This window comes from Dreissena polymorpha, chromosome 3, assembly GCF_020536995.1.
Source record: "Dreissena polymorpha isolate Duluth1 chromosome 3, UMN_Dpol_1.0, whole genome shotgun sequence".
Taxonomy (NCBI): Eukaryota; Metazoa; Mollusca; class Bivalvia; order Myida; family Dreissenidae; genus Dreissena; species Dreissena polymorpha.
The window spans coordinates 36,130,036-36,202,124 of record NC_068357.1 but is presented as its reverse complement, the minus strand read 5'-3'; the positions used below and the strand labels follow the sequence as shown (position 1 = coordinate 36,202,124).

Here is a 72,089-nt window from a genome sequence, read left to right as displayed (position 1 = left end):
AATAAACGCTAATCACCTTTTTACTGATATGGCTGGAAAGTGAGCGTCATTTAAAAAATAAACAGAAGTAATAAAGGGAATAAAACTGCGAAACATAACCATCTCGGTACGGACGTCGCCATCTTGACTATCACGTGATTACCCCCTCTGAGTAATGAAACATTTCACTCACGATTGTTCATATCAGTCAAGCTTCAAACATTAAACAAAATATATTTGCAGTTTGATAGCGATGACAAGCTAACAATTTTAAAATGAATAAAGAGGAAAGCTTGCGCTATTGTTTTTGCATGTCTCATGTTCTAGAATTTCTATACGAACCATGTACATGTGGCACCAAAGACTCTTTAGGATACACGTCGAATGCTTTAAAACGTGTATTAAAGCTATTTGTAAATCAAAGCGCTGAGGGCACTGAATTTGTTCGCTGTTGTAAAATCTTAGACGCAACTCAGTTTTCAAAAATATATTATAGCTTTTTATATCGCAAGTTTGAAATGACCACGACACATTCACATTTATAAAGAGTATGTCATAAAACACAGGTCGATATGTGATTCCAAATTATTGATACAACCAATCAGTTTGCACAGGCTAATCTTATTTGACATGCATTAATCCCTGTTTTCTCTGAAAGCAGCCAATATGTTCAGATTTCAATGATAAACACTAGACTGACCAACGATGTCTTACAAGCTGTTAAATATACACTATGTACTGTACCAGGGAGAACAGGCAGATGCGGTGGTTAAAGCAGACGCTTTTAGCATTATTAAGAGTGTGTCTTAAAACACAGGTCGAGGTGTGTTTTTTTTCCAAATCATTGATACAGCTAATCAGTGTGCACAGGCTAATCTTATTTGACATGCAGTAAGCCCCGTTTTCCCTGAAAGCAGCCAATATGTACAGATTTCAATGATGAACACTAGACTGGCTAACGTTGTCTTACAAGCTGTTAAATACACGCTATGCACTGTACCAGAGAAAACTGGCAGATGCGGTGGTTAAAGCAGACGCTTTATGCATTCAGTCGTCTTCTAAATTTTACTGGAGTTATCCACACAGGCAGTCACGGGTTACGGTTCCTAGCGTAGCTAAGGCATACTGATTTGCAAAACGCTTACGCTCACAAATAAAAAACGTACCACATGTAATTGCTTTTGAGTTTCTTTCATTGCAATATCATAAATATAGAGAATATCAGGTGATAATTGATACAAAAGGAGTTTATCCTGCGAGGCATGGTAACAGATGACTGACATGCTTGCCAGCAGCCTTAATGTTTCGAGCCGAGAAAGATAAGCTTATTCGTATCCTACACTCACCTAATATTATATTCATTGGGTCGCGCTTTGTGAAAAGGGGGTTTAATGCATGTGCGTAAAATGTTGTTCCAGATTAGCATGTGCAGTCCGCACAGGCTTATCAGGGACAAAACTTGTTGGTTGCTAAGAAGGGACTTTCTTAGAACGAAAACTATCATACAAACGCAAAGTATAGTCCCTGATTAGCCTATCTTGACTGTACATGCCAATCTGGGACTAGACTTTACGCACATGCATTAACCCCCTTTTTCACATAGCACTGCCCATATATATTTTACCGTTTCTCAGTTCATGGACGGGCTTTTAATTAATATTACTTTATTTTGTATTATTTATTTCGTGTAAATACAGAGGGGATAATCACGTGATGATCTAAAGGAAGTCAAGATGGCGAGGCCGTGCCGAAACATGTATTTTTCGCAGTTTTATACCCTTTATTTACTTTTATTTGAACCGCTCACTTTCCAGACATATCAGCAAGTAAGTGATTAGCGTTGATTTCGTAGTAATATTTGCTCGATATTTCAACTTTACCCTCCGCAAAATTTCTTATCGGGAGCCTTTTGCCATATGATTTGTGATGTTTGCTGGGTTTAACTTATTAAAGTACACTCCTGCATTACACACACATACATATTTGCATTTAAAATCCATATACGAGTATTCTTCTAATGTTTCTTTCTGTGTTTTGTAAAAAACAGATGTGTACGAATCGTTTTTTAAGTAGTAAGAACTTAAAAGTTTTACGAGCTAAATGGGTCTCGATTTTGAGCTCATCACAAAGGTATCCCGATTTCAGCCGAAAAAAACGTTAGTTCGTTGAATGCTTTTCTGATGTAAATTTAAACGTGATAGAAGTATTTTGACTAGACACATGCAAACTAGGACGAAGCTAGAAGCTCTTATCAACCAAAACCAAACATAACTTTTGAATGCCGCTCCCATTCATTTCAAAATTACGCATGCCTTTCAGCCTTTTTTATCCTTTGTACAGGAAAACGTGTGGCCGATCAGATTGCTTCCACAAGAATCATAACTGCATGGGATGTAAGCATGAATTAGTTACAATGATTCTTGTCTGTAATTTATTAAGCACCATTACAAATACACGTTTTATTTTACACAAATACAATTAAATCTATGCATGCATTATATTTTCATATAAATTTCATTATTCGATGCACGGCGTTACCTTACAAACATTTAACTTAATTAATCATCAGAAACCTACACATAATTTCAATTAATGAGGACTAAATAACTGATACTATTTATTGAGTTCTTCAGAATGTCATTTAAAGACTGAAAATTTAAAAGGTAATACTTATACATTCATTAGGAACAGTCTTAGTCTCTAACTTGGACGAAAAGCTCTTGGTACGAATAGATTTTACACGGAGCAGTATTTTTACAAGCGTGTATATTTCAGTGGATTCACTAGGAAGAGAATAAATTAAGTATGTTATATATGAATGTCGCCATGAGCGATAGTAAATTTACCAATACATGCCTTTTGGTCTTGTATAAATTACAACAAAATGATCTGTGGTTAGTTTATTCAAATGAAAGCATACCTTTTCACGTTTTGATTAATAGACCAAAAAAGGGGTTTAGATTCGCAAATGTTCATTATAGTTATGCTATTAATGAGGAAACAGAAATACTGAACATAAACCGTGCTCTAAAATATCCATTATAGGCATCTAATGACGATTTAAATCCTTACAATTATAAAGCGTTGCAACGCGAAACGATTAAATAATATTCTGTTGTTGTCTTTATATTTTGTGACACTACGAGGATTGGTTATACAAAGTAAAACATACATCACTCATTGTATGCGCACGAGTGACCGAGTGGTCAAATACCTTTAGACCTTTACTCCTGGGGTAAGTTGTTCGAGTCAAGTTTAGGGTTACTTTATTCTTTCTTGAATTTTGTTTGTTTTTGTTGTTGTACTGGAGCGTTTTATAACCAATGATGACATTTATCAATATAAAGCATTTATTTAAAAACTTTCAAAATCTGTGAAAATATCCCTTTAAATGATGATTAAAATTCAATTAATTTTGAAAAACAAATCTCGAACGAGATTGAATTTACTAGGATTAATATTACTTGACAGGTATTTACTTTCCCGGTATGCAATCAGAAAATCGTTGTTTCGATAAAAGTTTTATACACTAATATTGAACATTTTGAAACCCTCATTACTTTATAATCAATATATCTTATAATATTGTTGACACATTTCCACTTCCTTATTGGCATTTAATAAAATGCCCCGCAAAATAAGCTTATGCAAAGACTAAAAAGTATGTTTTAATTGATACAATATGCCAACATGTATTCATGGCCATAGTTGAGGTAGTTTCACTCATCAGCTTTCCAAATGCTAAATATGTCCGTAAAAAGTCTTCGATAATGAATTCCCATATGAGTATTGGCAACCACGCTTTCAATTCGGTGGTGTTCTTGGACGATCTGGATTTAATAGGAATATGTGGGGAAACAATGTTTGTGCTATGTTTATATTTGATGACAATTTTAGATAATGAAATAAGAGATTCTGTGTTTCATTGAAAGCAACTGTCGTGGTTGCCATATGATGGTGGTTACCTAAGTTGATTGTCTGTTTGCTTCAATAAGTATTAGTTGGAAACATGCCAAAATTATTAAAATGTTTCGGTACAAAGTATGTCCGACTCGTATAAAACAGTTCAGCGCTTTTGATTTGCACACACACAAATATATATATATGTGTGTGTGTGTAAGTATAATATAAATTATCCCCTACAACTCGTAATAGGTTAACTTAACGATGTATTTAATAATTTTTTATATCAGATATTCAATAATTTTATATAAACATATGATTAAACCAATGGAAGCATTTCCAAATGAAAAATTTCAAATTTCATTGTGCCTCAAAAATTTGTCATTCTATTGTTTTGGTGTTTCTTTATCATGGCGTAATTGAAGTCATTAAATTGAATTATTTTATGCTTGTATTGCTTTTAAAATTGAATGACGATGCTATGGTGTCAATGGTTATTTAACTAGTGAATGTTTTGTGAATAATTCTTGGGTAATTGTGAGGTTATATCCTTTTTTACCGGTTTAAACATTCGATGATTAACATTCACCGTCCCAAAGTGATTATGGAATTTATTGTGTTGTATAAGCCATCGGTCATTTGCAATCTATAAAAGGCGTGCGGTAAAACAATTACGTCCTCATCATGTTTTTCTGGAGTCTCCATTTCGCTATATAAAGAAGATAATATATAATAGATATAATATTTTAAATTCTATACGAATACAATATACGCGCTGTATGTTTTATACAAACGTAAAACGATATTCAAATTTATCACCATGTGTTATCATCTCTATAACTTCTTGTCAACTGATGTGGACCTGTATGTAGCGGAAAAATTAACAAAACGTGATAAATGTTTATCCCACTTGATGACCATATGCAGTGCGTTTAAATAAATTTCAGTGTCTTAATGTATTTGAAATAAATATAACAAAAATTGGAATACATTTGCTTTTCTTTAGACACCAAATAGCCCATGCAAATATCAATGCAATTGTGAAGGATGACATAGATTTTTTTAACATCATCTTGATTATTTCATTATTTATTCTAGTCATTTTACCAATGAAATACTAGTAAATGTCATATGAGCTTTTACACGCGTTGAAACTCGACTTAAACGGTTGGTAGTTCGTCCTTTTGCCTTGTAGTTTCTTAATTCTGAAATGCATAGGCGTGTGCAGTAGGGATCATTCCAATTAGTTTAGTTTAACCGCATAAAACCTAATGTTATTAATTTTTTAGGGAGATAGTTATGATTCTCCCCCATTTATACTTTCCATTTTGTATCACACTAAATGACAGCATTACATTTGGAAAGTAAAATGGTCGATGGTGTTCGTAGGTAATGCGGTACATCAGCCTCCAAGGTAAATTGAAACGGTAATTTGAACCGTTTATGTATCCAACATACTGTGCTGGCCATGCGTTGATCCATAACGGTGAACTCAAGATGTGTTATTCAGGCAGTTTTGCATTTTATTATAACAAGAGTGGCGTATTCCATGTACTGACTATAATGGATTAAGGGTTTCAATATTCCTATAGATATTAATTGATAAATTGAAAAATATCAAATTATATTTTCTGCTATATTTTTACAACTAATTGATGTTTTTTTTAAAGTGTTGAATATAGTAATTTCTTTCAAACATAACCGGATTAATCCAGCTGTATACGACAAATGAAAATAAAATGGGTTAATGTTTATTTAACCGAGTGTTTTAAGATACAGCGTTTTATGGACAGTTTTGGTAGATCGCATTGTGCTAAAAAGTCATCTATGTGTTTGACGACTTTACGAGGTTCATTCTATAATGAAGAATAATCTGATATTCTGCAGATAATATTGTATGTTAATAATTAAACATATTTCACTATTGGTGGGGGATATGTGGTGAAAACAGTCTTGAACATTTTTTTGCGTGTAAAATTGTTGGAAAGTGCAGTTAATACGACAATTATTGAGTCTGTATAGACTTATTATAGTAAGAATATCCTATTGTATTAACTCAACATGCCGTCCACTGGATTCTTTAGGATGAGCAGACGACAGTCCGCGGGAACGTAAGTCGCTTGTTGGAACCGTTATTTAGATACAAAAATTGTCCATTCTGATCAACTTTTGTAAACAACTATGAAGTTGGGTACATCATTATAAGATTACGACATGTAAAGGCATATTTTAAATATGGAAGCACACGTATGTAAATTACGGTCTACGTTGTGTCCATTCGTTTTTGTTTTTTTTAATTAATATTGCAATACCGGTAACGCATTTTAGTCCACTTAGATTTTGTCAAAAAATTATTGTAGGTGAGCTCTCGAATGTAATGTGAATCGCCGTAATGGATTTCACTGATAAATACACAGCGTTTACAGACGTTCATATATTAGATCACTTATGTATAACTCTCAGTTTCGATTCGCAGCGGGGGAATCCCGCTTCTTATTGTTCTGGAGTTGTGTCATGTTGACCACACAGCCTTATCAGGGACGACACTTCCCGCTTTTGTATTTATCGTTTAAAATGAACAAAAATCCTGTTTAGGCGGACAGTGTCGTCCCTGATAAGCATGTACGGACTCACAGGCTAATCTGAGACGATACTTTACGCACATGCATTAGACCACCTTGTCACAGAGCGAGGCTCATATTTTTTCAGTTTCAAATGTGCTTTTTAAAAGCCAGAATGCTCTTCATTTGAACAGAAACAGACCAAATATTTCCATGGCACGTGAGTGGGAAGCGGACAACGACAACGAGCGATGCCTGGTATTGTTATGCGCATGGGGAGGTTAGATGGTTAGGGTAAGGGTTAGGGTTAGGGTTAGGGGTCGGGTTTGGGTTAGGGTCAGCCTTAACCCTAACCTTATCCCTAACCCAACTCCTAACCCTAACCCTAACCCGGGGTCATCTTCCCTATACCAGGCCTCGCTCGTTGTCGTTGTCCGCTTCCTTCCCCACGTGAGAAGTTAAGCTTAAACAAAATGTAATCTAAGGCTCACATATCATGGTAACTAACCAATAAATAATTTGACAATTCATGCATGGCGGATTTCATCTTACTACACCAGTTACGCGTGGTCAAATAATAGTGTGTTTGAAATATGCGTTTTTAAATTGCTCTCCTCTTTTTTCTATCTCGTGGCCACGAGTTAGCTATGTCGTGGCCATGAGATAGAAAAAAAGAGGATTGCAAAACTAAATAAAAGAGGAGTGCAATTAAAAAAAGAGCGGTGCAGTAAATAAAGGCAAAGTGCATTAAACAAAAGAGGAATTTTCGCTATCTCGAGATCCCGAGTTAGTCAGCCAATCAAATTTTGCGTAACATGTGTAAATATTATGTACGCATATATATAGCTGGTCAAAGCAGGCAAGGCTCTGATATAACATAACATACTACTATTAGTACTACTATTACTACTACTCATACTACTGCTGTTGTTGTTGTTGCTGCTGTTACTACAACTACTACTACTTCCACTACTACTACTACTACTACTACTACTACTACTACTACTACTTTTACTACTACTACTACTACAACTACTTCGACTACCACTTCGACGACGACGACGGACGACCAACGGACGACCGACGGACGACCGACGGACAACCGACGGACGACCGAGGGACGACCAATGGACGACAAACGGATGACCGAGATGTTTGGACGAGGGCAGACCGACGGACGACGCCGGATAGACGACCGACGGACGACCGGAGGACGGACGATGGACGACAGACGACGCCGGATGGACGACCGACGGAACACGACCGGAGGACGGACGATGGACAACCGATGGACGACCGACAGACGACCGACTGACGACCGAACGACGACCGACGGACGACGACGACAACTACGATTACTACGACTACTGCTACTACTTCTACTACTACTACTACTACTACTACTACTACTACTTCTACTTCTACTACTACTACTACTACTACTACTACTACTACTACTACTACTACTACTACTACTACTACTACTACTACCACTGCTACTACTACTATCACTACTGCTGTTACTGCTCCTCCTCATTCTTCTCCTCCTACTATTACCACTGCTACTGCTACTGCTGCTGTTGCTATTAGTAGTAGTAATAGCTTTCCGCTATTACTTAATTTGTTTTTAAAATAAGACTTCTAAAATACAGTCTAGGCGGACAGTGTCGGCCGTGAGTAGTCTGTACGGACTTCACAGGCTAATCTTGAACGGCATTTTATGCACATGCATTAATCACAGTTTTCCCAGAACGAGGTTTTAATTCACAGAGTCGCGTTCTGAGAAAACTGGGCATAATACATGTGCGTAAAGTGTCGTCCCAGATTAGCCTGTGCAGTCCGCACAGGCTAACCAGGGACGACACTTTCCGCTTTTATTACATTTTTAGTTCAAATAAAGTCTGTCCTTTACGAAAATCAAGTTTAGGCGGAAAGTGTCGTCCCTGATTAGCCTGTGCGGACGACACTTAACGCATATGCATTATGCCCAGTTTTCTCAGAACGCACCTCACACTTATTTTAAATTTTATCGCAGATCAAAGTTAGGAAAGTTTTAAATAGTGTTATAGTACGTTTATAAACGTTAAGTACTATGCTAACGACATGTTATTTTGAAGACATGTCGCGTTATCAGTTCTTTTCAGTATGTTATGGATGTAAGTGTAAATCTTGGGAAATTTTTAACGATAACATACTATTATAGTATATGTTATGCTATCCACACGGTGGGTCTTCTTGTTATTCGGGCGATAAGTGTGAATTGTTTAATACATCTTTATGGAATGGATCAGGTATACATGCAAACGCATGCAGTGTCATTTTACTTCTGAGATACGTCTTTCTATACGGCTTTTATTGCAAGTCGGAAAATTTGACGATAAAGACAGTTGATAATATCAACTTAAGAGTATCATAGCTATAGTTAATAAATAAGCATTTTCTTAGAATTTGTCAGATACAAGAATATATGTAGAACAATAGAATCGCAGTATGCCATTCATCTGATCCGTTAATATGTCCCGACTACTTTTTGGATGTTTGCAAATATTATTAAATTGACAAATATTCTATATATTAACTCTGTTCGTGTATATTTAGATCCATATTAATATATTTAAAGTTCCATACTAACCGTTGTACTTTACCATGTATCGGACGTACGTGTAATAATTTAAATCTGAATATGGTTAATATATATATAAATACGTGTGAAGCATAAGTTATTGCAGTACAGTAAAATCAAAGTCTGAAGTGAATTGATCAAAACATGTAACTATGAAGACGGACTCAGTATTGTCAACTTAAAGTGCCAACAGCTTGTAAATAATTGATTTCACCAACAACTTGTTAAATTTGATTATTGCATATTTAATGTTGTGACCTTGTTGAGTTCCATGCCTTCGACCTATTGGTCGTTATCGTGAAAGTTTTACATTACTATATATTTAAGATGTACTAAAACGATGACTGATATAAATAGCAGATTACACATTGCAGCAGTGTCGGACCGTATTTGGTACAAAAACGAATATGGTACATTTGTACCATATTCGGCCGAATATGGTACAAATGTACCATACTCGGACCGAAGATGGTACAATTTTCGACCGAATATGGTACAAACATTGTACCATATTCGGTTGGAATAAGTTTTTCTATGCTCGCCAAAACGTATTTGGTACATACCAAAAAACTCATAAAAATGAAAATGGCCTACGTATATGGTACATAAATTATGTATTTCTTAATAAATGAAATAGTCTGCCGATGTGTAAACTTTTTTTCAAACTCAAATACATTGTATTAACCTAATATTGGAAGTGACAAAAGTATCATCATCATCATCATCATCATCATCATCATCATCATCATCATCGTCGTCGTCGTCGTCGTCGTCGTCGTCGTCGTAACTAGCAGTAACAGAAACAGCTAACCTAACCACACTTTACATGGATTTTGCTGGTTGTGTAACTGTTTCGCCGGCTAGCTCAGTCGGTTGCGCGTCAGATTGGCACGCAGGCGGCCTGGGTTCGATTCCCGGGCGGGCCAGATACTTTCGTGGAGATCATTAATAGCAATTTTCAAATTTTTAAAACTTTTTTTTTCGAAAGTGTATTTTCACCAAAATCCGATTTAAGAGATTTTGAGCTCTTTTAAATGAATATATCTCTCCAAAAATAAGGATGTTTGACTGGCTGCTTTAGACAGGTGTGACTGTATTCCTAAACATTACTTTGTAAAGTTGATTTGTCGTTCCGACGTCATATTGCTGAGAAGCCGACAAAGCTTTGAAGTTTCCGATTTTTACTTTGATAACGTGCCGCTTTAAAAAGGCGGGAATTTTGCACACGAGTCTTACTCAGAAGTCAGTAACCATATTTGACTTGGCGGTCGGCAAGAAAAGTTGTGATTTTCGACTAGAAAGAATTGAAATCCAAACTTTCTTCAAACTTCAAAAGAATTCTTGACAGTAAGTACTGTACATAATTTTAATTTTCAGTTGTCTTAATATGCATTGATGTTTTAACATGCATTGATTTTTATGTTTTATGCCCCCCCCCCCCCCTCAGAGTGCATTTGCAGTTGTCCGTCCGTCTATCCAATTGTCCGTGGCATTCCTTCCGGGTGCGTAACTCCTAAACTGCTAAAATATTTAAGCTACAGTCATTTTTTCGAAAGTGTATTTTCCACCAAAATCAGATCGAGCTCCTGTAATCTGTAGATTTGAACATTTTAAATTTTATGGAGTTTATAGGTCTTTGACCTTCGAACCCTGCCTAGTCGTGACTTCTGGTGAGCGACCTAGGCCCCCAGGGCCCCTTCTTTATATCCCTTCCATCCACGTAGCATTGGTTTCTACAGACCGTTTGTCCGTTGACCGCCATAAGTTTGCCCGCTATTTTTCCCCTGAATTTGAATTCGGTTGGATTTCAATGAAACTTTACATGAAGTACTTGCTACTTTCATTGCGCATATTGCCCGGAAGTTCGGATTGTAAATTTTAGCGGAGCTATCAGACGAGTGATTTTAGCTCAGCTCATGTCGTGAGACATTCGTTTTCGACACGCGGTGTTCAATACAAGCTCTATTAACTAATGAAGTATAATAACTTATTATATTATTTCAGATGAAGGAAGCAATTAGGAGAAAAAGGAAGCAATTAGGGTGCTTGCCCAGGTCGAAGTACGACATTATTGTCAGATGTTTAAACGGATCGTTCGATGTCCCTGTGAAGAAACGGACACCTGAAGAGAATAATTGTTTGGCCATGATTAGAAAACGTAAGGACTTCGAGCTTGGTGACCGGGGTTCTTTATTGTGTGGCGGAAAGCAAGTCCTTGTGAAAGAAGATCTTCCTAGATTTGTTGAGAAGATGTTCATGGAAAACAAAGGATGTGGAGCAAGGGTTATTTACAACAATCTGAAAGTAAATTACACGGGGTTCTCGGAACAAGCTATCCTTGAAATACTGTACAATAGCAAGTATTACCATGAGAAGTATCCGAGATTTACAAACAAGCCAAAGCCAAAGACAATTACAGAAGAGGAACCAGGCAAAAGATGGCAGATTGACATAATTAACATGAAAAATCAAAGTGTTAGCTACAAGGGGTCCACATACAGTTATATTCTACAAGTCGTGGACGTTTATTCTAGGTACGTTATGCCAAAACCCCTGAAAACGAAGAGTTCGCGTGAAGTTGCAAAGGCATTAGAGGACGTGTTGATGGTTAACCTTGCCCCTGACATCATCCAATGTGACAACGGACTGGAATTTAAAGGCCCTAGTATGAAACTTTTGTTGAACAAGTACAACATCAAAATGATCAATAGTAGGCCGTATCATCCTCAATCACAGGGCAAGTGTGAAAGGTCAAACAGTGTTATAAAGGCCAAGATTCTATTTGCAACAAAAAGTAAACGTGGATTTAACTGGGTCGAAGGGCTTCAAGATTTAGCCTATGCCATAAACACAAGTTTCAAACGAGTTCTTGGGGGTCTCACGCCCTTTGAAGCCTACTACGGAAGAAGTCATGTTTTTACCAAAGAACGTCATAGTTCTCGTGAAATAAAGAAAACCATACGGCGAGCAAATAAAAAGGCTTACAGGTCGCTGTTGAAAAACGCAACTTCCCCAAGCAAGTACAAAGTAGGAGAGACAGTATTAATTCGCTATCCCTTTCGAAAATCCAGGGTGCCAACCAAAAGATATGTTATCGAAGGCAAGGTAGAAAAAGTAAAACGAAATGGTGTTTATATCGTGTCATTTCAAGTACCGAACAAACCCGAACTTGGATTCGTAAGCAAATCGGTTGGGGTCGAAAACATGACTAGCCTAACTGTTGCGTTAGAGAAACAACGAAAAATTAAAAAACATTCATTAAAACAGAACCGCTCAGAGAAACAAAATCACAGAACTAAGTACTATCATGTTTTAACACACCATGAAAATATGCAGTTGTTGGATGGGGTGAATATTGCCATGGACCCAAATCCGGATGGAAATTGTCAATTTGCTGCTATATCGCATCAACTTGGTAAAATTGGTATATACAAAGACGTAGATGCTTTACGTAAGGAAGCAGTCCATCACATTGTAGAAAACAGATATTTCTATGAAACTGTTGTCTATGATGAAACATTTGATGAATACGTTAAGAATATGTCTAAGAATGGGACATACGGCGACAACCTCACGCTCATTGCACTTATGAGAGAATATAATTTGCAGTGCCTGGTAGTTTCTACCCGAGGACTAGAACACTCATCAATTGTGTCAGCAGATGGAAAGTTCGATGGTGATGTTGGAACAATTGCATTGGGGTATTTCCCAGAAGGATTTGGCATGCATTACGTTAGTATCCGTATCAATCAACGCGTGTACAAGGACATAATATCACGCTTAGAACAGTCGTATGACAACGGTGACTCTGGCGACAGCGCTGCGTCTGGCGACAACGCTGCGTCAGGCGACAACGCTGCGTCTGGCGACAACGGTGACTCTGGCGACAACGGTGACTCCGGCGACACCGCTGCGTCTGGCGAAAACACTGCATCTGGCGACAACGCTGCGTCTGGCGACAACGGTGACTCTTGCGACAACGGTGACTCCGGCGACAACGGTGACTCCAGCGACAACGGTGACTCCGGCGACAACGGTGACTCCGGCGACAACGCTGCGTCTGGCGACAACGGTGACTCCGGCGACAACGCTGCGTCTGGCGACAACACTGCATCTGGCGACAACGCTGCGTCTGGCGACAACGGTGACTCTTGCGACAACGGTGACTCCGGCGACAACGGTGACTCCAGCGACAACGGTGACTCCGGCGACAACGGTGACTCCGGCGACAACGCTGCGTCTGGCGACAACGGTGACTCCGGCGACAACGGTGACTCTGGCGACAACGGTGACGTCTCTGTGTGTTCAGCCCTGAAAGAGCTTCAAGATATGATAAACAATAGGAGGGCACAGAAGCGAACGACTTTTCCATTTCTGATGTTACCACTTCACATTCAAGTTGAAATTTTTAAGTTCTGCATACAATCAAACCCGTCAATCCAGTTTGTGTTGGCGAAGGTCGGCAAACCCTTTAGAGATTTAATAAGGTCAATGAGTTTGCAAACACCTAGAATTTACATTCGGCCGGATATTGGACTAGATACTAGTAACAGAAATCCTGTTAGCGTTCGTTTCCTATTAACAAGAGCGGGCAGAAACAGCGGTCTTATTTCGGCAATAAAAGAAATCATCAAGGGGCCAAAATGGGCAAACGCATGGCTGCGTTTGCGTGTTAGTGGAATCGGTTGGTATGATATCATAGATGTCATGTACAGACATTACAGGTGAAATATACATGTATATCGGTGTTTGGAAACCTGTTATGTTATTTTTGTGATTGATGATTATGTTCTTCTACCGGAAATTTGTTGTCATTTGCTCATTTACTGGTAACTTTTTACGAAGCACATTTGGGATATTTTGGCTGCTACTAAAATGAATGTATATATGTATATTATGTCTTGTCAAAATGCTACAGTTGGATTAAAATTTAAATGCTGTTCTATGTTCTTCAATATTACTTTGAAAAATCCTGTCAGTATACCAATAAATGAAAAAAGTACAAGTTTGTTGAATCTCTTGAATGAAACAAATTATAAAATACAAAATGTAAAATGAATATGTGATGATGATGATGACAAAACATTTGTGATGATGATGATGGTAAAAAAATTGTGATGATGATGGTGGTGGTGATGATGATGACAGTGGTTATGATGATTGGGGTTTGATGATTGTGGTGATGATGATGATGATGATGATAATGATGATGATGATGATGATGATGATAACAAACGTTTTGGGATGATGATGACAGCGATGTTTATCGGACGATGATGATGGTTATAATGATGATGATAAGTTTTTAGATGATGATGACGGCGATGTTTATCGGCCGACGATGATGATAATGATGATGATGATAACAAAATATTTGTGATGATGATGATGGCGATGTTTATTGGCCGATGATGATGATGATATTCTCATCGTCGTCATCATCATCACAACATCCTCATTATCGACCGAAAACATCGCTGTCATTATCATCACAAAAAAAACTTTTGTGATCACCATTACGATCATGATAATGGATATGATGATGTTGGTTTTGATGGTGATGATGATGGTGGTGTTGGTAAAGATAACAACGATGATGATCATTGGGGTGTTGATAATTGATGTGATGATGATGATGATGATGATGATGATGATGATGATGATGAGATAACGATGATGATGATGATGATGATGATGATGATGAGATAACGATGATGATGATGATGATGATTACGATGATGAGTGTGTATCATATTCGGAACGAATGTGGTACATTTTTCATCCGAATTTGGTACAAGTTTGTACCATATTCGGTCAGGCATTTTACCCCAAAACTGCAGATACGTATATGGTACAATTAGACAGTTGTACCATATTCGGCCGAATATGGTACAAACTTGTACATATTCGTTTTTGTACCAAATACGGTCCGACACAGCAGCATGCATTGAAAGAAACAAACACGATAAGTACGACGATAGTGACAAAAGATGAAGGCTGTTGAATAACACGATCATCATAATCATAATGTTTGCTGGCAACGGATTGTAAAGGTCTAACAAGAAATACGGATATTTGCAGCCTGACAAACTCTGCTCGAAAAATGTCGCCAATAATTTTCTTCAACATGTTCAGAAGATATTTCGCACGTCAGTAAGTTAGTGTTATTACTAACGAGTTATTTAGAAATTAACGTGATTTATTTAACTTAAGTGTGTGTTAATACAGTAGTGTTCTTCAACTGTGAATGATAATTCTACAAGCCTCGAACTTGATATTATAGAAGTTAGAAACGTGTAAATATTTGTTAAACGACATGTAAATATTTAGTAATAATAAGGTCATCTTTGGTAAGGAGAAATAAAGTCAGCTTCCTCGCGAAAAAATGTGTTTCTGTTCTGAGTGACCTGCATTTCACAACCGGGCAGCTGAAGTTGTTTGAATCAAACTATTATACCGGGAACTTCGGCGTTGAACGTCTACACGTCTCCATTTTTTACAAACATTTACTTATATCCATACCTTTTAAACTCGATTTTTTTACACGCGTCATCTTTTTTCCGATCCTAAATGTAAATCAACATATATAATTATACAAAGAAAATACTCGCAATAAAAACTGAATTGACGCATCGTGTTGCGTGTTATTCCTGAGGGAAAAGAAACATACAACAAAAGAACATAAATATGATATTATATTTAACAGATTTGAGGATAGTTATGTCTTTTATCAAGAAACGACCTGCATTTAATTGTTTAACTGAAATAAATTTAAGCATTAAAATGTTGTGTATACAATAATGCCCAGACATTAATGTATTTATAAATATCCGTAGCTATCAAATAAGCCTACACGTTAGGTAACATCCATCATCATCTAATTTGGTTATAATTTCAGATAACACATACTGGCATCTGTTGCGCAAACGGTCATTTTTGTTCCTACATGTATGTAACTTGAGCAATAGATCGCTCTTCATTTGTGTAGGTTACATTGATTGGTGTGTTTGATTGTTGGCCATTTTAACCGCAATTGATATACATCTTGCGTTAATGATACATTACGCATATCTGAGTGATACAATGCCTCCTCTGATCATACTTGACTTTAAAATTGTAATGTTTCCATTACTGATATATAAGAATGATTAATTTATATGATAGGACAAAAAGCAAGCGGTTATTTTGGGATTGTATAAACAAATACCATATCTACAATATAACGTGGCGATAATTTAAATGTGTAGTATTGACAAGAGCAATTTATTTCATCCTGGTTCAGTTATATCCCATAAATCGCGTATTATCTTAAAGTTACTGAATAGGAGAATGACAGCCTGTAAAAGAAAATCGCTGATTTCAACTGCTGTTTGTTTGCTCATATTGCAAAATACAAAACATAAAATACACAAATACCGTGCGTAACTGGTTGTTTAATGACTAGTTCAACTACGTATGTTAATGTAGCCTGATGCAAGTTGAATTATAACGTAGTGACTCGTGTTAATTCATTACGAGATTTGTAACTGTCTGAAGAGATACTTTTATATAAGCAATTATTACGTAGGCTGCTATCATTTATAATTTCCCTTTGTGTGTTGAGGTAAATTTAATGGCAACATATGCTTTTAACACCAGTTCGGACATCGTTTTTGGTGTCGCGCGCAGATTGAGAAGATGCAAAACAGTATAACATTATTGGAACGTTCGGAAACGTAATGTATACACGGTTTTAACCATTGAGTGAAGAAATATTAATGTACAATACCTTTCTTAGGATTTTATTGGTGTGGTAGTCGGTTTTGACGATAGACTAGTAAGTGTTTAATTGTATATGCATTAATTTGCTTGTTCCGTGTTCGCGCAATCATGACGTCCCATCCAGTGGATAAGACGCACGTGCGGATCCAGGCGTATTGTCAAAACATGTAAGTGCTCGAGATCCTTGTGAATCCCTTGTCGTTAAATATTTGATGGTAAACATGTGTTCAGAGTTGTGCTTGCGTTTTTAGTCATAAGACTTTTGGTTGACTCTGACCAAAATATGTCTGGAATTTTATACAAGGGGTCTGACTTTTAGCATGTGTCTCCAATACACCAACGTTTTAACGTTTTATTTGTGGTCATAAGGTTCTAATATAACAGCATACTAAACGTTAAACTGCAATGACCAACGCAGAACCATGATTATTTTGATGCTTAAATAAAGTTTCCGCTGAAGTCATTTCGACACGATCGAGAATATACGCATGAAATGCGGTTCTTATCATTTATAGAATATCTTTTGGAGGAACATTTTTCAAAGGTGACTTAAAATCGTAATGGTAAAATTTTCACCCTATAGCCACAACGTTTTGACCAAGTTTATCTTATTTAGCCCTTTAACTGACCTGATCCGCAACTTATTAGAAAAGACTTGTCAACAAATGATTGTCGACGTCTATTTTTCTTCTTTACATTTGTTATTATTAAAGCAGTGTACGGTAGCTTTTAAAAAGAGCTAATGCCCAGTTTCGGATTCAAGATACAAGATTAATCCAATTTTCTGAATAAGGGCCACAGATGGCATTCTCTGATATACGGATCAATTTAAATATGTTATCAAATATTAATCACGGATTCTCATGAACTGCGATATCCTAAACGTATGCATGCGTGCTGATGATTGTAACCAAAACACATGATATATTACATATATGGCAATTAATAGGAAGGCTGATTTGAGCATTATAGAATTTTAGATCTAGAATGGATAAAACTCATTCTGATCATTCAGTTAAAACCTTGTTCAAAGAAGACAGACGTTTGTTAAGTAAAATTAAGTTCGTTAAATGAATTAATATTATGTTAAACATAAGTTTTGCTCAAAGAACTAATCAGCTTGTCGGAAACAATTTAGAGCAAGTCTCCGATCAATATTGACTTTATTGTCTATGGTCTGTCTTTCTTACTAAGCTCGATATTGAAAGTAAATTGTTTTGGCTGATTTTGTTCCTGGTGTACATTAAATTTTCGTTGTTTAACAACAAATCAAAACACATGTTATTTCGATAATGTATTTAGAAACACCATGAAAACTACTGGGGAATATTACAGGCCCTGTTCGGAGTTCAGACTTTTGAATAAATTCTTTTCTTATAATTTCGGGAGTTATTTTCAAAAGACATTATCCTTCATGTTCCGTTTGTTAAAATTATTGACCATTTTGTTAATGGCAATCATTGTTTATCTATTTACGCACATGCATTTGAAAATTCTTCATGAATATTTATCTACTTCTGTGGAATTCCGTCCTTTATGCTCGTTTAGTTAGTGAATTGCTTATACTCCTGCAAGTTTAGCGTTCTGAACTATCAACAAAATCTAAACTAGCGAAAATCTTACACTACGGGTTTAACTTTCAAGCTATGGACCTGCCTATAAGCGATATTAAACCATGTATGCCTAGTGGACTCTCCTATCCTTTTAAATTTGTTCAATTTACTAGTATTTCCAAAATTAGGGATGTCTAGTATATTTATTTCTATATTTAGAACATTTCTTACAGAAATTCCTTGAAGCAAACAGAGCAGACCCTGATGAGACGCCGCATTATTCGGCGTCTCATCTGGGTCTGCGCTGTTTGCCAAGGCCTTTTTTCTATACGCTAGGCATAAATGGGTTAATAAATGCCTTCACTAATTACTGTAATTAGACCTGAATTTTCTCACTCTTTTTTTTACCATGAACCATGTAAAAACTTACCGTTTTGGTGAACATTGCTCTAATTTTAAATATAATTGCACAAGTTACGATCAAATTACACTCTGGACAGTCAAATTTAGGTGGATTTTGCTTTTAAGTACAGTGGTTTCCATCGAGGTAATTGCTATTAGGTGTTTAAGCTGTTCAATTATGTTATATACAGCACCCTTGCTTCTGATGTTAACCTGTCAACGACGTCTTATAACATAGTTAGCATGGGTAACGGCCATTGTTATTAAGGTAGCGCACCCCTAATGATTTCCCGCGATTTATTTTACGTTCATTGCCGATCGTCAATGATCGGTTATTTCCGAGAGATGCATTTTTTCTTTTTTCAAACTTCGAATTTTGATATATGTTAACGTAATTCCTTTAGAATACATTATTTTCACAATAAATATTGACTTTGATCAAAATATCATCTGAAAAAATACGATTTCGCGATTTCTTTAAAGATTGACGAGCATTTTTTACCTGTTTAGTTATGGATATGTTATTAAAGCTAATACAGATGTGAAGCTGTTGTGGCCGAGTGGTTAAGGCAATGCACTGCAAAACATTTGGGTTTTCCCGCGCAAGTTCGAATCCTGCCGACATCGCATACTTTTTGCGACGCGTTTTATTTCTTTTCTAACGTACTTTGATTAAATATAGCATATATGCTATGTTTATTGTTGAATATGTTGAAATTTTTATGCACATCCTTCAATTTTTAAAATTAAAACATCGTTATGGCTAAATTGGGTGATTTACTGCTGAAAATACGAATGATGCATGTTGCCTTTTTATTTTTATTTAAAAAAGTTAACGGTAAATCTGTCTATTTCTTGGTATTTTTGCTGTATATAGTGTTTCTATAAAAACTACGTTTAAAATATAACTTAAATGATACTATTTTGAATTTTATTACACTTTGTTTTTAACAGACACAATTTTTACTTAGCTGAAATAACTTACATTTCATGGTGCTCTTCCATAGATAAAAATTCGTAAAAAAATTAATGTCTGTAAAAGAATACTTATTTCATCTTGTTTAAACTTTAAACACCTTTACTTCATCTGTACACACCAACTGCATGCCCATATTTGGAAATTTGAATGAATTATGGAACTTTATATACCCCATGGGTGAAAATAAACTGGACAAAAGCCGATCGTGGGGGTGGTTTTGAAAAAATCAGTATATTTTTTTTTAAACATGGAAAGCCTTCCTACAAATTTGCATGTAGTTCAGTAAAATGATGCTGATTAAGAAAATAATTAATTGGATTATATTTGGATATGTGCCCATTAGAGGTGCGCTACCTTAACTGCGATAGAGTGTTATTGTTTATTCAAATAGACATTACGTTAAATATTTTGGCTATTTATTGTTTAATATGCCCTGTTTAATATGTTGGGGTCTTGAATTCAATTGTTTCATGATGTCGTGTAAACGTCAGTTTGTAATTGCTTATAACTGTGGTAAATGTTGGGTGATTACGTTAATATATTAATTAAATGTAACTATTGGAAACTTAAATATTTTAACAACGCCTAGAAGCACGTATGTAGAATCGTTATGCTGAAAAAAAGCCATTGTCTAAATTATGGTTGAACAATAAGACATTTCAAGAATCGAACCAAGTGAATGTAATTTGTACGTTTCCAGAAATACCGGAAGTGCGGAGATAAAGGGCCAGCCTCAAGACGCCGACGAAGACGACACAAGCGAAGAAAACGCAGAACCCGTTGGCGTTAGCGTCCCTAGAGCTGTTGCGGACGACACGCATGTAGAGGAAAATCCTGAATGGGAGATGGGCATCAGGCGCTCTTCAACCGCAAAGGTAAGATGTTCCGGTACTATGCTTGGAAGTCCGATTTTTCGAATGTCGCTGCGTGGTGAAAAGCGTCCTGCCTATTTGGAACTTTAATCCGCTACGCCACGCTTACAGTAAGCGTGCTCTACCAGATGTCCTTATTCACACAAATCAGCAGTCCCGATATGGTATAGTATAGTGGGAGAAATCTTATAAAACTCTGCTTCAATTATGATTTATCTGCGTTATTGTGCTCAACAGAGAGGTTTCCGCTCTTTTATTAGACGAGCTCAATTGTAATCAAAGCAATCTATCACCTGGAGGAGTTGTATACCATTGTTACTCTTTGAGGCGGAAACGAATGAAGAAGCATCGCGAATTTATTCACTTAATGAACTCCTTTCCGATATTCCAGTCAATAATTATTTGCCTTTTGATGTCAAAAGAAACCAAATAAGCCTCAAAGTGTTCCAGTTATATCTCTTGCTGCCGTTAACAAGGGCATTAAGGTAAACTGCAATCAAAATCTAATGTTGAGAACACGACATTTGTTTGTCATTTTGACAAGGGCTCGAACTAATAAGTAATCTTGATTGTTGTCGCATTCTGAGACACAAATACTGTAAGTTAGCTAATATATGCCATATATGGGAACGGATAATCGGCAAACATGTATATTGTTAATGTTCAAGTGCGCCTTATTACCGTATAAAGCGGCGCTATAGTGTCGTTATATATATATATATATATGTCGTTGAATAGGATATACAGGAGTTTCAAAGTTTATTGTCTAGTCCATGACATGTACAATATAATAATACATAAAATAACACAATTTACAAACATGCATGGCCAATCTTATAGATTTGTAAAAGACATTTAAGTGTGTAATATTACACTTAAAACTATTGCTTTTTTCTTTTTCTTTTTTTTACAAATACATGTTTCATATACATACATCATAAAAAAACATATACCCTGTTAACCTTATGTTAAACACCTGTAATAAAATATTGAAGTTGATAAAACACTGGTGATTGTAAAACTGGGTACTAATGCGCATAGTGAAAAATGATGTAAAAGAGCGACTACCTAAGTGAACTGGTTAACAGTGGCATTCTGTATTTTAATAAAAACAGTTATTTAAGATGGTAAAATAATAAGAAACATTTGTGTAATAAACCACTAGTTACATTACAACCTAAAGAACTATAATTGAGCGTTAAAAAGAATTTATCATCTTAAATCCTATATAATAGATTTTATACACAAAGACGCTCAATATACCATCAACTTATGACTAGAATTTCTTACTATACACAAGTACATTATAAAACAAAGCTAATAAATATACTATCGCTGCTATTTACATAAAATAAGCAACAATACTACTTATTTACACATGTAGAACTGTCTTCTTTGTAAAATTAAAAAGCAGGTTTTGGCTAAAATTCTTGTTAATCCTTCATTGATAAAAAGGGATTTCAGCTTATCGCTATTCGACATGTTCATAAAATTTGGAGTAGAAACAACAGCTTTTTCCACAAGATTATGTCTGATATCATTATACATGCTACATTCAAATAATACATGAGATTCATGTTCAATCGTATTATCTCTACAAAATGGGCAGAAGCGTCTGTCAGCCGGCAGTCCTTCATACATGCCTGTCTCGAGGCGAATCGGAGCAACACCACATCTAAATTTACACAGGGCCGACCTATGATTCTTAGGGATTATTAACTTGCAATATTTCTCAACATCAAAGTTCTGCTTAAATGTACAGTAGCTTCTAAGCTTATTTCCACCTCCACCTGATACACCATTACTAGAGTTAATTCTCTGTAGTCAATCTACTTCATATTCATTTAACATAAACTGTTCAATGTCCTTAACAAGAACACCTTTGGATATAGGTCTAGAAACATCATAATGATGTCTAAGATTGCAATGAGATAGATGCTTTCGCACAAAGAAAAACCAATTTTTACATCAACTGACTGATAAGAAAAAATGTTTGTGTAGGTGGTCAATAAGTGGAGAAAACCAGCTCCACCACTCATGAAACTATTACTTTTTTCACACGTTTTTACATTGTTTATCCCACCATTTTGGGCATTTGGCCGGGTCCCTTTGGATAGGGAAATTTCGCGGCGTTGTTACTTAAATTCGAAAAGTGTTGTTGATGTTGTTTTGTTAAAAAAAGCTTCAAAATTGAGATTGAAAGTGTTTCCATGATTATATTTACATAGATTGACCTTGTATAGCTGAAGGAAACAAAATGTTTAGATCTAAAAAGAGATTTTAAAGAGGAGTGGGCCTTCAATTCGGAATGTTAAGGTCCTATTTTGGAAAATATATATATACTTTTTCAAACGGGAATGGGGCCGAATACCAGACCCTATTTTAGATGAAAAATCACAATGTTTCTTTATCTGATTCTAAACTTAACGAATGTCCTCTTTATAGCTCTCTGTTCCCAAAGCATACACTGCAATAAAAATATATAAAACTTGTTAAACCATCATGATGTTGCATGAAATCAACAAATATCCTCTGTATCTCTTTTACCATGAAAGATAACGCTACACTGCACTCAACAAATATCCTCTTAATCACTTTAATCATGAAAGATGACGTTACACTGCACTCAACAAATATCCTCTGAATCACTTTAACCATGAAAGATGACGTTACACTGCACTCAAAAATAATAATACTCTGTATCACTTTTACCATGAATGATGATATTACACTGCACTCAACAAATATCCTCTGTATCACTTAAACCATGAAAGATGATGTTACACTGTACTCAACAAATATCCTCTGTATCACTTTTACCATGAATATTGATGTTACACAGCTTTCAATAAATATCCTCTGTATCACTTTTGCCATGAATGATAACGTTACACTGCACTCAACAAATATCCTCTGTATCACTTTTACCATGAATATTGATGTAACACAGCTCTCAACAAATATCCTCTGTATCACTTTTACCATGAATGATGATGTTTCACTGCACTCAAGAAATATCCGATGTACCACTTTTACCGTGAATAATGATTTTATACTTCACTCAACAAATATTTTCTGTATCACGTTTACCATGAATGATAATGTTACACTGCACTCAACAAATATCTTCTGTATAACTATTACCATATATGATGATATTACACTGAACTCAACAAATATACTCTGTATAACTATTACCATATATGATGATATTACACTGAACTCAACAAATATACTCTGTATCACTTTTATCATGATTGATGATGTTACACTGCACTCAACAAATATTCTCTGCATCACTTTTACCATGAATGATGATGTTACACTGCACTGAACATATATCCTCTGTATCACTTTTACCATGAATGATGATGTAACACTGTACTCAACAAATATCCTCTGTATCACTTTTACCATGAATGATGATGTTACACAGCACTCAACAAATATTCTCTGCATCACTTTTACCATGAATGATGATGTAACACTGTACTCAACAAATATCCTCTGTATTACTTTTACCATGAATGATAATGTAACACTGTACTCAGTAAATATCCTCTGTATCACTTTTACCATAAATGATGATGTTACATTGCACTGAACAAATATACTCTGTATCACTTTTACTATGAATGATGATGTAACACTGTACTCAACAAATATCCTCTGTATTACTTTTACCATAAATGATGATGTTATACTGCACTGAACAAATATCCTCTGTATCACTTTTACTATGAATGATGATGTAACATTTTATCCCATTTTCACCGCGACATTGACGGTATAACACGTTGTGGAATATACTTGCTTGTATTCAACACTGTGGAATATACCTGTCGCGTGCACGGACTACTTTTTAAATGACGTCATGCGATATGCGCTAAAATTAGGTCGAAATTGTTTGGTTCATTGATCGAATTTTAAGGTCACCCATGAAAAGAAAATGTGCATATTTTGCAGAAAAAAATATATATGATATATTCACCAAAAGAAATGTTGAAATAAAATATCAAATTACACGATTTTTGTTTTGTTATTTTTTTATGTATATTTACTTTACCACTGAATGATTTTTCATAAGAAACAAAGTCGACAAAACTTGAGCTTCAAAATTATACGACCTTCAACCTTTAAATCTAGTCATATGACATTATTTAGTGTAATGTGCATTGTTTATAACCAAAGCATATACTTTTGACATTTAACTTAAATATTAAGAATGTACAACAAGCCATACACATATCGCACAGTTCATGAATAATCTGCTATGTTTGCTTTCCTATTTAATTCACGTTAGGCATAGAGCTGTGTAAAGTATAAGATGGTAAAAATAGCACCACACTGGAATTGGGAACGTCCCATTTGTACACGGGTATTTTCTACTCATTCATCTGTTGTGTACTTGAATGTTTTCCATTCTTTGTGTATTTATATATTAGATTATTTTTTCGTACAATAAGGGCATTTACCATAGATAAATAAAACATTGTGCAAGTTTAAACATAATTATGTTTATATGCAGAAATCTGCAAATGCAACCGAGTTTACCAACGGCTATTATTAGATAAACTGCTCCGGTTCATTTGAACAGCAGTAATGTAGAGTACATGACGTAGCGTGTGACGAAGAATAAAGTTTATCGCGTTCATATACTCATTTGAATAAAGTGATAGAATGGCATAAGGGTCTTTATTTAACTATGCTAAAATAATTATTAAAGACCCTAGATGCAAAATCGTCAATAATTGAGTTAAATGGATTTTTAGATGGATTTTAAAGGATAATTAAAGGTAAGATACTAGTTCTTACATGTTTTGATTTTTGATTGTACTTTTGTCGTTCCCTGATCTCGGGGAAATGATTTTAACATGGGCGCCATTGATGCATCGGATCACACACGGCATACCCATAACATTATATAAAAAACACGTTCTGCGCGTCCTGAAATTCGTCGTCCGAAGTCGGAAAACGTATTGCCCTGTATATTTTGTCAAATAAAGTGTCAGTCGCTGCAATTGTCTGTTTACTCGTCAAAATTGTCAAGGTCTTCGATAGCTAAAGAAACTTCAGCGTACAGTTTATTTAGTATTGACAGACCTGTACAAAGTCGCGCCAGTCAAAAATCATAAAAAGCGACATTTAAAGTAATGGTAGCCAGAACTAGGTCGTCGATGGTGTACATGTATGTTGACATCGACAGCATTTTGTCAGGAGTAATGGCCGCCAGATTGGATTTTGATCATTTTCTTTCGAAAATAAAATAAATTATAGATCTAGTAAAGTAAAATCTTCTTTTCGCGGTCGTAATGTGTTAAAATTCGCATACTGCGTAAAATTGAATGTATGCATATGGTGATATTTTTACTTGTTTTACAGTTTGTGTGTGAATTTTTTAAAGACTATTTCGCGTACCAGAACAAATACATGTATATCACTACGCATGGTTACATTTGTTAGATTTTAAGCGCTTTAATGACGGAATTAAAATTATTGTTAAGGTTATTAGATCTATTTATGTTAAACGTCACGTTGAAAAAATCAAATGGGATAAATAGAATACTAGTATTAGCGTTGAATACAGAGAAGTTTATGTTGCTCGGCTCGAACACCGAAAGCGCTCGCCAAGGCTCGCGCTTCCGGCGTTCTAAGCCTCGCAACATAAACTTCTCTGTATTCAACGCTAACCTAGTATTCTCTATGTACTCAACAAATATCCTCTGTATTACTTTTACCATGAATGATGATGTTATACTGCACTGAACAAATATCCTCTGTATCACTTTTACCATGAAAGATGATGTAACACTGTACTCAACAAATATCTTCTGTATCACTTTTACCATGAAAGATGATGTAACACTGTACTCAACAAATATCCTCTGTATCACTTTTACCATGAAAGATGATGTAACACTGTACTCAACAAATATCCTCTGTATCACTTTTACCATGAATATTGATGTTACACAGCTCTCAACAAATATCCTCTGTATCACTTTTATCATGATTGATGATGTTATACTGCACTGAACAAATATCCTCTGTATCACTTTTACCATGAATGATGATGTAACACTGTACTCAACAAATATCCTCTGTATCACTTTTACCATGAATGATGATGTTATACTGCACTGAACTAATATCCTCTGTATCACTTTTACCATGAATGATGATGTTACACTGTACTCAACAAATATCTTCTGTATTACTTTTACCATGAATGATGATGTAACACTGTACTCAACAAATATCCTCTGTATCACTTTTACCATGAATGATGATGTTATACTGCATTGAACAAATATCCTCTGTATCACTTTTACCATGAATGATGATGTAACACTGTACTCAACAAATATCCTCTGTATCACTTTTTCCATGAATGATGATGTAACACTGTACTCAACACATATCCTATGTATTACTTTTATCATGAATGATGATGTAACACTGTACTCAACAAATATCCTCTGTATTACTTTTACCATGAATGATGATGTAACACTGTAATCAACAAATATCCTCTGTATCACTTTTACCATGAATGATGATGTTACACTGTACTCAACAAATATCCTCTGTATTACTTTTACCATGAATGATGATGTAACACTGTACTCAACAAATATCCTCTGTATCACTTTTACCATGATTGATGATGTAACACTGTACTCAACAAATATCCTCTGTATCACTTTTACCATGAATGATGATGTAACACTGTACTCAACACATATCCTATGTATTACTTTTTCCATGAATGCTGATGTTATTCTGCATTCAACAAATCCTATGGATCACGTTTACTTGTGAACGTACAACATTCAAACGAGCAGGCATCAGTCTTCATTATATTAGGTTGTGCGTGCGAAAATTTTATTATCATCTGTTACAAATAAATTAATGTATGACCCTTTTTCAACTTGAACATTATATGACATATTGGTTATCCGAAGTCATTCTTTGACATGATGTAAGATATCATATTCACACGTTATTGCGTTGCCCTTAACATTAGGAAGGTGTGCATTTGCTATTCCTTACAAATTTAAATTTAAAATAAACTAAACCATTCTATAATGTCATGATTATTTGTCTTCTTGTTTTGCAAAATAAATTCTCTGAAACTACAATGTCCGAATGTGTTATTTGCTATATGTAGCATCAATTAGTAATCCTCTACAAACTTTTCTGAAAATATGCCCGTTTTGGTAAAAACAAAAAGGGCTATCACTTTAACATCGTTTAATCTGATACACTACATGGCCAAGAGATCAGTCTTTGGGCGGTTTTTGTCACTATTATGTCGAAATGCAGTTTTCGCAAATGGATAGGAGCGCTCCGTACTAGTATCAAAGATAAAAAATAACGTTTTTAATGTTGACATGGTTTAAATGTTTAATGTTAATGTTTCAACAATCACTATGAAGGCATGCGAAAGTAAAGAAAGAATTGTGCTCCTTATAAAATAATTTATGAGAATATCATCGTATATAGTAATTTTTCGCCGCTTTAGCAATGTCCTGAAAATTACTACTACAATCAATTATTAATTGGTCACGCCCACGCCACCGTCTGTCAATCTAAACCTAGTTATCGTCACTCTTAAACACGAGAAAAATAGGTGTTGCCAAATGATTCGGTTTCCATCTCCTGAAATTGACAGCCAAAACTGATCGACCTATTGCACCAGTGTGTATTTTGTGTGACAACACTCAACCGAGGTTTATCGATAGCTACTTGTTGTTTTTTCGATGCGATCAAATACATATATTATATGATATAAGGAATTTCCATGATTTGATACCGTGATGGTGTATTCTTGACTTGATGCGACCGAATGGAACTGTGGGGGTATTCTGTTATTATGTCGCCCGTCCGTCAATAAATTCCAATAAAACCTACATATATAAATAAAAAATACAACGAGAGAATGTAAATTGTACAGGCACCGAAACTTTTTTCAGTATATACGGATTTTATCGCCGCGGAGTTGGATGTGTTTATTTTTGGTGTTCTTGTCTGTGCATGCCATGAAGGCATATTGTTGATATTTTCAAGTTGGTTTCCTTTTTATGTTCAAACACTAATTAAGATTTGATATTGATTCTTGAAACGAATTATATAACAAAGGCTTATTTCTGCTGAATCACTGGCAACACCGCACACAAGTACTTAGTTTATTGTAAATCGAACTGCGCATGCTCAAAGCTCCTCTTTTTCCATTATAGGGTAATCGGATAGAAGACCTGTCTCTGTCTGACATCATCTTGGACCCGGATGGAGATATCACGTACTACTGGCTGGTATGTATAAGTATCAGCACCATCATCGTCCGGTCATTGTTGTTGCCGTCATTACTATCATAACAACATTATCAGTATTTTTTCCAACATTTTTTATTTCGGAATTGCAAACAATTAAATGTACGATATGATTTTTTACAATAATGATTTACAATCGGAAACAACAAAAATAAACAAGCATGTAATCCAACCGACTCATATCTAAAGTTATATAAAGTAGTAGTCAACAACAGACAAAGCATATAAGTTAGTGAAGTGTCTTGTAAACTTTACAATTATATGAAGCTCTGTGTTAACAAAAACATATACAAAGTACATAAAAAACAATAAAAACGTCTTCTAGTGTGTAAGAAAAACAAATAATATGTACATTGTAAAAACAGATGAAAAAGACATAGAGAAACACTAACAGGTGCATATAGTTGTAGTATATAACACATATTTCCTTTATTTTATTTGAGTAACGGTACGCTTTAAATAATATTTGTAAAAAGTGCTTAAAACTGCAACAATCATCAAATTGTATTCTAAGTTTGTGAGACTATAGCATTAAACAGTTCCCACTCACTATCAAAGGAATCTAACTTTTTTACCTGATATTTTTCTCAATTCATCATATTCATAGTTTATATCTTTGCTCCTGTTATGCTTAGAATGCATGCATGCATTTAACACTTGTACAAATATAACTTAATTAACAAAATAACATTATTTATGGCTAAAGCAGACTTAATTGAGTATCCAAGTAGAAAGATTTTTATGTTAATGACATTATCAGTCTTATCTACATTACCATTGAATCGTCGTCATCAGCTCCACGGATCACCGTAATTGATTAAATTAGATCTATCATCAACATCATCATACTCATCATCATCAGCAGCATCAACAGCTGCACCATTCGTATCAATTTTTACATGATTAATAGGACTGTCATCGTCACCATAGTTTAAATCGCCATCATTCTCATCATTACCAACATAATCATAAAAAAAAAATAAGAAAGACATAATAATCTTTAGTAACACTGCTTTTTTAGTAATTGTGACCGTTATCATTGCGCTTACATCGCCTTTAAAATATCGTTAACAAATATCATTTCTCACCAACAACATCAGTCGATATTGTCATGGATTTTTTCATCAGAATTACCATTAGTTACTACTTGTATCGTCTGCTTCACCGGATACTGCATCGATTTTCCATTCCGCTTCATATTTAGTATGCATTTTTACAAGCGTAATTGTACTGAAATTATTTGTAATATTTTGCTGTTATTCGAATTAAGGTTTCAACAATAAACTTTTTTACAGAACATTCTTTACGCCAAATATCATGTTTCTAACATATTTTGAGAAATTGTCCAACTTTGTACCAAGACAAACATATCTTGTCGTGTAACAGATTCTCATTTACAAAATTAGCCCCGAACTAGTCCACCGGGTAATCATTGCAATATGTCATACAAATTTTAAGTCTTCTTGCACGCGATGTAAATCCCGAAAGATGTGTTTGCATAATCTGTTCTAAATTGGGTCCACGGCTGACAGTATTTAGGTTTCCCCAAAGGGAAGTATCCAAGCTTCAGAAAGCTGTTATTGGTAATCTAATACATGTGTAGCATAATAAAACATTTATCTTAATTTGCATTAGAATATTGACACGCTGCACATCGCTTACATCCTGCGAAACACCAGAGTCTTGTTTCACAAAGGATTGTAAGAATAACAATCAGACATTTTTAAAGCATGAATATTTTATAACTCTAAGATTAATGTATCAATGCCTCTTTTTACCAAAAAAACACAAACATATTCATAGTCAACACAACGCTTTTTAATACCTGTACAATGTAACATGACCAAGTCATTTATAACACTCTGTTTATAGCACGTTAACTAAACCAAAACTTGTTAATATAAACATTGTTATGTAAAGACCTATATTTTATTGTTCGGTCACGTACATAAAACACGAATGTTAGTCAGTGCAATTCTACAACGTGACTGTATAGAACCTGGTCAATCTGACGGTAGTCATCACATTGCTGTCTAAATTATTCAAATAACATAGTATAATAATACTTTTATTTTAAATCACCATTTTATTATAATAGTATGGTGTTTTTATGTCATGCTTAAAGTTCTAATACTATCTTATTGATTGTATAAATTGTTTTTTCTGACACTGCAATAATTCATGAATGTGACACTGTTTTTTATTTGAAGACTCCATCCTACTATTGTTAAATGATAATGTAAGCCCTATAAATTAGGGCCGTGCTCTGTGAATTTTTACTAAGAAGAGACTTTCTTGAAATGCAAAATATCATTAAAGCGGAAAGTGTTGTCCCTGTTAAGCCTGAGCGCACTGCACAGGCTAATCTGGGACGACACTTTACGAACATGCAATAAAACCCACTTTTCACAGAGCACGGCGTATATAGTTATTATTGCAGCATGTATGCGCCATTTCAGAGCCTTGTCACTCTAGTGATCTTCTACAACATGGCGGTAATTATTCTCCGACTGGCCTTCGAGGAAATGCGAGATCCGGTAAGACACGATTCTTTACTAGATTTAATATTATGTTGTGCATCATATAAAATATGCAATATTAAGAATTTTATATTATGTAAATGATATTTACAGTTGTGCTTCACGTATAAATGTTGCATGTTTTCATAATATATCAACATTTAGTTTTTATAACTTTATTATTTTAAAGGTTAACAACTTTCACCGGTGCTTTCCACTGGCTGTGCTTATAATAATGCCTGATTTGACTGATCGTTCATAAACTCTGCAAAAATGCATTGATTTATATCGACTCTGCTGGTTTTTCTCGTTCTTCTAACGTCATCAAACATGCCTCCGTCACTTCTTAAAGATGATCGAGGAGTCGGTGTTTTGCGTTCTGGACTCGCTGGGTGACGTCATTAACGTCGTTGACGTCATCGTCCACATGCGCGTCTCATTCTACAAGGACGGATGTCTGGTACGTTTACATTAACGTTTTGAGGTATACTGTGTTTTGTTCTAGAACTTAGTATATATTAAATATGATTATGATAGGTCTTCGTCATGAGAGGGAGCACAGCGACCGAAAATGGGTTTTAAGTGTTGATTAATTGTTAGCTTAATGTCGAAATTTTCACAGTCTACACTAACATTTATGTGCATTGATTTATTTGTTATAATATATTTGAAGGATGGAATAATGTTTATATTTTTGATGCCTATTCATAGACACAACTGTGTATACTGTTTAGTGAATTCACCATATATGTTAAATCTCCCTTCCATATAATAAATCATTTTATTTCATCGAATTTCACAAGATTGCAAATAATTTAAACCGAACTGCATCTATAAGTTTACATGTAAATTGCATTAAAAATAAAGATTATTTGTGTTATTTTCTGTTTTCGAAAATAAAATTCGATCGAAATCAATATTCAGGAAGGCTGGTTTAACAGCACACAGCGTAAACTTTCTACGAGCAAACACTATTAGGAAACATTTGGTGATTTCGGTGCATGTATAACCGGAGTTGAAGAATCGATATCAACGTCAGCGAATCAAGCCAGTTAAAAAATTTCGAAGCCTATACGAACATGATTCAATTTATATCAGTCCTAACAAGGCGTTATCCGCACAGTTTTTGATTTTGTATGCAGGTTCTAGATCCACAGATAATTTTGAATCGCTATATGAACAGCAGGAAGTTCATTTGTGACGTCACATCCGTTCTACCGCTAGGCACAGTTTTCGGCGCAATGAATGTCGTCTGCGGCTTTCTTTACGCAGATTTGTCGCCTGTGATACCATGTTAGTATAGCATTTAGCTGTTTGAAAGCTGTTTGTATTTGTTATTGACTTTCTTATGTGTGTTTTTTGTTTTTATTCGAGATTCCCTTGTTTTTATTATTAACCTTTTGATGATTGTTTCAATGTGAGTGGTATTAGTTTTCCTTAATTGACATAACCATGCACCTATTTGTATTGATGTTTCTATTCCCTCACCGTTAATTTCAACCGGATCCTCAACCGTGTATCAGACAAAGTACAGATACTGCTGGTGCGACTACCGAGGCTTCTCAAGTACTCCACCATTAGTCGGTACTTCGATCTCAAGGACAGGTACGTGATATTCCACCATAAATCGGTACTTCGGTCTCATTGACAGGTACGTGATAATCGATCATGAGTCGGTACTTTGCTCTCACTGACAAGTACGTGATACCCCACCATGAGTCGTTACTTCGATATCACGGAGAGGCACGTGATATTCCACCATGAGTCGGTACTTCGATCTCACGGACAGGTACGTGATACCCCACCATGAGTCGGTACTTCGGTCTCACTGACAGGTACGTGATACTCCACAATAAGTCGGTACTCCGATCTCACGGACAGGTACGTAATACCCGACCAGTCGGTACTCCGATCTCATGGACAGGTAACTGGTACTGCTCCATGAGGGGCTTTATGTAACATGATAACCGTAAATTTGTATATAATTTGTGAGCAAACATTCCGAATGTAACTTTATTACGTCGTAAGATCGAAAGGGGCGAACCGCGTTTAGTCTGTTAGTCTGTATGTCTGTTTGCTGTCTGTCTGTTTGCTGTCTGCCTGCCTGTCTGCCTGCCTGCCTGCCGGCCTGCCTGCCTGCCTGTCTGTCTGTCTGTCTGTCTGTCTGTCTGTCTGTCTGTCTGTCTGTCTGTCTGTCTGTCTGTCTGTCTGTCTGTCTGTCTGTCTGTCTGTCTGTCTGTCTGTCTGTCTGTCTGTCTGTCTGTCTGTCTTTCTGTCTGTCTGTCTGTCTGTCTGTCTGTCCGGCCGTCTGTCCGACCGACTGTCCGTCCTTTCGTCAGCCTGTCTGTGTGTATCCGCTCGTCCTTAAATATTCTAAGTTAAAAAATTGTCTTAAAACTGTCAAACTTCTCCGAAGAAAATATTCTAAATTGTCTACGTCAACTTGCAAGAATGTTTCAATATAATACGTAGTTGAATTTCGTTCAGTTATTTTTATGCTATGTCACATATTGCCGAAATTATACTCCCTTGTTCAACTTGGAATTTGTATAATATGCTTATTAAAACGTGTTACTTGTCATTGCTTATGGATATTTGTGCCTACTGTGACAAAATCTAGTTAATATTATAAATATGATTGTTGTGTTTTAGCAAAACAATAAATTCAACTGACGACAAGACTTTATATGCGTTTCATTTCATACACACAATACATTATATTGGGATCTGTAAAGTGATCAAAAAATACAAATACAACGACATTCATTACAATATTATGTGTGTGTGCACCACGGTTCCCGTGTTTCTATGGTTATGTGACTTAAATGACAACGGCTGTAGTTGTTCGCGGTCATCATTATATAGAAGCGAACTTGATAATTTCTGGACTTTGTACATGGAGATATTGTTTTGGCTTTCATTGTTTATCGGACGAAAAAAAAACGACAGAAGAACATTATTTATTTATTCAACTCTCATTATACTAGTAATACATTTCAATCTCTTACAGTCGGACACGGAACCCTAACCTACTGCGCGCGTTCAAGCTATCATTGAACCTGTGGGTGGTGATCCACTGGATGGGGTGCGCCTACTACCTGGTCAGCGAGTACGAGGGACTGGGGGTCAACAGCTGGGTATACCCTAGCGGCCCGGAATACGCCAGCTTCACCAGGTAACACTCTCGCTCGGAACTTCATTGGAATTAAGTATGCATGTGCAGACAACGCGATAAGTCTCAAATGACTGTCAGACTCCACGTTTTTTTAATACGACACTTGATAAACACTGTTAAATAAAACGTGAAGATAAATTAACGTTGATGGCCGTAAATACTGCGTCTTGTCATGATAAAAATAATTTTAAGCTAGTTTTTTTTATATAAAAACGTAATTTTTTATTAATCAATTTTATCCATAAGCGTTGCCCATGTGGAGTCCAGATGCATACTTTGATTAAACTTTGTAGAGGACCACTACCTGGTGTTACATATTAAATTAAAGCTTTGGGCTTTTTTGTTTCAGACAATTTATTATTATTTGGCTATTATTTATCATTTTATGTTTTAAATTTGACCCCTGGAGCTTTGTCAGTTTTCAAACCATTGGAATGATTAAAAATAACAAAACACATGTTGTAGATAGACTTAGCGGCTACACACGGAAAGATTTTCGCTATATATGTAAGTCAATGTAAAACTGGTGAACCTCGTGGCAGGGCTAGTTTTGACGAAGGGCATAATTTGAATATATTTTAAGAGGATCTCTAGATGATACCATATGACCATTATGAAGGCGTTTGGCTGCCAGGTTTCAGACAAAAGGATTGTGAAACGTTTTCCGTATCTGTGTAAAACTTGTGACCTTAAAGCAGGGCTAATTTTGATCCCAGGGGCATATCTTGAACAACCTTTGACGAGGACCACTAGATGATGCTACAGTCCTATTATACAACTCTTGGTCTTTGCGGTTGCAGACAATAAAATGATCGTAGGTATCTCCTATATGAATGTAATGATACCAGGGGCAAGGTCAATGTTAACCCCAGTGCCATCTAATAAACACACCTTGTAGATGACTTATGTAATACACTGCATAACAAGTATGAAACCATTGGGATTCATGGTTCCAGACGATAATTTTTTAAAGGTTTTCGAAATCTATGTCTATGTAAAACAGCGTGCCAATCGGGCGGGGCCAGTTTTGACCCCAGGGAAATTATGTAGAGGACCTGTAGATAAAGCTGCATACAAACTATGAAAGCTTCGGGCATTTGGGGTTTTAAAAAAAAGAAGATTTTTAAAGTTTGTGTTCCTATATAGGGTAAATAAAACTTGTGACCCTTGATGCTAGGCCAATTTCGACCCCAGTGTAATAACTTGCAATTTTAACAAGCTTTCTAGCGAATTCCAATACGATGCTAAATGAGAAATACTAAACATGTGAGCATTGTGGTCACAAATAATTTTATTAATTTTTCATTTCTAAAAAAACGTGAACTCATTAATTAACGGACCAGAACGATCTTAACAAATCGTCATAGAGGACGATGGACATTTTCACATAAGTTTCGATGTCGATTGAAGAAGTTGACGGAAGTCTTCGGCACGTTCTGCTCAGGTGAGCTATATATCAACCTTCCCTCGCTATGATTATCATGCGAATATCGTTTCGTCTTCAGGAAGTACATCCGGGTGATGTATTGGTCGTTGATGACGCTCACAACAATCGGTGAGCGGCCGCCTCCGGAAACAGACCTGGCACGTAAAATAATCTTACCATTTGTACAAGAGATTAAGATACCTGGCAGAAAGGATGATCATACTATTCGTAAAGGAGAGGAACAGACCTTACACTTAAACACAATAACACCTTTCGTAAAGGATAGGACATGATTGGTAGTTTTCGCTATAAAAATAAAAGCAAGAGATCTAATCAATTTGTGGAAATCAATTTGAAACCAAATTAATATGTGTTTCTTCCGTATTTTCCGTATTAACCGATCACATAGTCCAAATGTAGACACTGACTTAGTGATCGTATATTTCAATCCCGAAAACACGCTGTACTTTTCTAACTTTCTTCAACTTCGGATATTTTTTCAGGAGTTCGTCTTCACCGGCGCCACGTTCCTAATCGGTGTTTTGGTTTTTGCCGCCGTCGTCGGCAACGTAGGTGACGTTATCACCAACATGAACGCAACTCGGACCGAATTTCAGTCGCGGTATTTGTTTTTCTTTGACGTTTTTTTTTTATTATGTAACAGACTTAACGTATTCCGTTATGTTTACATTAGTGAATAATAAAAGTCCAACTTTCTGTGCATTTGTACCAGAGGTCAAACTACATTCACTGTACTTATAAACTGTGAAACAATAGAATCCAAAACGAGCCATTGAGTGCCCTTTGTTTTTTCCATTCTTTTTTGTGTACGTCCGTTAACCTCAAACACTGAAATAACTCAAAAAGTATTGGCGTAATATTGTCGATACAGATTAAGATAATATGTGATGGTATTATTGTGCATGAAAGTTTATTTTGATCGAAGGGTCAATGTCTTGTGATAATAACTTAACTTTTATAACGCTAATGTTGAGCTACTCTAAAAGTGCAATATGTATGATCGTGCTTCATCTTTGGTCAAATATCTGTTTATTTTTTGTTGACATATCTAACTAATAATCACTTGATATTTCGGATGTAACGTCAGCCGACCACGTCTGCGTTCTAGATATTCTAGTCCGTTTTTGCAAATCGACATGAATGTCGTTATTCTTTCCAATTGTCGTCTGTTCGCAGTATGGACCAGATCAAGTCGTACCTGCAGCACCACCAGGTGGACGAGAAACTGCAGAACCGCGTGAAGAGATGGGCCGACTACACGTGGAACAGGTAACCATGGGAACAGACATCCTCCAGATTTATGTTCATTATTTCATCACCTAACACCAACACTTCAATCGAACCATGCATACCAACTTTACGAAAAATTAGATCCTCTATTGCGTGGTTACTTTTAAAACACACACCACAATTTTCAAATATTTACACAATATTGAATATGTTCTAACAGTGTAAATACATTTTGCCAAGCTGAAGTAATATGAATATAAAATCAATAAATTATATTTAAAAAGTGTTAATATACTTGTCCTCAAAATGGCCCCAATGTAATATACTAAACACCGCAAACGCAAATTATATCTCGTGGTCAATAAGTATTACAAATGTTTACGAATAAATCCTATTACTACAGCCGAATCGATCGCATACATGTGTCAATATCATCAACGCACTTAATGCTTTATGCGCTAGCGCTTTAAGGCACGATTTGTATTTGAATGTGAACTTGGAAACCAACGGTTTATTTTGAAGAAGGCGATCCTTGAACAATGTATTGTTTAGGATAACCCGACACATTACATGGCAGGTGGGTCGGTGGGTAGGGGATTTTTATGACAGTGTTTACGTGTTAGTCTTTTTATATATTCTAACTAGGAAACAATAGAAAAATGCCAACAATCAATCTAAATGAAAAACAATTTTTTATTACACGCGTTATACGACCGAAGCCCGATTACTCTGCAAAAACGCGCGAACTTATGCTGCGTGAACAGCGTCATGTCTTCATTTCGCTCTTATACAACAACAACAACAACTTTTATTCAGCAATAAAGCTAACAATAAGGCTTCTAGCCTACATTAGTGAATACAAATATACTTCTGGTTCAGATGATTGCATTTAGTAACTGATAGAGGAGGAAGAAAACTTTTAATCGATTGCTTTGGTGGTTCATTCATTGAAGTATAAAGGTGAAAAGATCGTTAAGGGAGGAAAATCAGTATGTCCCGATGTGTTCATAAATCGCGATTGCTTCCCCTAGACTGTTAGTTCGTATATAATAAATGACATTTGTATAAATGAGCGCAGGAAGCGTTAAAAATGTTAATAAAATTTTCTTTTCTTTCATTTTAATAATGTCTGAAATCTGAAAAAGGTCAGTGTCTATGTATTAATTGATTGGATGTAAAACCTGGAATGTGGATAGGATTCTGACATATTGAAAAAAAGCTTAAAGATTTAATCAACAATTTTAACAAAGTAAGAGATATAGAGAATACTAGGTTAGCGTTGAATACAGAGAAGTTTATGTTGCGAGGCTTAGAACGCCGGGAGCGCGAGTCTTGGCGAGCGCTTTCGGTGTTCGAGCCGAGCAACATAAACTTCTCTGTATTCAACGCTAATCCTAGTATTCTATTTATCACATTTGATTTTTTTTCAACGTGACATTGAACATAACTAGATCTAATAACCGTAGCCCAACAATTAGTTTAATTCATTCTTAAAAATCGCTTAAAATCTAACGAATGTAACCATGCGTAGTGATATAATTGCATTTGTTCTGGTACGCAAAATAGTCTTTAAAAAATTCACACACAAACAGTTAAACTAGTAAAAATATCACCATATGCCTCGATTCAATTTTACGCAACATGCGAATTGAAACACATTACGACCGCGAAAAGAAGATTTTACTTTACTATAATTCATTTTATTTTTGAAAAAAAATTATCAAAATCCAATATGGTGGCGATTGCTCCGTACAAAATGATGTCGATGTCAACATAGATTCTACATGTACACTATAGACGAGTAAACAGACAATTGCAGCGACTAACACTTAATTTGACTTAATATGCAGGGCAATACGTTTTCCGACTTCAGACGACGAATTTAAGGACGCGCAGAACGTGTTTTATATAATGTTATGGGTATGCCGTGTGTGATCCAATACATTAATGGCCCCCATGTTAAAATCATTTCCCCGAGAACAGGGAACGACAAAAGTACAAACAAAAACCAAAACACGTTCGAACTAGTATCTTACCTTTAATTATCCTTTAAAATCCATCTAATAATCCATTTAACTCAATAATTGGCGATTTTGCATCTAGGGTCTTTAATAATTATTTTAGCATAGTTAAATAAAGACCCTCATGCCATCATATCACTATTTTCATATGAATTTATGAACTCGATAAACTTTCTGATTCGTCACACGCTACGTCATGTACTCTATGTACATTACTGCTGTTAAAATGAACCGGAGCAGTTTATCAAATAATAGCTGTTGGTAAACTCGGATGCATTTGCAGATTTCTGCATACAAACATAATTATGTTTAAACTTGTACAATGTTATTTGTCTATGATAAATGCCCTTATTGTGTACAAGAAAATAATTTAATACATAAATACACAAAGAATGGAAAACATTCCATTACACAACAGATAAATCAGTGGATAATATCCGTGTACAAAATGGGACGTTCCGAATTCCAGTGTGGTGCTATTTTTACCATCTTATACTTTACACAGCTCTATGATTAACGTAAATTTAATCGGATAGCAAATATTGCAGATTATTTATGAATTGTGCGATATTTGTATGGCTTGTTGAACATTCTTAAATGTCAAAAGTATATGCATGGATTATGGATTATAAACAATGCACATTACACGAAATAAGGAAAATGTGATTAATTGACAATTTAAATACCGTATGTCGATATACAGTACATGTGCATGTGAAATAAGTCGCGTTTATAATAAATCGTCAAATTTGTTTGGGAAAATGACGCAAAAAGTTTCATTTTATGACGCCATCAATCAGCTGATTCATTATACGGATGGCGAAAAATTATGTCATATGACTACATTTAAAGGTTGAACGTCGTATAATTTTGAAGCTAAAGTTTTCTCGTCTTTATTAATTATGAAAAATCATTCAGTGTAAAGTAAAAAGTAGTCCGTGCACGTGACAGATATATCCCACAGGCTAGTATATTTATAAGGTGTTATACCGTCAATGTCGCGTTGAAAATGGGATAAAGTGTGATAAAGTTCTCATTGAATAATACATGCGTGAAACAAATAATGTACATGTGTTTTTAAATATATACATATATATATATATATATATATATATATATATATATATATATATATATATATATATATATATATATATATATATATATATATATATATATATATATATATACACACAAGTATCTGATATATACGTATATCCGATACCTGTATGACGGACAACACGTAAATATGAATCATAACATGTATACTTTAGACAGACATAAGTATGCGTATATGAACAAAATCGGTAGTGTGTGATGAGTGAATCCATTGATCGATTAATCACTTACAAGTTCTTCTCTTAAATTGTTTGCGTGATATATGTATTTTGCTTTGTTTATCAGTTCACTTTTATTGTTTGTGGACAAAAGGATTTTAAATTTTGTTATCGTTGGCCATCTGCAATAGTATGGTTTTAAGTATTTTCTTCTTATGTGAGAGTATAAGGAACCCTACATTCTTATGTGAGATTATAAGGGACGCTACATTCTTATGTGAGAGTATAAGGGACGCTACATTCTTATGTGAGAGTAAAAGGGACGCTACATTCGCATGTGAGAGTATAAGGGACGCTACATTCTTATGTGAGAGTATAAGGGACGCTATGTGAGAGTATAAGGGACGCTATGTGAGAGTATAAGGGACGCTACATTCTTATGTGAGAGTATAAGGGACGCTACATTCTTATGTGAGAGTATATGGGACGCTATGTGAGAGTATAAGGGACGCTACATTCTTATGTGAGAGTATAAGGGACGGTACATTCTTATGTGAGAGTATAAGGGACGCTACATTCTTATGTGAGAGTATAAGGGACGCTATGTGAGAGTATAAGGGACGCTACATTCGCATGTGAGAGTATAAGGGACGCTACATTCTTATGTGAGAGTATAAGGGACGCTACATTCTTATGTGAGAGTATAAGGGACGCTATGTGAGAGTATAAGGGACGCTACATTCGCATGTGAGAGTATAAGGTACGCTACATTCGCATGTGAGAGTATAAGGGACGCTACATTCGCATGTGAGAGTATAAGGGACGCTATGTGAGAGTGTAAGGGACGCTATGTGAGAGTATAAGGGACGCTATGTGAGAGTATAAGGGACGCTATGTGAGAGTATAAGGGACGCTATGTGAGAGTATAAGGGACGCTATGTGAGAGTATAAGGGACGCTATGTGAGAGTATAAGGGACGCTATGTGAGAGTATAAGGGACGCTATGTGAGAGTATAAGGGACGCTATGTGAGAGTATAAGGGACGCTATGTTAGAGTATAAGGGACGCTATGTGAGAGTATAAGGGACGCTATGTGAGAGTATAAGGGACGCTATGTGAGAGTATAAGGGACGCTATGTGAGAGTATAAGGGACGCTATCTGAGAGTATAAGGAACACTATGTGAGAGTATAAGGGACGCTATGTGAGAGTATAAGGGACGCTATGTGAGAGTATAAGGGACGCTATGTGAGAGTATAAGGGACGCTATGTGAGAGTATAAGGGACGCTATGTGAGAGTATAAGGGACGCTATGTGAGAGTATAAGGGACGCTACATTCTTATGTGAGAGTATAAGGGACGCTACATTCTTATGGACAGTGTGCGCATCCATCAAATCACAGGTGAACATATATAACATATCAGAAAAAAAAAATTTTTTTTTTTTTTTGGTCAATATGATAAAAAAATGTTGTTTTATGACAAATTGATAGTGTTAAAGTGACTTGGCCACGCGCCCTTCACCTGTGCATCAAATGTGCTTAAATTACACTTGGTTTGAGTTCCACGAGGAAAATTTCCTGCCGTTATTTGAAAAACAGGTAATAAGAATATTCTGTAATATAAATGCATGCATGAAGGTATTTATTATCAACCAATTATCGCGTGAGTAATTTGTTTAATACATTTTAAACACTAAAAACACATTCGAACACATTTTCAGTTAGATGCTTGCCTGCGAGTAAAACACCTACGTATATGGGAACACACGTTGGTTTGAACTTACTTCAATGTATTAGGAGCAAGCGCTTCTATTAGATGGAATGTCAAACTAACATATTACCGCCACTTGTCAATCAAGTGACACTGTTGGTACCTGAAAGAGTGTAACTCAGTTTATTGTTAAATAATGGACATTCTGTTTGCATCACAAAACAACCAACAACATTTTGATTTACTTCCGATGCTGAGCGTTGCGATGTAAAACCTCAAACAATTACAAGGTATCAATCGTGTTGAACTAAACAAATAAATCCTATTCACATGACTCCCCCCCCCCCCCACTTTTAAATGTACAGCATGATGTGCTATCTATGAAAGATATGCCCCCCCCCCCCCACGCCACCCCCCCCTCCCCCCCCCAAAAAAACAACAAGATAGGTCGACGCGATGTTGGTGCGTTGGTCGGGTTATCCCAAACAAACAATGTTTTACAGTTTTAAAGTTGGCCATGTTTTGATATTGTTTATTACACATAGCATCGGGAAATCGTGATAAGATTGAAAGAGAATATCAGATGAGAATTGTAGGCAGAAAAAAATGTATCATACTCGGCATGAAACATATTTTATTTTATGCTTTCCGGGGTGGTTTATTGAGAAATATCAGTAAAATAAAACTCATATTCCACTGTTTCAAACAGTGAAACGTAACAGTAAAAATTATCGATACTGTGAAATGACGTCGTTTTTATAACGTTACGACGTCATTATTTCAGCAATTATACAAAAATAATCATGTGTAAGCATAATATTAACATTTATCCTGTCACATGCCTTTAAATCAGCCCGATAACCAGGTAACCTAATATCCCAAAAGGTATTAGGCTAGATGACCACGTGATCTCGAATATCCGTCAGTTGCTATCCGCGCATGCGCATGCATTTACCATTTTCTATTAATAAAATATACTTTTTTCTATTATTATTAATATTGATAAAATACCAAATACATGTAAAAAGCATTATTATTTAAACAGCATAATTTCGTCTTTGTGTATTGAATTAATAACGAGTAACTCGATTTCTGTGTTTTAACAAGATGGAAGCTAGCCTAAGCGCTTTGCCTGACGTGACGTCACAATGTTTTTTTTCGCGCGTGATGTTTACCATATTACATATTTAAACACAAAATACTCGAAAACTAGATATTTTAAAAACATTTCAACGGATGTTGTAAATGTGACAGGATAAATAGAATAATAGGTTGGTGACGTAGATGGAGAATGGTTATCTGGCTCGTCGGAGGATCTTATCGGGTGAGCCAAAAAATTCCTCCGACTTGCCAGATAACCATTCTCCATCCACGTCAACAACCTATAATTCTCTATAAATGTTGTTGCATTTTGGTGGAATATAAAAAAATGTATGATTATTCGTGAATGAAAATCGATAGCGCCTAAATCCTACAAATACCATCCATATAATTCTGTATTTCCCTGAAAATTAGTTTTTCAATGTACCCTCTCTTATTGCAGAACTCAGTCTATCGACGAGCCATCCCTACTGCAGATGCTTCCGGACCACCTGCGTACCGAGATCGCCATCAACGTGCACCTAGAGACGCTCAAAAAGGTCGGAAGTAGTAGCGGCGGTGGTGGTGGTGGTTGTGGCGGCAGTAATGGTGATGATGTCAGTGATGATGATAATAATGATTATATGATTGCCATGACGATAACGATCACGACTGTGACGATCATGATGGTTTTGATAGTGATTGTGGTGATGGTGTTGTAGTTGACAGTTAAGCTGCTTATAATTATAATAAATATTTTCAATCTTTAAACCAAAAAAAATTCTTAAGAATAGTACATGTAACTATCAACCAACTGTAACAAAATCATACATTATTGATATATACCGGTATGCACCATACACATTTTTTCCTGATCCGTTGTTTCAGGTGAAGATTTTCGAGGAGTGCGAGGAGGGGCTGCTACGGGAGCTGGTGCTCAAGCTCCGCCCCCAGGTCTACTCCCCGGGGGATTATATCTGCCGCACGAGCGAGATCGGCAAGGAGATGTACATCGTAAACCACGGCAAGGTCGAGGTAGGCACGGCTAGTGTATACTGGCTTCCAAGACGCACTTCAGTGTTCTAAGGAATATTCAATATGCCCTAAAATATCTCGCATATACATTGATTTATTCACGTTAAGATTTGCAAATTGCACATTTGTAAGCTTCGTCTACAATAAAACGTTAGCTTTTAACCATTGTAATTGCCAGATTCTGGTTGCGAACAACGTGACCGGGAAGCGCACCTACCTAACGACACTCACTTCCGGTTCGTACTTCGGCGAGATCAGTCTGCTTAAAATAGACGAGGTGCAAAACAGGTACGAGTTCTTGAGGCTGAACATTTTCATGATTTTGTGTGTTTGTTTTTGTGTCGAATTCATGTATGTGTGTTTGTCTATCGCAAACGTTACCTCGATAAAAGAGCCAAGAGCGTATTCAATACTTCCAAATGTCATACCGATCACATAATTTATACTTAATTGGATGATTAAGAATTCGTGTCGCAATTGTTTTACTAGTAAGTTATCTCACAACAACATCAAAACAATACTTAGCAGTTAAACACGGCAGTCTAGTATGAAACCAAGTTCTCAAGCTCCACGCAGAGTTGTCGTTCCATGCTCTCACATGCAATCTCTGCCATCAAAACAAAATCCTACCAGATTTGGGAAGATTCTATTTTTTTGCTGAAGTTTTATATTATTAAAAGTAGTATCATTTTCGTTTATATTTTTAAAATAGTGTATAAGTTTAGGTTCATTATAAAAAAATACCTAATTAAAACAGGAACAAAATAATGGGAAAATTAGTGTATCACGTGGCTCGGCTATCATCATGTGGTTGGTTTATAAGGCAGGGGCTTGATTTATTCAGGTCCAGCTGAAATGACTCCGTGAAGGGGCGTGGGACCTGTAAATAAACTCAGAACAACAAACTATAAGGCAAGGGCTTGATCCAGCTATGCTGGTTCCAGTCAAATCTCTGCGCGGGGGTTTCCAAGTTCTGTGTACAATACCCCAGTGCAACACAGGGAATGCTGGTACTTTGATAACAGATGGAACTTCATAACAGAGAACAACAAAAGCCACCGCGAAAGAAGAGTTCTTCAGCTTTTTTTGCATTTATGTTATGTACATTTGGTTTTCAGACACTGGGCACTGTTTAGGCGATTAAAGGTATAGCACTTCGTAATGTAAAGACAGAAAGTAAGCAGGCAATGCATAAAAAATGTATGTACTGAAGTAAAGTAAAGGCGAATAACCGTAGCACTTTCGAATACCTTTGTAATATGATTATGATTTTGTATACATGTGACAAATAAATGTGAAACTAATTCGATATATCAGATGCGTACAGTCTATATGACCATACATTTTCCTGTTTTCGAGTCACCTAACCGCCCGATCATCGCATAGTACACGAACTTAACAATTTTACTAACGTTCTTTGTAGCGAAACGGTTGATCTAAAGCATGTATAATTTTGCCCTAATAAAGGTACTAAAGTTATTTACTTATATATAAGCTAGTATACCATGATACATCACTCTGCTAAAACTGCTGCTTATAGATAAATCTCAGCAGCGATGCAGGTCCGAAATTCTTATAACTCAACCAACATAGTCAGGTGAATGGCACTTCGAGCTTACGTTATCATTGCATAAAAGTAAGTGCTCCCTAAAAGTAGAGCTCAAGATAATGGATGTTTTCAGTTGTCTTTTTTTAGTGTTTTTTTTAGTTTGTATTTTATCTCCCGTTATTTAGAGCCTTCCTATAAGTAAAATTAAACACGACCGTCTTGATCCACATGATCTGTTGTATTTTCATCTTCTGAATCTCAAGTTACCACTAAAAACTAGTTCATTATGTCGAAAACTATTTCCGGGCGTCACGTAAAATATATTTCTTAGGACATACGCATTTTTATCTTATTAAAAAAAAATGCAATTATAACATTAATAGTATATTTAATTTATAATAATGTGATATGTGAAAACGGACAACGAAATTGGTTATATTTCACTTGTATACATGTATGCATAGATTCCCAATGTGTCGCCCGACTTTGCACATTGGTTTGTATTTCAAAATGTTTGGTAAGAATAGCCATAATATACATAAATGCATTTAAGGTAGAAGATACAATTTGGTTATCAGGATGCCCTATTCGTTGAAAGTCTCTGTTATCCGAAGTGTCCTTTATCAGGAATTAAAGTGTCTGCAACTTCACGAATACCACCCTATTAAAACATGCCCTATCATCGTTAATATTTCATGAATTACTATCAAAATTGCAGTATTTGAAGCGCAGTGATAACTCTACTTACTTGAATTCAAAACAATTTCTTGCAAGATTTGTAAGTAGTTTTATTTTGTTTTAATGTTTACTGTTCATCCAGTTCTTGCTGTTTTCCGACCGAATATTCTATATTTTGACAAAAAATCTACCATCCTTTCGTGATTTTTTTTCTTCCCAATAGAAATTGATACTAGATTTATAAACTCGACCATGTGCCTGGTCTCAAAAACTTATCTTTCTGACATAACTTAAAAAACCCTGAGGAACTTACCTATCAGGCGTCCCTTTTGTTTTTCTCTGTTATCGAAGTGCCATCGGTTATCGAAGTATCCGCATTACCAGCGTGAGTGCGTTACTCAATAAACCAGATATCTCCGAAGTTTTGTCTGGACCAAAAATCAAACACGATGTGGGTTGAACAATAATGCGGCTCCTGTGGCAGAGAGCTGAAACTTAGAGTGGGATTGGAACCTGCATTTGCAGTGAGTTAATGGGAGCATGTCTTCTGCAGGGAAATTAATGGATAGCATTTAACCATGAAATTAATAACAACATTGTGATGCCTTTTGTTTACATTAATATCACTCTGTTGAAAGAAAATTAATTTCACCATGCTCTTTGTTTATATTGCAGCAAATTAATATCCTGAATAGATGTTTGGCATTTAAAAAGCTGTTAGAATAACTTTGATAGATTAGCAGTTAGTTGAGTTTTAAAGAGAAAGGACATACATGGGCATATTTTATAGAAACAATAGAAGCAATAGAAAATAGGTGTTTAATGCTTTATATGAAAAGTAAAGTAAATTGTGAAATATATAAATAACTACAGTGTAATAAAAGTATAATATAGTTAAAAGTGAAATTGTGTGTTTGTCTTATTTTCCCGAAGTGGATTAATTAAAATTGACCAAATAGAACAGCATGATTGGATGTTTGTGCAAGTCAAATCAGAACTATAGTTCACAAAGCTGTGCGCAGGTTCGCTATTTCTTTCTGAGTTGCTTATGTCAAACTTTGATCTTAATGTATATGAAAATCATGGAAGTTTAGTAAAATAAAAAGTACTTAATAAATTCCCTATAACATTATCTTCTTAAGAAAAAGAAATTGTTGTTTATTTGCGTGTTTTTTTGTTAACCAAAGACTTTTTGACTCGTTATCATTGTATACAAATTCTATTGTCAATTATTTATGGTATTAAATGTTAAAACCGAAAAACAAACAAACATATTCATCTTGCTTGAAATGAAAGCACTCTTTTGAAACTGTCCGGTCGTTTCAGACGTACGGCGGACGTGCGAGCGGTCGGATACTCGGAGCTCCTGCGACTCTCCCGACGGGACCTCATGTCCGTAAGTCTTTCGGTAGAGTTTGAGCATGCGCAGCAGCATGTTGCCACCTCTAGTTTTATAGATTGTTTATAAAAATGCATGTCTAAACATATATTATATTAAAGACCTAAAGACTGCCATAATTCCAGGACTTTTCAGAGCTTAAAGTCTGCTCGGAGGATAAGGCGTACCGGTATTCGCATTTGGTCATGGTGTTCATGTATTTCATTAGAGAGTTCTAGATAAGCTGCGTATCAGCGTAATATACGCGTTAGAAATATCAAGATACGTTCAATTTATCATTTCCGTGCGTACATTTAAGCAAGCAAATCTGGACTAACGCAAATGATGCAAATTCTCTGCGTACAACGTAAACTAAAAAAATATAAACAGCGATTGTCTTTCGCCAAAATATGAGACTGGTTATTGTAAAAATTAGAGCTAATGTGTGCGCTGGATGGTAGAAATAGTTAGCCAGTCGGTATGTATACTCTGTATCATCTAGACGCATGGTTAATTCAGTATTGATTTTTTAACAGACAGTCAAGCGCTTATGTGTTTACATGAAGAGGTCAGCATGGCTTCTTCGAAGCCAAAACAAATTACTTCTCGAAGTAATTTTTTTCTTTTTATACGGCAAAAGTTGTATCGAGTAAAAATATTGTACTGCAAATACTGAATGATTTAATTTCTTATGTTTTCAAACCAAAAAGGACACACTTAAACGCTAATAAAACAACTGTTGAAAGTTGGCAAAAAAGTTTTTCGTGGCTCACGGGCCTATAAACCGATGACAGTTACAAAACAAAAAACACACACAAAACTTACTAGTATGAAGGAATACACATAGCTAATTGTTTATTGTGTTTAACACGATTAAAGTAGTGTGTCTGTACGCCGGCTATATTCTTGTTTTACTTTTCAGAGGCGTCGGCAAAAGATGACATTTCGGCAAAGACCTTTTTTCTTCATTTTTTACATTTCAATACGCGTATATTTACAAAGATCTTTCGCGGTTATGACACGTGTATTGTTGATTGTCATCACCCGCCCGCGGTAGTGTACCCGGTACGTGTCAATTATGTTGTTTAATGATCGGTCTCTTTTACTTCTCTTCTACGCCCCTGCTTTTAGCAAATTATCCTTCAGGCAAGGCAAAATTTGACTATTTACCCCCATGCTTAAAAAAGTGGGGGTATTTACCCCCATGGATAAAAAATTATCAATAAGGCTGTCATTACTTTGCCACATAATAGTAACACTTTGGTGTTGGTCTCACGTGCAGACTCCATACAAAAATGCATACGTAATTAGGTCGCTTTTTAAAAACGTTATAATAAATCCATCACCGTTACACAATATCACTTTATTTTGTATTTCTATTTACAATATATTCTTCATTACATAAGACCCAATATTATTTGATAATTGTAAAACTTTCACCATGTATATTTCAATTAAAAGAATCAAAGCGCTGAAGGCACTGAAGATGTTCGCTATTGCATAATTTAACACGCCATTCATTTTTGAAAATCAATCGCAAGTTTGAAATGAACACACGCCATTCAATCTTTATAAAGTGTGTGTCATAGCGCACGGGTCGAGTCTTGTGTGCACTTTTTATCATCCTTATTATTTCATAGAAATAACTAAGACAAAATAAAAACAACATGCTTTTTGGAAGTTCTGCAAGCATAGAAAGTATAATGAAAATGGTAACGATAACTTAATATAAAGAAAATTTGCAGTCACCATCATATTAAAGGAATATTTTTTTTCTAATAGCAAATGACTATCTCACCAAGAATATAAATTCATAATGAAAGTTCCGTGTACAAAACTTTTGATTTTTGACACCATATACAAATTCAAAATATACAATAATCTTCGTATCTTGTATATGGAGGAATAAAAGTATATAAACATTGCTGTTCATGCTTTACTTGTTACCCGAGCAGTTCACACGGTGTCAACAATGCTAACATAAACATAGGTATAGAGCACTAATGCGCTTTTAGGCGTAGCTGTTTCAGTTTTCATCTTAGTGACTTTTACATAACGCCAACAGACACGCATGAATATTTTCGAATATTTAATAAGCTGATTCGTGATACAACCTCTGAATATTTGCTATATCACTGCGTATGTGCTCAATTCAAAGGATGTAGCACTGTTCAGTGTAAGGAATTCCGGACTACTCTCTGTATGCTCAAACGACACAAATTGTGGCCCTGTTACAATTACGCGTTACAATCCATCTCGCAGAATTTCACTTTCGCCTCCAAGATGAGAAAACAATCATTAGCGAAATAGTATAGTGTCACGATAAGAGAAAATCGTTTAATTATCATACCACAATGTTTGCCGTACATGGTCAGCACGTCTGGAAATCATTTCTTAATGTGTGGATAGGCTGCCATTATTAACAAGTTTGCTATTTTCAATTCAATTTTGTATCAAAAAGCATTGTTCTTAAATGTGGCATTTTCAATTCGCAAGGAGATTTGTAATGACACTCGTCATGCGAAAATGGGTCTTATTCCATATGCGCCCAGTCATATAAATAGCCCACTCAGCTATCCCTCCTTCTGGTAAGGAGAAACATAACATATTGAGTGATTTTTAAGCGAACAGCATCGCCTATGGCCTGACTGCGCAAAAGCACATGTTGGGTTTAACAAACGCTTGCCAAAACGCATAAGACCCATTTTCGCATGACGGCGCTATTGACGTGTGATTTAAATGTGTCGAAAGAAAACTGCGTTTAAATCAAATATAAACATACGATATATTTCGATAGTGAAGAAAGATACTCATAACAAGGCGTATGAGGACACATATGAAGTGCTCTTCCGTAGTATATTTTTTATTTACTCACACTAATGTGTGGTTTGACAATGCTAACACACATTTCATGCGGTGAATATGCAGCTTACAAGTGAAAAAAACAACACAATATTTTAACTTTTGTTTAATTGTATTTAATTATTTAGAAAAGTAAACTGCTGACTTTATTTCAAAGTCAGCGTATACGCCGACTACAATTTTAAAAGAAATTTATTGTTATAAATATATTTAATATAATATATTAAGTTGTTTTCGGTTTTAGCGATTAAAAAGCATTTTCGAGGTTGCCTATAGTATGCCTGTAGTAATTGATGAACTCATATCCAACTGTCTATGTATTGAGAACTGTGAATATAAACAAGCGTTACCTTCTACTAACCTTCTACTATTGCATTCGTATTATTATTATAAATTGTTTGTTATATTCGGGTTTAGTAATTATGAAACTTTTGTTTGTCTATCGTATCGCTGAAGTTATTGTTGAACTTATGTTCAACGTTTTATAAATTGAGAATATAAATAAGCGTCAACTTTTTCCCGAATCTCTCAATTTACGACCTGTACTACGTCATTGAGTTTTATGCGAGAGCGTAACCTATTGCGTTGTTATAACCCGTAAACTTTCCTTTGTTATCGACAGGCGCATCTATTAATAGCCTCATATCATGAATGCCAAAACACCCGCGAAAAAGAACCACGTGACCAAATAGGACGCAAAACGCAAATACCATGCGACTACGACTTTTATTATGTAAGAACGCTCCGCAATTCCTTTGAAGTCTGAGCCTTGTGATTGCTATAACGTAAATAATTGACCTCTAACTGAAGTAAGCAAAGGAAACGCAGCACCTAATTGACCCATTCCTTCTATGTGTGAAGGCAGATTGAATTTTACTAATGTATGGTCTGCCTATTATAACACACATTATAATGCGGTAAATATGCGACTAACAAGTAAAAAACACTATAATTAAACTTTTGTTTTGAATTAAGTTATTTAGAAAACAAAATTCCAAACCTTATTTCAAAACAGCAAGACTACATTTTTTAGAGAATATTATTGTTATATTTAAATGTTTTTTTTTAACAGTTTCAGCGATAATGAAACATTGTTTATGTTAGCTATCGTATCCCTGTAATAATTGTTGAACTCGTGGTCAACGTATTATTAATTGAGACCTGTGAATATAAACAAGCGTAACCTTATACTAATGCGTTATTCTCACACGGACTCCCCTTTGTTTATCGCCAGCCTCAGATTTATGAATGAGCTGAGCGAAAATACTACGTCACGCACACGCAGCAGAAAGTGGACTGTTTTAATCAATCATTAACAATCTCCTCCGCGACACGTACAATACGATCATTGTTTATTGATTCTTTTCTATAAAACACCGTTCGAAAATATTGAATGTAACACGATATTAATATAATGTTTCCATTTGTGATTACACATAATTGGAGAACTCAAACCTCTTGCATAAATTATACAACTCTTTCTTGCGCGGATACGCAAGCGGGTATTGGGTTAATCATGCCTAGGCTGTATCGACCTGAATTTCACACAAAGCACTTTAGACGGTCGCTAAAGCGACCATCTAAAAATGACAACAGTTTCTACATGTGTCAGTCATGGATATTTATTGAACCGGAATGAAATCGAGCAAATATTACATTTAAGACTACTTCTGCGTTAGTTAAGCTTTCTTATATAGAAATTATGCTGCTACAGATTTCGTATTTCTTTTACAAGCCTTCGTTGTTGTCATATCCATAGGTACATTGAATAACGAAAGGAATATCTTTAACCCATTTATGCCTAGCGTCTAGAAAAAAATGCGTTGGCAAACAGCGTAGACCCAGAAGAGACGCCGCATGATGCGGCGTCTCATCTGGGTCTGCGCTGTTTGCTTTAATGAATTTTTGTAAGAAATATTCTAAATATAGAAATAACTATACCAGACATCCCTAATTTTGGAAATAAATTGATCCAATTTAGAAGGATGGGAGAATCCACTAGGCATAAATGGGTTTAAACACGTTACCATTAAGACACTGTATGTTGATTACAGGCGCTGGTGGAATATCCGAACGCAAAACGGATCCTTGAGCAACATGCGAAAGAAAGGTACGGGCAGTGTGTTTATCAGGGTTTTGTTACTGATAGTGTTCATCAGGGCTCATTACTGATAGTGTATTTATCAAAGATTGTTACGGACACGGTGTTAATCGGGATTTGTTACGCACACTGTGTTTATCAGGGTTTGTTACAGACAATGTGTTTATTAGGGTTTGTTACGAACATTGTGTTTATCAGGGCTTAAATGGATCATGTGTTTAGCAGGGTTTGTTACGGAGAGTATGTCTATCAGAGCTTTTTAAGAAATTTATGTTTATCAGGGCTTGTTACGAACAGTGTGTTCATCATCGCTTGTAACGAACTATGTGTTTATCAGGGCGTGTTACGGACAGTGTGTTTATCATGGTTTGTTACGGAATTTTTTATCTTTATCAGGGCTTGTCGGGCTTCTTACGGACAATGTTTAAATCAGGGTTTGTTGGGGAAAATATCTTTATCGTATAGTGTGTTTTTATATGGGTTTGTTATGGACAGTGTGTGTATCATGGCTTGTTACAGGCAATGTGCTGTCTGGGTCTGTTACGAACAGTGCTTGTTTAGGTGTTTTTATCTGGGCCTTTTACGTACAGTGTGTTAATCACGGCTTGTTATAGATAATGTGTTTATCAGGGCTTATGGTGGGTAGTGAGTTTATCAGGGTTTATTACAAACATATTGTTTATAAGGGCTTGTAACGGTAATATTGTTTAACAGGCTTGTTACGAGCAGTGTGTCTATCCGGGCTTGATAGGGGCAGTGTGTTTATTAGGGTTTGATACGGGACAGTGCATTAATCCGGACTTGTAACGAGCAGTTTGTTTATAAGGGCTTGTTACGGACAGTGTGTTTTTCAGTGTGTTATCAGGGCTTATCTCAATTTTTATTATATGCATATAGGTTTCAGTAGCAAATATCAATCCCATAGGCATCATTTGTATAAATTTTGATGTTTGCGTATTTTCACATTTCAATCATTAACATAAATAAATAGTTTTCCTTGTTCATCTGTCAGAGGGGGGTAATCAAGCGCCAAACACGATGGCGACGTAATTGCCGACATAGGTATTTTTCGCCGTATTATACCTCCTATTATTTGTATGAATAGTTTAAATGCCGCTATCTTTCCAGACATATCAGCAAGAAAGTGATTAGCGTCTAGTTTGTATTAAAATTCGCGTTTTATCTCGACTTTACTCGCTGCGAATTTTCTTAATGGAGCGGTATAAGGTCACCCCGAAAACTACTTTTCAGCACGTGAATTTTCACTCCATGGTAGCTTGTCCCATTTATTGTACCGAAAACGGTAAGTTATGGCCACGTTGTTTCCCAAGGAATACAATTTGCAATGTTTGTCTTATGATCCTCTACATGCCTAACTCCTAAACTGTATTTTAACGTTTTATTTATATTAATCAACGTGTAAATAGTGAAGAAGACTATTTTGGTGTATTTGTTTAACATACAAATGTATAGGTAACAACTAGAAAGGACTTTTCTTGGAATGTAATGTACAAAAATAGCCTGCGATACAACCGACTGATGATCGTAATAGCGGGTTGGCCGTATTGGCACTTACTATAAGTTGTTACGGTTATATTTTTAGGAATACACATAGACATTGCTTGGGGAACAAAGCGTATAAATCCATTTCAATTTTGTGTTAAATCAGGATTCAAGAGATCCGTCGACCAAGTTACAATACGCCATCCCAGGCTTCCGGTGACGTTTTCCCCTCGACGTCGGGAAGCAAGAAGGACATGCTATTCAAAGTCATTAAGTCCGAAAACTTCAAGAAAATCCTCGCCGCACGACGTATGTAATGTCGTTGTGTCGTTATCTTGTTAATAATTAAGGATTTGAGGGAACTTAAACTCAGGAAGGCAATGACGTAATCTTTGTGGACGACAATTGTTAAGGTAGCGCACCCCTAATGGGCACATATCCAAACATAATCTAATTAATTATTCTCTTAATCAGCATCATTTCACTGAACTACATGCAAATATGTAGATAGGCTTTCCGTGCTTTAAAAAAAAACATTTTTTTTTCAAAACCACCCCAACGCTCGGCTTTTAGCCAGTTTATTTTCACCCCTGGGGTATATAAAAGTTCCCATCATTCATTCAAATTTCCAAATATGGGCATGCAGTTGGTGTGTACAGATGCTGTTAAGGTGTTTAAAGTTTAAACAAGATGAAATAAGTATTCCTTTACAGACATTTATGTTTTACAAATTTTTATCTATGGAAGACCGCCATGAAATGTAAGTGATTTCAGCCAATTAAAAATTGGGTCGGTTAAAACAAAGTGTCATAAAATTCGAAATAGTATCATTTAAGTAATATTTTAAACTTAGTTTTTATAGGAACACTATATACAGCAAAATACCAAGAAATAGACAGATTTACCGTTTACTTTTAGAAATAAATATAAAAATGCAACATGCATCATTCGTATTTTCAGCATTAAATCACACAATTTAGCCATAACGTTGTTTTAATTTTAAAAATTGGAGGATGTGCATAAAAATTTCAACATATTTAACAATAAACATGATAGCTTATATGCTATATTAAATCAAATTACGTTAGAAAAGAAATAAAACGCGTCGCAAAAAGTATGTGACGTCGGCAGGATTCGAACCTACGCGGGAAGATCCCAAAAGATTTCTAATCCATCGTCTTAACAACTAGGCCACGACAACTTCGCATTTGTGTAAGCTTAAATTAGATATCCATAAGTAAACAGGTAAAAAGGCTCTTCGATCTTTGAAGAAATCGCGAAATCGTATTTTCAAATGATATTTGGATCAAAGTCAATATTTATTGTGAAAATAATGTATTCTAAACGAATGACGTAAACATATATCAACATTCGAAGTTTGAAAAAAATGCATCTCTCGGAAATAACCGATCATTGAAGATCGGCAATGATCGTAAAATAAATCGCGGGAAATCATTAGGGGTGCGCTACCTTAATAGAGCTACATCTTTAAATGCAATACGCAGTGACGTCATATTTGTGATCACTATTGAAACTTTATCTAAGTGAAACAATGACATCATTTGTCTAGTCACACGTGATAAATGCAAATTAAACTGAGAATTTCGATGACGTAATCTTTGTGATCACTTATCGTTAATGTCACATAAAAAAACAACTCAATGACGTCCCTTTGTGAACTCTTATGCTATTGTTTGTTGCTGATAAGTTTTCTTATTGCATTTATATAATATGTGTAATAATAAGTTAATAACTTGCTAAAGTGTTAGGAATTTCGCTTTTAGAATGTACAGAAAACTCCGTAACATCACCAGTTCGAAGAAAGTTTAGTTGTTTTGTCTTTAGTATACACATGGCAAGTTCTTACGCAAGATGTGAATGTTTTGTCCTATAATATCCATTATGTTTGTTTGCAGAAGTCGAGATGGGAGAGATCAGGTCGGTGTTGAACGATCTCAGGCAGTTTGACAGCCAGGTAAGGTCAAACTGCGTTACCAACCCGCCGTCATTGTGGAAAAAATATTTTATTTATCACTTAGTCACTTAACAACTATTTATATAGTTATGATGCGTAGTTAATTAACTATGAGTAAGTTAGTCTGCTTTGTAGGATAACTGTTCATCAAAACAATTACTAGTTGTTTATTGATTTCATAGTTTTATAATAAGTACGAACGTTGCTTCGTTTTAAAGATTCCTTGATAAAAGTAAAAGAAAATTTAAAAAGATATATGCTATTTTAAAGGAACCGTCAACTACGAATGACGAGAAACGAAAAGTTCTAAAATACCATTTTTTTGTACAATTATTAGTTTATATTGAATTAAATATCACGACTGGTATATGGCATCACTTGAAAAAAAAAGTTCATATTTTCAGTATATTCGATAATACAATTTCGCGATGTGAAATCGAATGTACATTGCGAAAAATAGGTGACATTACGTTATACGCACTATAAATAACGCAAGAGTAGATTGGTAATTTTATATATAAAATATAAACAATTCACTACGCATGCATAATTTGCATTCCTGGGTTTACCACGTGACGATGATGATCAATCTACTGGCGTTAACTGGTAGTTACCTGGTACCGATTCCCAGTAAAATTTATTACCGAATTAACTGAAAATATGAAAACTTAACAACTTATTTTTAGTAATGTAACATACCAGTCGTGATATTTTAATCAATAGAAACTAATAATTGTAAAAAAATACGGAATTTTAGAACTTTTCTTTTTTCGTCATTCGTGGTTGACGGTACCTTTAATACTTTGTTAAATAATTTAGTCGGATGATGATGTTGTTTTTTTTCTGTTTTAAGTCAACAAAGCAGATGATAGCTGATCAACAATCGGAGGTAAATACCATTGTCGAGAAACGAAGAAAAATAAATACAACTGTCTAGAAACAAAGGGAGGTAAACGTAATTGAGAAACGAAGGGAAGTTAAATACAACTTTCGAGAAACAAAAGGAGGTTAATACAACTGTTGTGAAACAGATGGACGCAATTTCGATTGTCGATAAACAAAGGAAGGTTAAAGCAACTGTCGAGAAAGAGAGGGGTAAATACAACTGTCGAGCAATAAAGGTAGGTAAATAAGACTGTCGAGAAATAAAAAGAGATACATACAACTGTCGTGAAATAAAGGGAGCTAAATGACATTTTCGAGAAACAAAGGGAGGTCAATGCAACTGTCGAAAAACAAAGGCATGTAAAAACAACTGTCGCTTACCAAAGAACAACCAGTCTAAGGTAAATACAATTACCGAGAAAAAAGGAAGGTAAGTACAACTGTTGAGAAACAACGCAGGACGGTAAATACAACTATCGAAAGACTAAAAGATGTTTATACAACTGTCGGCAAACAAACGGGGGTAATAAAGCTGTCGAGAAACAAAGGCATGTAAATACAACTGTCGCTTAACAAATAACAACCAGTCTGAGGTAAATAGGATTGTCGAGAACAAAATGGTAAGTACAACTGTCGAGAAACAAGTGGAGATAAATACAACGGACGAAAAGCAGAAAGGTAAATACAACTGTCGAAAAGCAAACAGAGGTTAATGCAACTGTCGAGAAACAAACGGAGGTAGATATAACTGTCGAGAAGCAAAGTCAACCAGTCTAAGGTAAACACAACTGTCGAGTAAACAAATGGCGACACTGACTACAACTGCGGCGTCGTATAAACATAGATTCAGATGTGTTAGCTTTCTACATTGCTTATATATTATCCTGTTAGCTTATTATGTATGTAACATATAACTAGTTAAAGCATAATCAAGATGTTAAAACAACGCATGTTCAAAAGTCAGTGTATTTTTTTTTCAAAAGTACCTTTGGTCATAATAACTAAGGAAACCATGTTCTTCTCGCTCTCCAAAAAGTTTGCTTCTCTTTCAGAACCAGGAGCTAACCGAGCAAATAAAGTATCGTGACAAGGAGATACTACTGCTGAGGAACAAAGTCTCTCGCTTGAAATCCAAGGACCGTGCCTTCCGCGTCATCGACAGAAACTCACCGAAATCCGCCAGGCGTCAGTATGATGGACACGCTGAGTGCGCATGCGATAAGAACTCTAATAATAACCTTAAGAGACATACGCGTCGTTCGGAAGTGTCGAAGTTGTGCAGGTCGCAGTCACAAGGTAGACGTGACGAAATCTACGAAACAACTAAGGATCATTCCAAGCATTATCAAGTCACGAAAGAACTCGGAAGAAAACATATTTCAAATAACACAATCTTACTTCCTTTCAAAGCTGACTCGGTGAATAATTGTTTTAAGTCACCACAGAACTTCCCAAACGGCTGTAGCCATTCGCCAATCCACAAAACGCTGCCAAGTTGTGTTAATAAAAACTGCGCTCGGAACGCCGTGTCAACCAAGTGGCAAAAGATGACGTCATCCAGGCGCTTGCTGGCCCGGAGCATCAGTGACTTTCACGACGACTCGAACGAGTTCCGTGTCATTAAGAAGCTTCTCGAAATTGACTCTTGTCTGTCTGACAGTTCCGGTCGCACCTCAGACACTTCCGATGACGAGCACAGCGACTTCTACCACGACATGCATTTCTAAGGAACTGGGTCCTATCAGAAGCGTTTGGTGTTATACCATACATTCTATCGTTTTGCATTGTTTGTGTGTGAAATAATTCAAATTAAAAACGCGGCGCAATTATTGACGCCCATTTGAAAAACGTCTGTTTTCTAGGAAAGCGCATACTGACAACTGTACATGCAGACGTGTCTAATGACGGGATAGATTTGGTCCGGAACCATACTTTGTCCGTGGATAAAACAGTTATCGAACGCATGAACCTGACACTAGTTCAAATTAAATCAAATATCATAAATGCATTCATAGATTAATGGTCAGCAGAAACACACTCGCTCATACATAAAATGAAATAAACTCGTTCCTTTATGACAGAGGACATATTTCCAAACAGTGAGTAACACAAGTACACAACAAAAACACGTACATAAATAAAACTGGGGTCACCGCCTTTAAATGGTTAATGCACAGCAGCTGCAGAGTGTATGTTCAGTCTTTGGCATTTAAAGCGACGTGTAAAATTATTCGTTTTCGCCATTGTCTTTCAGAATAAAATCATGTTGTAACATATAATATTGGATTCCGTATTTATTATTTTAAATTGTCGTATATTACATCATTTGTGCAATTGTGTATCATTTAAAGCAAATGTTTTGAATATTTTATTGTTTTAATGTCCGTGACTCATCATGCCTAATGTGTTTATATTGTTAATTCGAAGGGTACATTCAATTGTGATGGATCCAAATTAGATAAACAAGCTCGTCGGGAGAATGTACATTTCAATATCTGATTTATTTCTAGTATCTGAAAGAACTTTATAATATTTTCAACTGGTATAAGTTGTGTTGCTGTTGCTGTTTTCTCAAAATTGTGTTTAAATCAGGTCACCATTTTGTCATCATTTACTATTACTACGCCGTATTATACTAGTTTTATATTACTATGTAAAACGTAAAAATAATGTCCATGTATATATGAAATTGTCATTTATAATTAAAGGCGAAATCGACATAACTTTCATTATTTCGTTTTTTACATTCACCACGGTTCATTGTAAGTACCGAGTAATTGTTATGTGTATAAATTACATCATTGTGTGTAGCCACATGTGCTATGTTAAATTAAAATTTTTATTAAAGATGTATGCTACTTGTTTATGGTCGTCATGCATATGTGCACGCCAACACATCGAAACTGCCACGTTTATTGAATTATCATACAACATATGGCAATATATCCAGAGAGCAAACATGTTTGATGACAACAAAGTATTCTGCGAAGAAATCCCTTCTGATTTGATAAAACGAACGACGTGCAGATAACCCATATGCCCATACTAGTATTGTAGGATTTCTTAATTATGAAGTTCGTCTACGTGTATGCTTAGAATTTATTTAAAATAAACATTACGCGGTATGTACTGATTTTGACAAGCTCGCAACTGTTTGAAACTTTCAAACAAAATTAAAACGAAACAATGTACGTTTCGGCACAGCGATTTCATTTACGATAATTATGCAGTTCACTCTTTAACAACATGCGAGTGCAAGCATTTATATCCCGTATTTGACGCTCCGAGTCAACAATCATATCCTAGCCGATTCTTTATATGAATTTCGTATGGAGTATGATCCTACTTGTGGATGCAAGCATTTGAATATTTATCAATTTTGACGCCTACAATATCATTGAATTGCAACCCAAAAGCGTATACATCAGTGTTTTATTGACAGAACAAATCATTTGTGACGTGAAAAGTGCAATCTAAAGCTCCTTCGACTTTCTCGTGTTTTAGAATGATATTGAAATTAGGGATGGGAATAAACCTGAAATTATCAGGGGCGTCGGAGCTGGGGCTGCAGGGGCGGCGGCCGCCGCCTCAATATTTTCGGCAAAAATGAAATTTCGGCAAATACCTTTTTGACATTGTTTTCATTCCAATACCCGTATATTTGAAAATATCTTTACCACGAAGCAAGGTCATCACGCTTTCGCGGTTATTACACGTGTATTGTTGATTGTCATCACCCGCCCTCGATGATGTACGTGTCAATTTTGTTGTTAATTGATCGGTCTCTTTTATAACGATAATCCCTTTATTCTTTAAACCTGCGAATATTTGACTGTCGGTATGATCTAAGCCTTTGCTTCTTTTTTTAATATAAAGGAAAGTATCACATGAAACAAATGTGCCGATATACAATAGTCCTTGATTATCACAAAATTAAAGATACCTCAAGATACCTGAATTAATTGTAATAACTCAAAGTAAATCGAGTATTCTAAAAAACTTATTAATTTTTTTTTACAACTTTTTTGTGTCATTTCAATATGTCTGCTCCAAACCAACCAACGAATTTCAAATTTCTAAAACATAATTTCGGGAAAAAATCCCGAATTACGTTCTTTCAACCCACATGATCCCTATTGTTGTGTCGCCTGCTACAAAGTACAAACTGCGACATATAGAGATCACTTCTCCATCGTCTGTCTGTCTGTCACAACTTTTGTCATTCAGAATATGCCTGCAATAGACGTGTATAAGGTATCAGCCATAAAAACGCACCAGAATGCGCCATTGGATGCTTAAATTTGAAATCAAATCCGGACCCACACCAACGAGAGGGTGATACCCCATCCTATACACACTGTCAATTTACTTCCGACGCCATTGATTATATGCAAATATTCGGTTTACATATTCGAATTTATGCAAATAATCGAAAACAATTTCCTTAAAATCAAATGTCCAAACATATGAATTGCATAGCACTGTTCCTGTTTGCAACAAAGATTGCTGCCAATCGTATCTGATATGCATATTTGAAAATTGGGATAGAGCTATAATTTTTGAAAATGATAATTGAGTATTATGTTCGTCCTTTGTAACTTTGTACATTTGATAAGGCAAGATATACGATATTTACGGTAGATTTAAGTGTCCGACCTATAGACCTATAGAAAACCCACGTACTCCTCCTGTTTAAAACAAATATCATTATAATTCTACTGTGTAACATCTTTGAAAAATATCATAGACTCAGGTTTGGAACATCATAATAGATTCTTACGTTCGGCATATGTCACTTAATACATTTTATTTGTATAAGGTATACTATTTTTAGCTCACCTGAGCACAACGTGCTCATGGTGAGCTTTTGTGATCGCCTTTTGTCCGTCGTCCGTTGTGCGACGTCAACATTTGCCTTGTTCACTCTTTAGAGGCCACATTTATTGTCCAATCTTCATGAAATTTGGTCAGAAGAATGGTTTCAATGATATCTTGGATGAGTTCGAAAATGGTAACGTTTGCTTGAAAAACATGGCTGCCAAGGGGCGGGGCATTTTTTTCTTATATGGCTATAGTAAAATCGTGTTAACACTCTAGAGGCCACATTTATTGTCTTATCTTCATAAAACTTGGTCAGAAGATTCATCCCAATAATATATTGGACGAGTTTGAAAATAATGCCGGTTGGCTGAAAAACATGGCCGCCAGGGGGCGGGGCATTTTTCCTTATATGGCTATAGTAAAACCTTGTTAACACTGTAGAGGCCACATTTATTTTTCGATCTTCATGAAACTTGCTCAGAACATGTGTCAAACTGATGTCTTGGATGAGTTAAAAAATGGTACACTTTGCTTGAAAAACATGGCTGCCAAGGGGCGGGGCATTTTTTCCTTATATGGCTATTATAGCAATATAAGGAAAAATGCCCCACCCCCTGGCAGCCATGTTTTTCAACCAATTGTAACCATTTTCGAACTGATCCAAGATATCATTGAGACTTATATTCTGGCCAAATTTTATGAAGATTGGAATATAAACGTGGCATCCACAGAGTTAACAAGGCAAATGTTGACGGCTCACGACGGCCATACAGCGTTCACAAAAGCTCACAATGAGCACATTGTGTGATTACACGCAATGCGTTCAAATTTTTCTCACAGGCTTTGCAATTGACCTTTATAGTATGGATGGCTTTGTTATTATTTATTGCTATCATGTACCTGCAATATTGTGTGTATGTTCACAATACACAAAGCATATGACATAAATAGACTAATTGAGCTTATAATAATATGATTGCTATGGCCAATTAAGGACTTAAAAACATTTTTGTTGTCCTGATTTCATGCAGACTTGAGATATTTATGCACATAGAGTTTCAAGATTTTGGATTATCCACAAATAAAAAAGTATTTTTGATCTGTGTTGTGCAGGCTCTTTTTCCATGACTGCCAAAGTGAAATTTGTCCATGTGAAAAGGTTGTCAATTTTTTCATTCAACCATTGTGTATAAAGAACGGTTCTGCATATAATTTGCCATTTTGATAGGAGATGACCAGGGTGACAGAGAAAAGGGACATGCATTTGAGATCTGGTCAGGACTCCATATAAAAGTGGTTATATTTAAAAATGTTTAATTACCACATGACCACGGACTCTAGATCTCCGTGACATGACTAAGGATCTAAATTAATCTAGTATGAACATTTGAACAATATCCTTTAAAAACAATTAAAAAGATTGTACAAATTTAATCTACCAATGCGTACAAATAGTACTAAACATATATTTGACTGTATTGAATGTAGGAACTAGTTAAAATATCCATTAGAAAAACAGATCAGGATATGCAATATTCATTGCCTGAAGCAAAGACCCTGGAGCTATGTTTATATATCTTAAAACACACTGATTAAAGAAGTAAAACAATACATTGATACAACAGAGATAAAATCATCCCCTCTGAACAATATGATACATAATTATGTATCTTATCTTTTTATCTGGATCTGGATAGGTACACAGCAGGATGTTTAGGTGTGCGCGCTGCGGGAGAGATATAGGAGTTACTTATATTTTGGATTTAATTTAATTCACTGAAATTCATCACTGAAGTTACAGTATGATCTCATTTGATATAGATGTACATGATTGTATCAAGCAAAATATATTAAATACTGTGAAACCATAATATATCGTCAGGCATAAATTTTCGTATATTTCGTAAGTCGACCGATTGACGAATTCAAGATCCTAACGAACAATTATGTCCCATATTTAAACAAATTAAGACTGAATTACCAAAGGCATGAGGCACTAAAATCCAACGTAATCTACGCATATATACTCCGTATGTTACGTAATCAAGATAAATCCGGTTTTGACACAAAAGGGTGTAGATAACACAGTGTACTTAACTGACACCTGACATTGCTCTAAAACGCGTAAGCAGTACAGCTGTATCGACAGCGTTGACTTCGTTTACTAAACATACTTTTCTCGTCGACCTTGTTTTCAACAACAATAAGCATGTACACAATTGGAAAAACCCGTAAGTAAACGCAGACGATAATCATGGCTGAGATGGCAAGGCAGAGATCGCCTAATTTTTTTATGCAAGAAAACTCTCTCCGTGCCCAGCTTATGGGCGAGGAATATAAAGACACGGGTCTTTCGCGTCACAAGTATGATATCCATAGGTTTACCAACAGTGAGTAGATTTATTAATATTATGATTTATATAAATTAGTTTTTAATGACTAAACTATTTAAACATGTTCATGATTTGTTTTAATCATAATTCTCATTTGTTCATACATATTGTTGAACAAATATGTAGGTCTATTCTTAAATATATATAAAATGTTTTAGAATTAAATTAAAATGCTAATATTGTTTCATTGCCTTATTCTGTTAAAAATAATTTGCTAAATATTTAAAAAACTAGTTCAACTATAAAATGAATACATGTTCCATCACAAATACATATTAAATCCATGCAAGTTGTATTTTCAAATGTGGATGTCAATTAAGAAGTGAAATACTATTTATCACTTCATTACTGAAAATGTTGTCATGTAACATAACAAGAGAACCGCATAGCGGATGCCAACGCTCGGCTGCAGGTGCAGTTTTGAATAAATGAAAACTTGTCAGAATTTTTTTTAAAGAGTGACCTTGACCTTTGACCTAGTGACCCAAATATGGGTGTGGCGTGTAGACATCCTCAAGGTGCAGCTACATATGAAGTTTCAATGTTGTACGTGGAAGCACTTTCATTTTAGAACCAATGTTCAAAAGTTTAACAAAATGTTAAGGATTTAGCTCGACGCGGACGACACGACACAACGAGCTGGCTATGACAATACATTGGATTTTCTCCGAAAACAGCCAAGCTTAAAATACATGAGCACATCTATGTACTCTCAAACAGTCATGTGGCATTTTACTTGGCTAACGCAATTTATTATTGTTTATGCAGAGATTTCCAGGGTAACCAATAATGAGATGTGGGCTGAAGTGGCAGAAATATTCTCTGCAAATACCACTGGTCCACATCGCACAGCAGACCAGCTTGAAAAAAAATGGGAAAACATTGTCTCCAAGCACAGGGGGATTTATAATGATCACCAGCGCCTGCTAAGTTTGACTAATGAAACTTTATTGTTTTTTCCCGATATGTTTGTAGTAAACACCATTTATATTATTTATCCTTTTATAAAAACTTATATTTATATTAAACATCCCACATGACATTTTATAATGCTTTCAAAAATATTAATTACCTGTATATGATGTCAATGATGAAAATGGAAGTTCTGCATGTAAATGCATGTCCAACAAGCTTCTCTCAAAGCAGCAATAATAGATTTAATATAAAAATATTAATGTTAGTAAACTGAAAAAAGCTTAATTTTTTTGCCTGTATATAACCTACATTTATATTGACACATTGCAGGAAGTGCTCCCTTTCAGTCAAAATATGATATTATAACTGAGTCGGTCATGGCAGTTGTTGGAAAGGAGAGTGCGGCTGTGCAAGGCGTTGCCCCATTCACTCGGGATACAACCGTTATCCAGATGACATACACAAGCTAATTTTATAATCATTGTTATGGAATGCATTACAACCTTATACATCATTCAGGTACAAACCAATACACAAAACACAAAATTGGCATAAATCTATTCGTTTAAACACACATACGGTACCTTGACATTTTTTTTATAATTTAAAATAATCGCAAACTATGGAGTAAAATGCAATAAAAGGCCAATAGGATGAACACAACCAATATTGCAAAAGTATCTTAACAGCATAATACAAGTATTAAAACACAAACTTACAATAATGCCCCATTCCAAAAGCTTGGCTTTGTATTTCAACTACTAGTAATGATTAATAATTAGAACCGTACAAGAAATTCAAATTAAGAATGCACAAATATAAAACACCAAAATTACTCTTCTGTTGTTCAATATTTTTTTCGTATTTGTTGCATACAAACAATAAGTACAATATATTCATAATTCTTTCTAATTGTGTACTTAAGCTTAGTTCAAAAGAAAATGCAAGCATATAGAATGGTCACTGGCAAACAAAATATATATTACAGTCAAGCAACAACAGTTGAACCACCATCACCTGCACCGCCACAATAATGTGACAACAGAGCTGTGAAAAGAAGGTATACACTTGGACTGGATATACATGTATTAATTAGAATAAAACTTAAATTTATTTAAATTTTCGTTATTTGTGTTTCAAACACTTATTGAATATCACAAACTAATTAAAACAAAGCCTATTGACTTTTACAGACTCGATACAAATGGGGAACATGCTGTTTCTGCAGTCAAACCAGCTACCACATGGTATAATCCTTTCAAAGTTACACGACTTATTACCATTGGACTGTAAATTGTCTTTATATTTTTAGTAGGTTGAAGTATTGTAATATACTGAATTGAAGATAGTGTTTAACATTATAAACAGTTTTACAATGTCTACTCAACTAAATGAGACACAACAAACATTATTTTTAAACAAAATCAGACAAAATAAATTTATTAGACACCCATTTTTATAAAGAAGTCCCTTTAATATCATGTTGACACATTAAATATGTCACTGAGATAAAACCCATATACATGATTTATAATTCGGAGGACTCGGGCGTTATTCACTCAACCCAGCCATCTCGGAACGGTGACCGTTGAACCATGTCTCTTTTATAGTAGTTATTGATTTAAATGAATGTATTTTAAAATATAATAAATTATTCTACACTTTGATCTTGATAACATATGCATGTGAAAAATATGAATGATTGAATATGTAGTGCTATCAATATTTACAATGTTTCATTATACAAAAAAGAAGCCATTTAAAAAAATTCAACTTTATTATTGAGAATTCAATTAAAATAAATAATTAAAATACCATGTTTAAAATACAATGTATCCATTTAGTTGCAGTCATTGCAGTCTGAACGAATGAATGCTCTGAAGAAGAGAAAGCTTGAGCTACAAATTAGACTGTACAAGGCCCAGTTGGTGCGATTGGGCGAAGAATAAAACAAATAATAGAATTATGTGTATTTTATCAAAAATTACATTATTATTTTGTTATGAAGATAGAGTAAAGTTATATTTAAGATTAGTCAATCTTATATGTAACTATACTCCTTCTTGATAACAAAATAATAATTAAATGTTTGATAAAATACACAAAATATTATTCTTTGATTTGTTTTATTATGTTCAGGAGATTCATCTATTACTATTGGCAGGGCGTTAATAAATAATGGAAAAATTGAAGTTTAAGGAGTTGAACCTTTAAATAAATTTTGTATGTGACCCGAACACCTATAAATTGTATTATTTAGTTGAGCATTTAAACTACATCAACGATAAATGATTTTTCTAACAAATCTAAATATGTATGTATATTGGAAAAAGCTGAACATTTACAAAACAAGAGCTGTCACCATAGGATGACCTATGCCCCCTATAAACGCTTGATAGAAGTTATGAGCTTTTTTCGAAACCGAAACGCAGATTTCGAAACCTAAACGCATACCCTAAGTTCAAGGTCAAGGTCACAGGGGTCAAAATTTGTGTGCGTATGAAAAGGTCTTGTCCATATACACATGCATGCCAAATATGAAATTGCTATCTGAAGCGACATTTAAGTTATGTGCATTTTTCGAAACCTAAACGCAAAGTGTGACGGACAGACGGACGGACAGTCCGATCAATATATTCCCTCCTTCGGGGGCATAAAAAATACATATCAATATTAAAGTCCAAGTGATATGCAAGTATGTTACTGTAGTACATGTATGCGCGTCAATGTAAACATTTTTTTATATAAGCAACTACATATTATGACGCTCGATTGATCATTGTCGGCTTGGGTACTTCTTACATGTACCCCGAGTACTCTTAAGTAAACTAACATAGTACCCCGGTACAGTAAATATACTAAAATGTACCCCGGAATTTTAACGCTAAATCGGTCTGCTGTCCGCGTCGTGCTAAAACCTTGACATTTGTCTCTAAAATCAAAGTACTTCCACCTACAACTTTGAAACTTCATATGTAGATGCACGGTGCACCTTGATTATTTCTACACACCACATCCATTTTTGGGTCACTAGGTCAAAGGTTAAGGTCACTGTGACCTCTACAAAAATAAATTCTGACAAGCTTTCATTTATTCAAAACTGCACCCGCAGCCGAGCGTTGGCGTCCGTTATGCGGTGCTCTTGTTTTTAATTAATTGCGTTCGCATTTATGTCAATTTTCTGTTAAATGGCCTCTATATTATCGGAACTAATACTAAAAAAAGCATGTTGATGCATTTTTCTTAAATAGAAATTTGTTTAAGATAAACAATATCGTTTAACTGTAATCGGTAGCGCGTTTTACGACATCGGATTTTAGTTTAAGTATATTTAGTTTAAATTTTACTGTACCTGAGGAACATGTAAGTATACTTAAGAGTATCCGAAGTACATGTAAGTAGTACCCGAGCCGACAATGACCAATCAAGCTACTATGACAAGTAGATGTGTAATATATAGTAAGTGGTCCTCATGTAATGCAGCCAATGACCGTAGAGACTTTAAAGTAGAGCACACGCATGATGTAATGTATTATATTATACTATAATATATACTGTATATATGAAAACCGAATTTCTCAAAGCATGGCATATACAGTTTACCTGTGTATTAACGGAGTGGTACCCCATTCTATTGACATATTGGGGTACATCAACTGTAGGTGCCTGTATCTGTATCTGTGTGCCATCTACAACCCCAATAACGTGGGGAAAGCCAGCAACATTAAAAAAGTCAGTTTTCTGTTGTCTTACATCCCATAATGTTGTGGGCAGACAAATGTATTGCCTTACAATTTCAGGCAGTGTCAGGGCATCGAATACTGCAGTAATCGACCGATAGACTGTTGGTTGACTTACTGCGTGGATGTCACCATCATTTAGTTGTATGTTTAAGGAGGCAAAATAGCGCAGTGTTAATAATATTTTTTCAATACTGTTGAGACTGTGGTTTTCTTGAGTTAGTGGAGATTTAATATGTTCAAGCTGTTGATTTAAAAATAAAATTCCATCTCTGTCAAATCTGTATCTTTCAAGTAATTCAGTATTATTTAATTTATCTAAGACATCTAAACGTTCACGGAAGTTTCTTCTTGGCATTCTGCAATGAAAATGGTTTACAATTCAGCAGATGTTGTAATGTAAAACTAAAAATACTATATATAAACAGTACCTGTTTGCTGAAATTAATATAAAGGCTGTCCAGTTGTCACATATCATCAAGGTTGACACAGGTAAAATTCATGCTCCCGGAACCATGGGCCAATATATCGGACAGATGATATTTCAGGAAAAATCAGTTCAAATGCTCCCCAAACACAAAATTAAAAAATATCTCATTCTTCGACTTCAACTTCTAGTTCGGTTTTTAAATGTTGAACAGTCCGGATGTACGAAAAACATACCGAATCTTTTGATGACTTATTTCACAAACAAAAAAATGGTTCACATTATCATACACCCAGACATCGTTTGAATCAAACAAACACAGACATTTGATCAAATAAGTTGTAGGAAAATTAGATCCGCCATATTTGTTTTGAAGTTCCGGTATGCGTAAAAACCGATTGTGAGTGTACAATTTCACTATATAACAGTAGTCTTAAACACCGAACCACAAAAGTAAAAAATACATACCTTTTTTATGAAAATTAAACGCAGAAATGGTTGAAAATGAAAATATCGTCTGTTATGTCGCCATATTTAAGGATTTTATCGAGAAGTTAAGGCAGCTATGTACGAACCTTAACTTCTAAGGGAAAAATAACTGTCCTAAGGATTTTCCTTAGGTTAAGATTTTTATGAATACAAACTTAGGGAATTTCGCAAAGTTAAGGGAAAAAACGCAGAAAACTAAGGAAATTATTTGTGACCTTAGGTAATTTTTACCTTAAGTGCTTTATGAATACCGGCCCAGTTCCACTCTTAATATTCTACAGTAGATTATATGTTCATGTAACAAAGTATGATTTAAAATTTTATTTAAGGTCGTATGTTAGAGTCATTTTTTCAGTTTATTTATTATACACGTGCTTTCGATGGAATTGTAAACCGTACATGGTTGAAAATTGTTTATACAATAATTATCGGGGCTTCTTAAATAACATTTGTTTAGCTATGTACTAAAACGTTACCAGATACGTGGACGTTAATACCACGACATGCTTAACGAGTTGTCTCTCTTTTTGAGGAACAACATTCATAGGCTATGAAAACATAGAGCAAGCTTTTACAGATAGAATATGTACTATTGTCTATTAGTAATACATGTGTTTAATAATCATTGAATTTCTCAATTTCGACATTTTTTGCATGTTGTGTATTGCACTCCGACATTTAATAAATGAAGTATCATACAGTATATGAAATGTAGTCGCATTTTACCGATAAGAACAAAAGCACATGTTAAACCATAAATATCTCAAATGTCATCTAACAATAAAAACTCGAGGTAGTAAACGTTATAAACAAAGGAAATAAGGGGTTAAGCGAGGCAAATATGGGATAAAACCGCCAACATAAGGAGACAAACAGACTCCTTCAGTGAATACTATAAGTATTAACAGACAGGTTAATTGCAGAACCAGAACCGCTCGTGGACTCGAAGGATGCCGCGGTTTTTTAGAACCCCATCCTGTAGCCAAGATAGGAGGGTCAAGAGTTTCGTGAAGAAACTGTAGATATTTCAAGACTAGGTATTCAGTCAATTATCGCGAAGTGATCTTTTAATTTATGGAAAATTTAAAACGTTTAAAGTGATATTATGGGCATTTGTCACTGTTGAATTGAGCTAAAAAGAATTAACAGGTCAAAAGAGTAAGTTAAAATGTGGTTACTGATCAATTATCTGCAACTCATCTTGCTCCCAGTTGTTTATAAACATATTTTTTATTCGATATTTTACGTGACTCACCCAGTCCTGTAAGCCGAAATGATCCGTAAAACAAAATTGTGTTTTTGTGTCGTATACACAAATCTGCACTAAAACTAACTTTATGTTCACATTGTACATGCGTGATCAGTTGTCAAACGAAAGTACGGTTGATATTCAAGTGCGTTATTTTTCTCTTTCCGGGATATTGTTTTAGTATGTTGATGCTGCATTAACAAACATAAGTGTATATGAAGTGAAAACACCAAAAATAAAAACGGTTGCGATAGACACCTATAAACTGTTAGATGCCCAAAATATCACTTTAAATTAATATGGACTTAAGTAAGTGACTTTGAACAATCATTAATTGCCTGTGTCCTAGTGTAAAAAACAGTTTTAAAAGTGTGATCTCGGATGACATTATATAAGATTTATATAAAGATTTATATAAAGATGTGAACAACGAAAGCTTCAGTGACATACATAGTTGATCTTGTACTTGAACATTCAATGTATATGTTATCTTAAATGAATTCAAAGTTCCTATTTTGACTGATTATTATCCATTGGATAAAATATTTGTTAAAATATTTCGATCAGCAATTGTGTTCGGCTTATTTAAATATAATCTTTTTTGAATGTTTGAAATGCATTAAACAATTGAATAAGTCAAGTAAATAATAATATTAGGCAAA

The 72,089-nt window shown here is 35.3% G+C and overlaps 1 protein-coding gene and 1 long non-coding RNA gene across 2 annotated transcripts; both read left to right on the top strand.

Annotated features, from left to right (window-relative positions):
* Positions 1-20,487: 20,487 nt before the first annotated feature.
* LOC127873685 (uncharacterized) lies at positions 20,488-31,498 on the top strand. Its single transcript, XR_008046330.1, has 3 exons — positions 20,488-20,636; positions 28,874-28,948; positions 31,426-31,498. It is a non-coding gene; the product is annotated as an uncharacterized LOC127873685 (long non-coding RNA).
* A 362-nt stretch (positions 31,499-31,860) lies between these two features.
* LOC127873676 (cyclic nucleotide-gated cation channel alpha-3-like) lies at positions 31,861-60,251 on the top strand. The gene is made up of 16 exons (XM_052417607.1): positions 31,861-31,945; positions 32,628-32,778; positions 33,009-33,090; positions 34,496-34,660; positions 36,166-36,244; positions 36,590-36,708; positions 37,284-37,376; positions 43,891-43,987; positions 44,316-44,462; positions 44,641-44,750; positions 48,016-48,085; positions 52,984-53,039; positions 54,700-54,842; positions 56,450-56,508; positions 57,362-57,397; positions 58,446-60,251. The coding sequence occupies exons 1-16, from the start codon at positions 31,913-31,915 to the stop codon at positions 59,118-59,120; spliced, it is 2,115 nt and encodes a 704-aa protein (XP_052273567.1). The 5' UTR covers positions 31,861-31,912; the 3' UTR covers positions 59,121-60,251.
* Positions 60,252-72,089: the final 11,838 nt, after the last annotated feature.

Excerpts from the sequence above, each read along its gene's own strand:
- LOC127873676 (XM_052417607.1), top strand. The coding sequence starts at position 31,913 with ATGCGCGTCTCATTCTACAAGGACGGATGTCTG. Across the intron at positions 36,245-36,589 it reads CGCCTCCGGAAACAGACCTG|GAGTTCGTCTTCACCGGCGC; the intron begins GCACGTAAAATA and ends ATATTTTTTCAG. Across the intron at positions 48,086-52,983 it reads CCCGACGGGACCTCATGTCC|GCGCTGGTGGAATATCCGAA; the intron begins GTAAGTCTTTCG and ends TGTTGATTACAG.